Here is a 72,089-nt window from a genome sequence, read left to right on the forward strand (position 1 = left end):
GTATTTAATCTACTGGATAATTAAATCTTTAGATTAATGTTTGAAGGTAAACGTTGTGTTTGTGTATTACGGAGTAAGCAAGTGTGCACAGAGAAAACTAATGCAAGTGCTTGGTCAAGACACCACGCTCCTTAAATCCACTGGATCACCAGGTCCAGGAACTCAAGAGAACACGGAGTATTTTTGTCGTTGGACACACTCGACTCCCCTTCAAAAAAATATTAAATCCCTCAATCCGAATACTATAAATTAGTATAGGGAAGCGAGGTCGATCCCACGAAGATGGATTCGTAAAGTAGTGCTTAGAGACTCTGGAAACAAGTGGCTGCTGCCACGCAAAAGGGTTGAGAATTTTAACTACTTCTAGACCTAGACACGAAATGTAAATGCTAGACCTAGGACACAGAACATGTAATAGAATCAGACTTCAATACTGAGAGACACATTTTGCTTCCTGGATGGAGTAGACGACTAACTAATTAAGACTAGATAGGGAGAATAAAACAGCGGGGACCATGAGTCCAATTATAGCTAGTATGGCTAAAGCTGCAAATAACAAACTCAGGCTCCAACTAACAACGACATACAATTTCCTTACCGATTCAAGCACGCAAATGGAGAAAACAGAGCATATATCTAGATTCGAACAGAATATAAAGATTTGGATGTCGGAAACTTGCTATGAAACGGAAATACATCAGATCTACGTAAACTAGGCGAAATGAAATGAAAACACGTAAACTAGGCATGAAATTAAATCAATCTTGCTCAGATTCACGTCGGATGCTTAATCCACTCCGGATCTAAGCGATCCGAACCCAACAACAGACACAACCGACTCCATAACTCTGGTTTTCACAGATCTGCTCCGATCAACTCCGAATTCAAACAACCACAAACAACTCCACAACTCCTGTGAACTCAACCCTCCGATTTATCCACAAACAGACTCCGATCACCCAGATCCAACTGCAAACCTACATAAATTCAGACAACAACTACGAAACTCATCCAACTCGAACAATCCAACTCCAAAATTCCAAAAATCAACGTAACAGAAAATCAAACTTGTTTTTTTCGCCCCAAAACTCATCCAACTCGAACAATCGAACAGCAAAGCTCGGCGAAATCAGGAAAGTATGAAAGCAGAAATTAAATTGTTTCTTCGCCCCACAGAAGGACGGTGTTACAACCCACAATAACTTCAAAGAAAACTAAACATGAACCCCGGTACGAACCCTGAATCTCCCCACGAAAAGAACCCAAGTGTGTGAAAAGTGAACTAAGCTACAGGCTGTTAGCGAGGCCTCCAACCCAGCAGGTCCCTCCAGCGTGCATGCTTCTCCCTTTTATAGATGCGGACATAGCCTTCTAGATTCTTCGTAGAAATCTCTATTCTACCCTTCAACTCCGAGGTTTCCTCCGTCAAGCAATTTTCCGCATAATGTCCACTCATGCGCCTATTTCCTAGGTCCACGCAACTGTCCTCCTCCTTTCCTGGACCTGGCGAAAAATCTTCACACACCTGGCTTAAAACGTGCATTAGACCCAGAAATTTCACGAATTAAAGCCCTAGACCTATGCATGAAATTAGCCTTATCAAACTGCTCACACTTAAACCATGCTTGTCCTCAAGTATGAAAGACAAGAAAAAGAAATAAGGAGAATTTCAATGCACGGTTCCCAAGAACGACTCTACAAACAAGACACTAACACAGAAACAGACTCCTAAACCTAGACACATACAGACTCAGAAAAGAAAATAACACAAAAAGAACACAAAACACAACAAATAAGCATGCACTAGTTTCAACTTTTAGGCGACTGTCCCCACAAGTTTAAGTTCTCTCTGATCGTCTACAGTCTTCAAATCCTCCCTCTTCCTTTGTCGACCTAAACGGTCCGTCAGTTTGTCAAGATAGCCTATTGATTTCCCAACCATTAGGTTCGTTCGATCACTCATTCCTCACCAGGGATATTAGGATCAAAACGCTCCAAAGTTAAAGTTACACCACTGATGCGTTGGGTTATGAGAGTTTCTCCTTTCTATCATCTCCTCCCCCCCTTTTTTTTTCCTGGGTCAGGTAATTTTTTCTTCATGCCCTTAGGTAATTAATCTTCTTTTTCCTCTTTTTATTTTCCCACTGGACTTCGTCCAGCTTATACCTCCGTTTTTTTTCTTTTTTCCTTTCAATATATATTTTTTTTAATTTACTCCTCCCCTGGACTTCGTCCAGCTTATACCTCCTTTTCCTGCACTTCTTCCAGCTTATACCTCCATAACCCATTTTTTCCCTTTATACTCTACTCCCTAAGCAACAAATGGTTGCCCATTTTTTTACATGTTAGCTCAAAGTCTTTAGGCTTATAACTCACTTTATAGTAGGGCTGCACAGCTAGGTTATCTAAGGCATTTTCTATCGTCCTTACTTCATTCATACCGCTTTTAGTTTGTTAAGGAAAAGGGCATCAAAGTTGACGTGTATCCTTTCTTCAATTGCTCTTACTAAGGGAATTTTTGCCTTATTTTATCCACTAGCTCATGCAACACGCAACACGCAAGCAAAACTGAAAACTCTAAGACTCTTATTCACAGAAAAAGAAAAACAAAGCAAATACTTGCCCCTATTCCCTCCCACTCCCACTTCACTCAAGCTTGTCCCCAAGCTATCCTAGTGAAGGGGGAAAATAGGGAAGTATAAAAGACACAAAACAGACCACAAACAAACAAACAGCATGCTAGAAACAAAACAAACTTCTCACACTTAGACCGTACACCGGGCTAAGTGGGAGAAGGCTCAACAAACAAAACCAAACATGGAAAAATAAACGCAACCCCTTCTCACACTTAGACCAAAGATTGGGCTAAGTGTGGGAAGTTGCAACACATATGTACAAAAAAAAGCATGCTGGCACGGATAAACATAACGGAAAGCAATAAAAAAAGAATGAAAAGTAAAAGTTACTTGGGTTAGGGGGGTTCAATTCGGGGTCTGGCCCCCTCGGGAGCCAGACTTGGGCGGCACGGCTTGTTGGGTCACTTTAGCTTTCTTTCTCGCCTGCGATTCCGGCTTCTCTGTCGTCTCTGCTGTCTGTATGGGTACGGTCTTCTTCAGGGTCACAGATTTAAGGATTGATTTCACAGTCACGGGCTTGCTGGCAGACGGGGCGGTTAGAGGTTTTGTCGGTTGGGAAAGCTTTTGAAGAGATAAACTTCCCTGCCCCGGCGATTCCGAAGTGCTCCCAGGTCCAGGAAGCAACTCTAGTGCATCTGGGAACTTCCTTCTAAACCATTTTGCCATCGTCATCATCAGTGCGACGACCTCCGTCATCTTCTCAATATACTTGGCTGATGTAGCCACTAGATCGGAAACACGCCCTTTAAGGGCCACGATCTCTTCCCTAACTTGCCCAACTTCTATTCGCATGTTGTGTACATCCGTTCTTACTCCCGTGACTTCCTTCCGTACTCTCTCACTTTCAGCACTGTCCTTTCCTTTGCCCCGTAGGGCCACGATCTCTTCTCTCACCATTTTAATTTCGGATCTCATCCATCCGACTTCTTTCCTCATTTCTTCAACTTCCACGACTGATCTTCTGGCTTCATCCACATCAGCAATTTCCTTCACTCCCGCCACCTCTTGCTCCTGTTTGATCTGGGCTTCCGACTTACCAACTTCATAGAAACAGACGTCCTTCCCGTGCGTGATTAGCAACCCCTTGTTGAAGAAGTAATCCATGTTGAAAACCTCTGGGGGTAGACACATCTTCACTTCTCGGCAGGACTTGTGGATCTTCATAATCACATTCCGCTATAGATACGCCCCAAGAAGATGGCATGTGTTCCCGTATGAAGACGGAAATGGACCCATGAAGTCCATTCCCCATACGTCGAAGATTTCGCAAACGATCACAGGGACTTGCGGAATTTCATCTGTCCTGGAGATTCCACCAGTCTGCTGACACCTCTCACAATTCCTTGTGCAACGTAGGCCAGTAAAAACCACTATCTAACACCTTCCTTGCAGTCTTCCTAGGTCCAAAGTGACCTCCACAAGCTAGGGCGTGGCAATGGTTCAGCACATCCCTTTGTTCCCATTCTGGTATACATCTTCTAATCACCTGGTCAGCTCCCATTTTCCACAAATACGGGTCATCCCAGAAATAATACTTGGCTTCGCTTTTAAGCTTCATTCTCTGGGCCCGAGAGATTTCCTGCGAACTGGGCACCTCTCCAGTGACCAAGTATTTTGCCAGGTCTGCGAACCATGGCTCATCGTTTAGATGACATTTACCCCTTTTCAGAATCTCCTGGACCTGTTAATGCCATAATCTCTTCCCAATTGATAGGTCTAGGAAATTCCCCTAAATAATACAAATGTTCCTCGGGGAATGCATCCGGTATTACTTCCTCGGTCTCCCCTTGAAAAATACGACTCAGATGGTCAGCCACCTTGTTCTCAGTTCCCTTTTTATCCTTAACCTCCCAATCAAATTCTTGTAAAAGTAGCACCCAACGGATTAATCTCGGTTTGGACTCCTTCTTCGCCAGCAGGTACTTAATAGCTGCGTGGTCTGTGAAAACGATCTCCTTCGACCCCAACAAGTATGGTCGAAACTTCTCAAATGAGTATACAACAGCCAACATCTCTTTTTCAGTGGTGTCGTAGTTCTTCTGGGCTTGATTTAGCGTTTTCGAAGCATAGAAAATCACGTAGCTTTTTCCATCAACTCTTTGACCCAGCACCGCCCCAACTGCATAATCATTAGCGTCGCACATAATTTCAAAGGGTAGATTCCAGTCAGGTGCTCTGATAATGGGAGCGGATAGGAGCGGATACTAATCTCTCCTTCAACAGCTGAAAAGCTTTTTTACACTCCTCATCGAAAATAAACTCCACATCGTTATGCAATAAGTGAGTGAGCGGTTGAGCAATTCTTGCGAAATCCTTTATAAACCTCCTATAAAATCCTGCGTGCCCTAGGAGTCCTCTCACTTCTTTTTGATTCGTCGGGTAAGGCAGTTTTGAGATAACAATGATTTTTGCTTGATCTACCTGTATGCCTCTTTCCGATACCACATGCCCTAGGACAATTCCCTCAGGGACCATAAAGTGGCATTTCTCGAAATTCAAAACCAAATGCTTCTTCTGGCATCTTCTCAGCACTAAGTCCAAGCTCGCCAAACATGAGTCAAATGAATTCCCGTACACAGTGAAATCATCCATAAAAATCTCGATGCAATCCTCCAGAAGATCCGAGAAGATACTAATCATACACCGCTGAAAAGTGCCTGGCGCATTGCACTGACCAAACGGCATCCTTCTGTAAGCGTATGTTCCAAAGGGACACGTGAAAGTTGTCTTCTCCTGGTCTTCGGGATCCACATAGATTTGAAAATACCCACTATATCCATCCAGGAAACAGAAATATTGATTTCCCGCCAATCTTTCCAACATCTGGTCAATGAAAGGTAACGGGAAGTGATCCTTCCTAGTAGCTTCGTTCAGCTTCCGGTAGTCAATACACATCCTCCACCCAGTAACAAGTCGAGTGGGGACCAACTCATTTCTATCGTTCTTGACCACCTGTATTCCCTACTTCTTCGATACCATATGTACTGGACTAACTCATTCACTGTCTGGTATGGAATATATGATTCCTAGGGATAGCAACTTCAATACTTCCTTCAGCACTTCTTCCCTCATGTTTGGGTCCCTACAGGCTTTTGCTCCTTCTTCTAGGCGAATGTGATGCATGCACATATCTGGACTGATTCCAACCAAGTCAGAGAGTGTCCACCCAATAGCCTTCTTGTTCCTCCAAATTACCTTCAGCAATTCCTCTTCTTGTCCCTCGGTCAAGCTGCTGTTAATAATCACCGGGAAATTTTCATTCCCCTCCAGATACGCATACTTGAGCCCAGGTGGAAGCGTCTTCAATTCTTTCTTGGGAACATCTTTTTCCTGGGGCAAGGGATTTTTCTCTGTCGACTCAATTGCTATTCACTTCTTAGACTCAGTAGAACTGTCCATGCTCACCACATAAGATGTCTTCCTTGATCGAGCTAGCTCCGAGTTCGTACAGAATTCCAGAATCGCTTCAGCTAGCTCATCGTCTGATAACTCACTCGTGTTCATTTCTTGACACCAACTAGCTACTTCTCTATCAATGGCATGACTCATCTCGGAATTCTCGATTTGTTCCTGCATTAACTCTATCTCAAGATATTCCTGGACCAAGGGGTTAATAACATCTACAGCATGCAAATTTTCAACGTCAAGAAGTTTTTTCATTGCCTCACCTATGCTGAATGTATATTTCTCCCCATTATAATCAAGGCAGATGGTACCATCAAAAACATCAATGATAGTCTTAGAGGTACGCAGGAAGGGTCTCCCTAGTAGTACGCCGCCAGACTCTGCAGACTCATTATCACTCATTCTAATCACATGGAAATCAGCTGGGTACAAGAAGTCATGTACCTTTACTATTACATTCTCAAGCACTCCTTCAGGACAAATGCATGACCTGTCTGCCAATTGGATCACAACTTTGGTGTCCACCATGCCTACACCTACTAACTTCTTGTATATAGACAGTGGTAACACATTTATGGATGCACCTAAATCACACATAGCATGCTCGATTTTTACATCACCAATAGATATGGGTAAGGTAAACATACCTGGATCATTGCATTTTGAAGGCATCCTCCGCTTTTGAATCACTGCAGAGACGCTCTCGCCTATCAAAAATTTCCCACTGGGTCTAGCCTTCCCAGCTATAAATTCCTTGATGAACTTGCTAAACACCGGCGATTTCAAAGCCTGTAAGAATGGTATATTAATCTCCAATTTCCCAAAAATATCCATGAAATCCACCGGCTCTTCCTTCTTCTTCTTGGCTTCCCCCCGGCTTGGGAAAGGCTTCAGTCGCTTCCCTGCTCCGATAGAGCTTTCAACTGAGAATTCTCTGATTTCTTCCCCTACTGCCTTACTTCTCAATGCTAGCTCTGGATCGAGGAAGAATGGTTCAGTTGACCTAGGCAGAGGTTTCTCCAAATCTCCTGTCTTAAGGTCATCCTTGACCAAGGAATTTTCTCCCTCCAAGTTCCTAGACCTAGGAATTGTATCATCTTCCTTTTTGCCTTCCTTGGGGTCTGTCGCTTCCTTCATTCTTACCAATGGCCCATCATATCCCCTCCCGGATCTCAAAGTAATCTGACTTATATTTGCTCTATCCGGTGGCCTTACCGAGGTGGGAATCTTTCCTTCATTCCCCCTCATATCACTCAAAGAAGTGGCTATCTGGGATAATTGCTTGGCCAGCATATCCATTGCTGCCTTCTGCTCCTGTTGAGCGTCTCGAAGCTTGTGCACGACGTCATTGTTTGATTGCAGGTTGTTTTGCATATGTTGTTGAGAACTGACGAGATCGTGCACCATATCATCGATACTCTTTGGTGGCTTTGGTGGTTGGCTGGGCCCTGGCCCTATACTCAGAGTCGGTCCACTCATTTGACCCTGACGAGCGTTTCCTTGACCTCCTGAAGAGTTGTTGTATTGATTTCCCTGACCCTGGTAATTGTTTTGAAAATTCCTTTGGTGCGGTGGTACATAAGAGTTCCCTTGATTGTTCTGATTTCTGTTTCCCCAGTTCGAGTGGTCTCCTTGGTTCTGATTGATCCAGCTGCCCTGCCCCTCGTGATTCCTTCCTGACCAGTTACCTTGTCTCTCGGGCTGAGGTGCAAACTGCTGACTTTGTTGTGGTGCTGGATGATTCTGCTCATTTTCAGTCCATCTGAAATTTGGATGGTTTCTGCAGGGCGCATCTCTCTGTCTCCCTGGATTCCAGCTCCCATCGGGATTCCAACTTCCCATTGCATTGACCTGGGCCTGATAATCTCCTTCCTGGGTCCCGTAATATTGCTGAATTTGATTATCTCCTTGACCAGAAGATTTATCCTTCCCTTGTGAAGCTTATGGAATTGTCTTTTCAATCGCGTTCAAAAGAGCCTTCTCGAGCCTATCAATCCTCGCTTCTACTTTATCATCTTCTTGTTCTCTTATGGCATGCACCGATCCTCTTCTCACTGCATTCCTAGGGTTATCGTACGCCTTCTTAGCGTCGATCAACTTCCCCAGGATTTCTCTTGCTTCACTTCCCATTTTTCTTGTGAAATTCCCCCCACTCGAGGAATTCATTAAGTTCTTTGACTCAGGAGTTGCCCCTTCGTAAAATAGAGAGTAGGTTTCCGCCTCTATCATTCGGTGGTTCGGGCACGCATCCAACAACCCCTTGAATCTCGACCAATACTGACTCAGAGATTCATCGCAATCCTGCTTACACTCTAGTATTTCTTTTTTCAGTGCATTCGTCTTGTTAGATGGGAAGAAATAATCTAAGAATTCCAACTTGAAGTCCCTCCATGTGCGGATAGAATCCGGGGGCAACCTCAATAACCACGTATTAGCTTCCCCTTTCAAGGTAAACAGAATTGCCCGTAGGCGATAATCCTCCTCTGTTGTTTCATTCGGCCTCTTCTGAATTCCACACAACTTACTGAATTCATTTAAGAACTCATACGGACACTCATTTCTACGCCCAGAGAACGTTGGCAAGATGCCGAGTACGTTTGTCTTGATCTCAACAGTCCTCTGGCGCTGGTTCATTACTATGGCTTGGGCTGGTTCTCCATCTCTGGATCTAGATCTACTACGTGCGCCATGACTACTTCCTCTGTTTCCCCTGTTTCTGACTCTGTTTCTGATTCGGGTGGTGACTCTGGATCTTGGCGTCCTGACGACGTCCAAGATTCGTCGCTAGTAAATTCACTCGGAAATGGATCTCCCGTGGTAAACCCTGATCTGGTGGTCACAGTAGAGACTGTGTCCTTAACCCGCCAATTTAACTGGCCGTGCTTCCACCCAGATGAGTTGCTCCAGTAGGTAGATCTTGAGCCTCTGCTCATAAACTACAAATAAAAGAGAAAGAAAATAAATCAAAACTATTTACACCACAGACTCTGAACACTTAACACAAAGCACGCCATCCATCCCTGGCAACGGCGCCATTTGAAGGTAAAGTGTTGTGTTTGTGTATTACGGAGTAAGCAAGTGTGCACAGAGAAAACTAATGCAAGTGCTTGGTCAAGACACCACGCTCCTTAAATCCACTGGATCACCAGGTCCAGGAACTCAAAAGAACACGGAGTATTTTTGTCGTTGAACACACTCGACTCCCCTTCAAAAAAATATTAAATCCCTCAACCCGAATACTATAAATTAGTATAGGGAAGCGGGGTCAATCCCACGAAGATGGATTCGTGAAGTAGTGCTTAGAGACACTGGAAACAAGCGGTTGCTGCCACACAAAAGGGTTGAGAATTTTAACTACTTCTAGACCTAGACACGAAATGTATATGCTAGACATAGGACACAGAACATGTAATAGAATCAGACTTCAATACTGAGAGACACATTTTGCTTCCTGGATGGAGTAGACGACTAACTAATTAAGACTAGACAGGGAGAATAAAACAGCGCGGACCATGACTCCAATTATAGCAAGTACGGCTAAAGCTGCAAATAACAAACTCATGCTCCAATTAACAACGACATGCAATTTCCTTACCGATTCAAGCACGCAAATGGAGAAAACAGAGCATATATCTAGATTCGAACAGAATATAAAGATTTGGATGCCGAAAACTTGCTATGAACCGGAAATACATCAGATCTACGTAAAATAGGCGAAATGAAATGAAAACACGTAAATTAGGCATGAAATTAAATCAATCTTGCTCAGATTCACGTCGGATGCTTAATCCACTCCGGATCTAAGCAATCCGAACCCAACAACAGACACAACCCACTCCATAACTCCAGTTTTCACAAATCTGCTCCGATCAACTCCGAATTCAAACAACCACAAACAACTCCACAACTCCAGCGAACTCAACCTTTCGATTTATCCACAAACAGACTCCGATCACCCAGATCCAACTGCAAACCTGCATAAATTCAGACAACAACTGCGAAACGCATCCAACTCGAACAATCCAACTCCAAAATTCTGAAAATCAACGTAACAGAAAATCAAACTTGCATTAAAATTAGAGAATATTCGGAAAAATAAACAAATAGAGCTCCAAGCTTCGAACAGCGAAGCTCGGTGAAATCAGGAAAGTATGAAAGCAGAAATTAAATTGTTTCTTCGCCCCACAGAAGGACGGTGTTACAACCCACAATAGCTTCAAAGAAAACTAAACATGAACCCCGGTGCGAACCCTGAATCTCCCCACGAAAAGAACCCAAGTGTATGAAAAGTGAACTAAGCTACAGGCTGTTAGCGAGGCCTCCAACCCAGCAGGTCCCTCCAGCATGCATGCTTCTCCCTTTTATAGATGCGGACATAACCTTCTAGAGTCTTCGTAGAAATCTCTATTCTACCCTTCAACTCCGAGGTTTCCTCCGTCAAGCAATTTTCCGCATAATGTCCACTCATGCGCCTATTTCCTAGGTCCACGCAACTGTCCTCCTCCTTTCCTGGACCTGGCGAAAAATCTTCACACACCTGGCTTAAAACGTGCGTTAGACCCAGAAATATCACGAATTAAAGCCCTAGACCTATGCATGAAATTAGCCTTATCAATGTTGTTATCTTCCTGTAGGAAATTGTTGATCTAGAATTTTATTCTTATTCATGTCTATTATAATGTATATCTAAAATAAACAAATTATTTAATCCTTAATAAGACATGAAAAATAAATTCAAATTATTTCCTTGTTCAAGATTAAGAAGAGATATTTTATTATTTAATGTATTCATACATATCTATCTTTATTAGGATCTTAGATATATAAATTTTAGGAAACTATTAAATTATTCTCATCCATATCATCTAAGAATAAAATAATCATTATTTATTTCCATATATATAGATAATAATAAAAATATTCCTTAAATCTAGATAAATATTAGGAAACTATTAAATTATTCTAATATAAAGAAGAATGTGTCGAAACAGAGTGAGAAGGAAGAGGAGAAGCCGACGTCACCGGCCAGGAAGAAAGTGAAGGTGACCACCCCTATGTTCCACCCCAGTTTGGCTCCCGCGGGGCCAAAGCCCAAATTAAGACCCACAATGACCAAGTAACTTTTACCTTTCAGTTTTTCTTTCGTTTTTTTATGTTTATATGTTTGCTATTTTGAGTTTATGCTTTTGTGTTTGTTTTTCCAGAATGCCTAGTAGTGTATATATGTGTCTGCGTTTATATGTGTCTTCTCCCACTTAGCCCAATCTTTGGTCTAAGTGTGAGAAGTTTGTGTTTCTTTTCGGCATATTTTGACTTTTGTTTTGTAGTAATTTCTCCCACTTAGTTCGTTACTCGGTCTAAGTGTGAGAAGTTTGTTTTGCTTGTGCTTGTTTGTTGTTTTGTGTGTTGTGCCTTTTGTGTTTGTTTCGGTCTGTTTTTCCTTCCCTGTTTCACCCCTCACTGGGATAGCTTGGGGACAAGCTTGAGTGAAGTGGGAGGGGGAGGGGGAGGGAGTTATCGAAGTTTTTGTTGAGTTTTTGTTAATGTGAATAGGAGTTTTTAGATCTAGGTCTTTGTGTGTCGCATGAGCTAGTGAATACAATACGGCAAGATTCCCTTAGTAAGAGCAATTGAAGATAGGATGCATGTCAAATTCGAGGCCTTTTTTTCCTTAATAAACTGACATCGGTTTGAATGAAGTAAGAACGATAGAGGATACCTTAGATGACCTAGTTGTGAAGCCCCACTATAAGACTGAGATATAAGCCCAAACACTTTGAGCTAACATGTACAAAGGGGGGGCGCCACTGAATGCTTAGGGAAAAAAGTCTGGAGAAGAAAAAAGAGGGTTTCTGGAGGTATAAGCTGGACGAAGTCCAGAGAAAAAAAAGGAAAAGATCGGAGGTATAAGCTGGACGAAGTCCAGGGGGAATAAAACAATATATATATAAAAGTGGGAATAGAAGAAAAAGATATCTAAGGGCAGGAAGCAATAGTAACCTGACCCAGGAATTAAAAGGAAAAGGGGATTATAGGAAGGAGAAACTCTCTTAACCCGAAGCATCAGTGGTGTAACATTGACTTAAGAGTGAATCGATCCTAACGTCCTTGGTGAGGAATGAGATATCGAGTGAATCCAACAATTGGGAAGTCAATAGGCTATCTTGACGACCAGACACACCGATTAGGTAGAAGAAGGGAAGGGGAGGATTCGGAGACTGTAGACGAATCGGATAGACCTTAAGCTTGTGGGGACGGCTGCCTAAAAGTTGTAAACTGATTCATGCCTTTGTGTTTTAATTCTTTAAGTGTTTGTTTTCTTTTTGTTAGTCTGTTAGTGGGTCCAGGTCTAGGAGTTTGTGTCTTGTTTGTGTCTGTAGAGTCGGTCATAGGATAACCATTCATTGAAATTCGCCTCGTTTCTTTTTCTTGTCTTTCATGCTTGAGGACAAGCATAGTTTAAGTGTGAGCAGTTTGATAAGGCTAATTTAATGCATTGGTTAGGGGATTAATTTCATGCATTTACGGGTTCTAACACATCTTTTTAAGTCAGGTGTGTAGTAGATATCGCCAGGCCGAGGAAAAAAGGAAGACAAGTGCCTGGCGAAGGAAATGTGGCGATAAAAGTGAGCAATTTGAAGGAAAATAACCAAACGGAGGAGGTTTTTTAGTTTTTTTTTTAGTTTTTTTTTTCGGAGGAGGTTTTGAAGTTGAAAGGGCAGAATAGAGATTTCCTGCGAAGGCTTCTAGAAGATCACCTCCACATCTATATTAGGAAGAGAGCATGCAATTCGAGAAGAGGACTTTTTGGCACTCTCGGCCATTTCGGCTCTCAGCTCACACACACTTCTACACATTTACTTTCGGTTGGTTGTTACGTAACACCGTCCTCACGAAGGGCGAAGATACAATTTATTTGCTTTTATTTCGTTATTGCTGTGAATTTCATTGAGATTCGCTGTTCGAAGCTCGGCTCTGGTTACTGTCGAGATATTGTTGATCTATGCAATTTCTATTTTCCGTTATGATGATGTCCATTTCGAGTATGGATGAGGTTTGTTTATGAGTTTATAGTTATTTACTTGAATGTATGCTTTTCGCACTTGATCTGTTGAATTGGAGTACAATCGGGGTTGGATTGTCGTTGATCTGAGCAGTTTTGTTGAATCGGAGTTTATGAAGTTGATTTTGGTAGTGGTTAGGTTCGGATTGCTTGGATCCAGAGTGGATTAAGCGTCCGACATGTGGATCTGAAGCAGATTTGTTTGATTGTGCTTGAGTTTAATGTTTCATTTCTGTGTTCTGTTTACTACGTCTAGTAGAAGTAGATCTGTTGGTTTCCGATTAATCGTTAGTTTCCGACGTCCAAATCTGTATGTTCTGTTTGAATCTAGTTATTTACTCTATTTTCTCCATGTTCGTGTTTAAATTAGGTAACGAGATGCAATTTGTTGTTAGTTAAATTCAGAGTTTGTTATCTGCAGCCTTTGATCCGTACTTTGTTGTTTTAGGGAGATGGTCCCCACTGCTTGCGTTCTTTTTGTTTAGCTAAATTAGGTAGTAGTTCACTAGGTCAAGGAAATTTGTTTGAGGATTTGAAGTTACAAATATGTTTCATGCCTGCATGATATTTTCAATTTCCTAGGTCTAGTGTTAGATTTTATTCCTAAGTCTAGAGTTAACTTTCCTCAACCCAAAATTGCGTGGCAGCAGCCAATCACCTTTCCAGAATCACCTAAATGCCTTCATACTCATCCATCTTCGTGGGATCGATCCCTACTTCCCTGTACTAATTCATAGTATAGCGGGTTGAGGGTTTAGAAGGCGGAATTTGTGTGTTCGATGACCGAGACTTCTGAGAACCTCGGAGTTCCTAGACCTCGTGATCTAGCGGATTCTCTAGGTTTGCGAAGCTTGACCTGGCACAAAAGTACACACAGCAAACCACCACTTTCAGAGTTAGCGGAGTTTTTGTTGATTTTTTGTTAATGTGAATAGGAGTTTTTAGGTCTAGGTCTTTGTGTGTCGCATGTGCTAGTGAATACAATACGGCAAGATTCTCTTAGTAAGAGCAATTGAAGATAGGATGCATGTCAACTTTGAGGCCTTTTTTTTCCTTAATAAACTAACATCGGTTTGAATGAAGTAAGAACGATAGAGGATGACTTAGATGACCTAGTTGTGAAGCCCACTATAAGAGTGAGTTATAAGCCTAAACACTTTGAGCTAACATGTACAAAGGGGTCCGCCACTGAATGCTTAGGGAAAAGAGTCTGAAGGAGAATAAAGAGGGTTTCTGGAGGTATAAGCTGGACGAAGTCCAGGGAAATGAGGTATAAGCTGGACGAAGTCCAGAGAAAAAAAAAAGAAAAGATCAGAGGTATAAGCTGGACGAAGTCCAGGGGGAATAAAACAATATATATATAAAAGTGGGAATAGAAGAAAAAGAAATCTACGGGCAGGAAGCAATAGTAACCTGGCCCAAGAATTAAAAGGAAAAGAGGATTATATGAATGAGAAACTCGCATAACCCGAAGTATCAGTGGTGTGACATTGACTTAAGAGTGAATCGATCCTAACGTCCCTGGTGAGGAATGAGAGATCGAGTGAATCCAACAATTGGGAAGTCAATAGGCTATCTTAGCGAACTGCCAGACCGATTAGGTAGAAGAAGGGAAGGGGAGGATTTGGAGACTGTAGACGAATCTTGATTGCGTAGCTTTATTAGCTCGTGTGTCCCTTGAGTTAGCCTTCACTAGAGTAATCATAACAAAATATAATACTCATAGGCATACTCAGACTTACGATTAAAGCTATTAGGAAGATACTCCAAAGGTAAACACATTCTCAAAGGATGACGAGTAATCACTGATTAGTCATAAAACTAAGTCAGTATAACCCTAAGGACATTACATGAATGACTGGTAAACTTGAATATAACAATTATTCTTTCTCAAGCACTATGGTATATTCTTTACCTCAATCAAAGTCATTTGACATAGTTAATATGATATATACTTGCTATGCAAAAGCACAACTAATATCAAACTTAGTACACACCATAACTTACATGAGGCATATATCTCTAAAACTAGTCTCATAATTCTTGTTCTCACTAAGCGTCAAATGACACTTGACTAAAGGCAAGACAATTCCATCATGAAAGGTAAAAACCTTTGCATGGAAATTGTAATGCTAAAATGTTCGAAGCAATGTGTAGATATAGGATTCCTAAAAGAATCTCAACATTCTTTCTAGAAATCTTAAAGACTTAGATGCTTAGAATGTAGTTAGTTTCTCTTAAATTCTTTATCTTAAACTGGGTAGACAACTAGTTTCCTACGCCAGATGTCAATCTTAGTTGTTTGCAACTTTTTTAGATTTCATCATCGTAGAGTACCAATAATACTATATTTAATGCACTTTCAACTTCCTTGTGCTTACAACACTACTAAGGGAACAAGTCAAATTCAAAACATTTGACAATTTTGATAAAACATATATACTCTTATTTAGATGCATGCCTAAGACCACGAAGGTCTTCATAAGCTTTCAATCATGTGTTTCTTGCCCTTTATTACATACACATTAGGATGTTCCATGTAGATGATTTCCTCAAGACTTCTATTAATAGAAAACTGTCTTGACAATCATAATACATACATTCTAATTTATGTAACTTCTAATAGACAGTAGGATCGATTCAATCATGGCACAACGACATATAAGAAGATTGTTCTCTTTGGGTGTAACCAATTGTCATTGTCTAGACTTTTGAGATCCACATTTACACTTGCAAATTTACTAGCTCCAACTGACTGACACAGTCTATAGGTACTATTGCAAGTCTTGTAAAACATATTGTCTATCTATGATTATAGTTTGCAATCTATCACCTTTCCAAGGATGAATATCCAAATGAACCAATGCTACATTGTAGTTAAAGGGATTATGTTCAAGTTAATCTAAGACTGAGCCTTGCGACACTCTTAGACCCATGAACTGTTAGGGTTTTGTATACTAGAAATCACCTTTCGAGTGATTGGATACTGTAAAACTCTAATTGTTATTTTCCAATAAATGCAACAGATTATTTTTTGTCATAATGTTGTTATGTTTTACATTTAATGGTTGTTTATTGCATATTTAAATGTATAAGCAAACGTAACAAAGTCTAAGTCTTTGCTTTAGTAGACCGGTTGTGGGCGTCGTCCAATTAAGGTAACTCGGTCAGTTCTAAACAAAGAAAAATAAGAATTTCACAACCTAGATAGCCCTAGACTACCTATCGCGAAAGGTTGCAATGTCAGTCCGATTATTTCTAAGCCTTATTAAAATAAGATGACGTTGGTGTGGTATAGCACTGAATGGATCTAACAGCAAGACGAGTCTTTATGCTATCTACTGAAAGACGAGGTCTTGATAATTAATTTCTTAATCAATGTACGTTAGCATTGAGCATACGCTATTGAGTATCTACTACTTTGACTTACCAAAGGTGCGGGTTTTTCGTCACCCAACGATCCAGGTATGTTAGGTAGTGTTGATCATTATCTAGCGGTGCTAGGATTGCTATTACGTTGAATCATGCGCGAGGAGAGTCTCGTTTGATAATATCCACAAGAGGAGCTCGAAACAAGGTTTTATTATTCGGAACCTAGCTAGTTAGAGTTTAATTACTCTATGAATAATAAATAAGAGTTTCTTGCTAAGTCCACTCTTGGAAATTAAAATATGTTAATTAATTAAGTCCATAGTAGACAATAATTAATTAATGGATGTTTCTATCTTAAGCGCGGGAAATAAATTAAATGCAATTACAGGAAACCCGGAATACTTGTAATTTCAGATTTGGAAGGCAGTGCAATATTACTTCTGTAGTGGCTGCTTGTAATATTCCAATATAAGCTTATATTAAATTGTGGGTTCAATTTAATTAGTAAAAAGCTAATTGGGTTAGGCCTGATCCAAATTCTTCCTTAGATCCCTGACTGGGCCCAATATGTGACTTATATAAATAGGAGAATAAAGGAGACAGAAAACACAATTTTTCTATCAAAATTTTCATCCCCCTCTAGAGAGAGAGAGTTCAAAATTTGTGCTTCCTCCGTGAGCAGTTTTTGTCTTCGTTATTCAAGTCCTAGTACGTTGGTGAGATTTGCCCACACAAATATCAGCGTATAGTCCGGGACACCAGTCAGAAGGTTCGAGGTCGAGTACTGAAGATCTTCGCGTGGAGAAGACGCGAGCTATCTTCGATTCTTGATCGAATCAACGAGGTAATTTGGCTAACTCCGTAGTATGCATGTTTTAGGGATTTTATATTCTAAAGCATGATTTTAATTCAAGTTATGAGCATGATACATGTGATAATTACGCGAATAGAATTTGTCTAAATAATCTGCTAAATAGATCAAATATATGTGATCGGTAATTTATGCACGCTTCCGCTGCCAACCCCTTCATGAACTTGTTATGTTCCTAGGAGCACTCCCACTACGACATGGTTCTTACAATCTCAGGTGCTGAAGTTGATTTTATTAGTGCAAAAGTTTCTAATGGTATGACTCCCTAGTAATGTGGAAAATTCGATATCTCTCTCTGCCCTAAGAGTTATCACGTTGTTAGGCTTTTAGTTCCTCTCTTGATCTTAATACAAGAATTCTATCTTTGAAGATTACAGAACTTATAATCTTTCATCATTTGGGACAACCTTAAAACATGTCTGATCAGTACTCAACTCCAATTACTTGGATACCTTTCCAACATGTGTTGGAACAACATTACACATTTAGATGTGCTAGACTAGAGTCGCTCTAGTCCACAACTCATGTTTTGTAGAAGTACTGATGTTCGTTGGTAGTTTCTTTAAGGTGTAACTCGTTGTATCTAAGGTTATCCCATCAACGGTAATATTTTGATGCGTACAAATCATCAATTAATCAAACTTGTCTTAGAAAGACTTCGATTCTGTCATGACCGCACTTTGCCAAGGATAGCAAAAGCGGATAAATCGCGACTAATAAAAGGATTTAAAGAAATAGGGAAGGAATGAGGATAGAACTTGCACATTGAAAAGTCAAACAATATGATAAGATAAGATCCAAGTATTCGATTACAAGGATTTGAATAACAATAGCATTTCGTCAAAAAGAATCAGAGTTTCGATGATGAGAGTTCACTATACTCTCATAACAAACTGCAGTGGAAAGAGTCCAAAGAACAACCTCGCGTATGAAGACACGAAGCATCGAGAGATCCACACTTATTTACTTAAGTAGCATCGACTCTGATCAGCACGCCTCCACCCTATTGCTTAATCTGCACATTTATAAATAGATTCAGGGCTGAGTACAGGAGTACTCAGTGTACACGTGCCAAAAACAAAACATACATTATATATAGTTGTCAAGCCATCAACAATAACACACGAGGTTTTTTCTTAAAAGGCCCGAGCTTACTAAATTCTTTTGTGAGCTAAAAGTTCTTCTATGCATACTAAGTTCATTCATCATTCATCATTCATCATTCATCATTCATCGTTCAATCGTTCATCATTCATCGTTCATCATTCATCATTCATCATTCATCGTTCCGTCATTCATCATTCATCATTCATCATTCATCATTCCATAATTCATCATTCATCATTCATCATTCATCATTCGTCATTCGTCATTCATCATTGCATCGTGCCGGGAAGGTGGCCACCTTCCGCAGACACCATAGCCGGCCAACCCTCTTGGATGGCTCACGGCCCTCGCGCGCTCTATTTCAAATCATAACATTTTGGCATAGCCAAAACCAACAAACATACAGTCCAACAGATAGGCCTCGAAAACAAACATTTTATGGCATGACAACAACTTGAAAAAAAATAATCACAACTCAACTTTGAGAAAAGATGGTATTTCATAATTTCGCAAGTATTTGATTTATATCCACACTAATGTGTTAGATATTAAAAGAAAGCACACCTGATACATTTACTCCTCAATTAAAATTCTCCCGTCGGCCTTACTTTGCCTCCCAGCCAAAAATAGCCTTTTTAACAAAAATAGGGTAACACGCTAATTAGTACTTGAACTATTTCACTTGAGAAAAGAAATGCATGCATCCTATTGGGTAGCACGTATATCTTTAGTCTTGTCTCGTAGGATCTCTAGTCCTTTCTCGGGCTTCACTAAGTTGTAGGATTTATTTATCTACTTTAACTAAATCCAAAGAAGTTCTATTATCTTTAAAATAAATACTTGGCTATCTATCTAATAAACTATGGATTCTTGGAAAATCCACTTCTAAATCTTTTCATTGAATTTTCTTAAGGCCGCCCATGGCATCGCGGGGTAACGCCGATCGGCCCTCGCTTCTCCAACTTCAATATTTTTCATCTTCGGAAACTTAGTAAATTATTCGGGAATTAATTAATTGAGCTCCAACTCAAACCTTTAAATTAATTCCAATCCAACAAATAACAGTTCTCGGCCCAAATTCTTAAATCCAATTCTTAATTAAAGAGACTTCCATCGGACCCCCTCTTCTTTTAATTCAACATGGCCCAACTATATTTTATTTACTCACTTCTGGTCCAAATAAACAATTAAGTAGGAGCCCAAACCAATTAATTAAAATTAGCCCAAGTATGCTCCCCTTTCCTCCTCCACCGGGATTCTCCATCCTCCAATTCTCCTTCTCACATTTCTAAATTAAAATTTGAGGAAACCCAATTCGGAGAAGGAACGGCGGCGCTCTCCCTGGCTCTCTCCGACGAGTTCTCCGTCGTCAAACGCTCGTCGCCGGAAGGCCTAAAGCTAAGTCCCTTTTCCCCTTAAACTTGTTTCCTTGCTTTGCGATATTGATTTAGAACTATTTGGCAACGGGGAATTTGATTATGTTGTTCTAAAGTTGTGATCTTGAGAAAGAGTTTGGCTACTGGAAAGAGTCCTTAATTTTGGCAAGTCTGCCATTATTCTTAGTTCCAAACCAAGTTGTGAAATTTCTTGAGATAGCCATTGGAAGTCTAAGTTCTCGTGCTATCTATTTGTTCTAAAGATCATGCCTTTGGCTGTTGATGTTATTCCTATGATTCTACGTTCTTGTTCATGTGGTTGTTCTATATGATGCGATGGAGAGGGGGTTGTGGTGTTGAGGTAATTACCTTGCTCGGTGATTCCTTTCGGTTGCGTGGCTGCTCCTATCTCACTGCCTCTCCTTCCTCCCTTGCTGCTCCTTTGTTCCTTGAACCTTTGGGAGTCGAAAAGTAGGAGGAAGATGGTGGTGATGGGTGGTATTTATAGCCGAGTCCTTGGCTAGTGAGGGCTGATCCTTGGAAGCAGGATTCTCCAAATCCAGTTAGGGGTTGCCTCCCCATTCATATTTTCTTAATAGGCTTCCATACCTAAATTGGTGAAATTTTTGGGAGAGTGGCCCATGGCTGATCTCACTCTCTATTTTGTCATGTTTCCCATTTTTGATCTCTTGATGAGCTCATTTCTCTTATGCCACTTTGCTTCTTCCTAAGCTTGGAGAAGATACTTTCTTCAAGATTTATTTCATGCTTTTCCATTTTCCATGAATAAACTTTTTCCTTGGGTTTTGTTGATGGAGGAATCTAACCATTTTTGGAATTTCCTTAGGACAACTCATTCTATCTCTAGGAGACTACAAATTGACTCCTTGGCATGGAGTGGGGATTAAGAATCGAGATATGTGTAGAAGGAGTCTCAAGGAAGATTTGAGGATCTTGTAGTTGTCTCTTTGCTCACTTTGGTTTGATGATGTAGAGTGACCTTTGTAAAGAAGTTGTACTATTTCCATTTAATCCTCACATAGGACAAGTATCCTACTACTAGTGGAAGGTACACTTGCACCTTTGTGCATTTGGCTTCCACATTTCCTTTTTGATGAAATGTAGCTTCTAAATTTCATACACAAAAGTAGCATGTACTCCCATCTTCACATATTCTCATGTATATGTATTGTAGTACTTTCTGAAGGTGACAAACATTGTACATATATTTTTAGTATTTTCCTTGAAATTCTTTGCTACTTTCATCCCAAAAGTGAAGCCTTTTATCTTTAATTTCCTAATTGTAACGGTTGTATTTTCCACGGTGATATCTTGATTCACAAATTCCTAGTACTTTGTCCAATGTGATAAAATGAGATGCTACTTAAGTCATCCTTTGAAATTGAATTCAACTAGTTGCTTGCTAAAAAAATCCATTGAGCTCCATGTCGAAAATTATTATCTCCAACTCAAAAAATTTTCCTTCATTTCCAAAGAAAAAGAAATTATGCTTCAAATCCTAGCGCGAAATTTCTGGGCCGTCACAGATTCCTACTTACATAAATATCTCATTCTTTAGAAGAATGCTTGGATTCGTCAATGGAGATTAGACTCCCACTACTGATTATAACACTTTGCTTGTCTTCTTATGGTGTAAATCATTAAGACTTTCTAGTCTTTCTATGTCACACTTCTATAAGTATTCTGAATCAAATGATTCGAACTCATAGTGCATCAAACAGACATTCTCGACTTTCAAGCTATTTAACAAACAAATTGTTAAAATCTTGATAGTCTAGATCAGTTTGAACAATAGCTAAGTATTTTCTTAGCCTTAAGACCAAGAGCCATAAATTCTTTATCATTCATTGTTTAAGAAGTTGATGTGTTGTTTAATATTCAATCTTGTTGCATTTATATTGTTTCAATACTCTGATGCCTTAAACATCAACCATAAAACAATAATTTAGCAGAAATAGCTCCCACCGCAATAAAAGCCTAACTGGATCAAGATCTCTTACTTATAAGTTGCATTTTCATGTAAGTCATTGTCCTTCTTTAAAAGAGGTCAATCCAACTTACAAAGCATCTTCACTCGCTTTAAACAAACTTTGATGACAATTCAGGCTCTTCCATTTCCATATCTAGTATTTTGTTCAAATGAACTAGGACTTAGGAAAAATGCAGCCTTTATGAATTCGTCATCTATCATGTTACTTTCCTCTAACAGTAATATAACGACTAATATTCTGAAGGTTTTCTACTTTTCAGTTAAACCTTCTTGTAGTCATTTCTTATTACTTTAAGCGATGACTTGAGTCAGAAAACTATTTGAGTGATCAAAAGATTCCTCAAAACATTATGTCCCTCTAGGATATTTCAATCGAATCATCTTGACAGATTCTATTGATATCCATCTTTCATCGTTACTAACCAAGACTTGTCTCACTACTTAAAAGAAAATAGTTTGACATTATTCCTCAAAGAGCTAGTCAAGTACATGCATAATGCATTCTCGAACAATCTTCGTGGAATTATGTCGAGGAAATGGAGGACATGAATCATTGAGTATAAACTCCAAGTTTTTAGCGATGAGAATCTTATCCATTTTCGTTCCCGGTCTACATAATTTTTGCATTCGAGTTTACTTTCTTTAAGGATCGTAGACAAAAATTGAATGACATCATGAAGATTTGGCAAATAAACTTATTATCACATACTATGCTCAATACATGATCACAAATAACCACCAAACAATTATGTATCTTGCAACTATAAAATTAAAATTTTATACCCTCAAGCAGAGGTTAATACGCATTAAAATTTTAACATTTTTACTGGTCACAACACCGACGAATAGTCCAGAGACTGCAGCACGGCCTGGCCGCCAAATGTTGCCTAAGCACGACCATCAGATTCAACACACTCCCATAACAATGCTCATGTGTTGATAACAAAATCAAGCTATCTCATAAATTCTGTTTGAACTTCTAAAACTTTAAATTTCTTAGGATTATTGTACCCACAACATGGGTGACGATAATATTAGAAACTACTTTCTAGTTCATAATATTTATATTTGAGAAGTATGCCCTTATGAATTTGCTATTTCTTAGGATTATTGTCCCCACAGCATGGGTGGCGATAATATTAGAAACTGGCTTCATAAAATTTGCAAACCAATCGGTGGAGACCATATACAACGCATTTGTTGTAATATCGCTTAGATATTTTACATGGTTTTTGCATAATTATCACATAAGCAGGTAACGCAGATAATCCACTTATAAAGATAAACACCAAATAAACAGATAAATCCATTCAATGCATGGAATTTAAACACACTGGATAATTAACGACAATTAATTAATCTAGTCAAGGGAGAATCAATTATAAAATTATTTTTTATCTTGGGTAATAATCATCCAAATTCATTTAGGATTTATCAAGATAGAGTTAACTATCTAAACCCATTTAGGATTATTCTAGATTTTATTTCGATAAAATCAAATCCTACAATTCAAGATAATGTTGATCTAGGATTATCATTATTTAAATCATACTAGGATATTACTAGATAGAAACAATTTCATCATAATCCATAAGATAAAAATAAAATCCTATCAACCAAGATTTATACAAATCTTAATTCTATTTAGAATAGACATCTAGAATATATCATACATTACTTAAGATTTCTTAGATAAATTAATTTATCTAAATCCAATTAAATAAGGATTGTCTTATATATCATCTTTATTCTAATCTATCTAGGATATAAATCCAAAAGATAAGGATAACTTGGATCAATGTTTATTTCGATCCATCTAGGATTTGTCTTAATAGAATTAAATCTATTCAAATCCATAGGATAAAAATAAATTAATATTAATATTAATCCTAATCCATCTAGGATTTAACTTGGAGTAAATCCATATCAATCCATAGAATTAGATAATATTATATTATTACTATTCAAATCCATCTAGAACTCATATATGAATAAATCCATATAACTTCATAGGATAAGAATAAAGTATAATATATTGATTCTATTCATGCGAAACTGCTCGAATAATATTGAATCGGGTTAAAAGTGAATTGTAGAGTTTTTTGTATACAAGCAAGATTCTATTCGCGCGAACTTGTTCAAAACATGCTTTTCAGTATACCAAACCTAATAGTTATGTGTTGCCTTATTGGTGCTTATGAAGTGTAGCCTTTTTGAAAGTTATGTGTTCAGCTTTGAACGATAGAAATGAGTTTTTTTTCAAATATGTTTACAAGGAAAATGAAGTTCTCAAAATTATGTAAAGCCATGTTTTGTTTCGAAGGTTTCCTATCTGACTGTCTAGCAAGGGCGATGTCCCTACTAGTCCAGGAGTTTTGTGAAATATGTTCACCAGGAGTTTGTGAATTCGTTTCACCAGGAGTTTGTGAATTTGTTTCACCAGGAGTTTCGTGAATTCTGTTCACCAGGAGTTTGTAAATTAGTTTCACCAGGAGTTTCTGAATTCAGTTCACCAGGAGTTTCGTGAATTATGTTTACCAGGAGTTTTGTGAGTTCTTTTCACTGTGAGTTAGTCCAGATACGACATATGTTCCAGGAAAAATAGATCAACAAATCGCTTTTGAAAAAGGAAAAGGAAAATGTTTTAGTGTTCTCGAACCTTTTCTTAAAAATAGATACAATAGTTTTCTTCTTTCTTCCCCGATTCTTTCATCCTCCCTTAGTCACGATCAACCGGCTTTCTATCCTTAGAAAGTGCGGTCGTGACACGTACATTTGTGGGTCAAGTCATTATTGACCCCATTGCGTCTTGTTTAGTTATGATCACTGAGATCCGGCGAAGCATAAAGTACAAAAAGAGTATTGCAATGGCCCTGAGGAACTCCTAATTTGTGTTTCTCTCTGCAACATTACCCAATGCAATAGAGTTTGTTGATTGGGTTGCACATGTGCATCAACAACCATGTCATATTGCTTAGACAGATTATCGACCAACACCCCTTCACCATTACATCTTCCTTTGTGGAGATGATTCTCTCTAATTAGGGGTGGATAAAAAGAGTAAGTTTCATACGGACAGCTTTCAGAAAGCTCTTAATGCTTTGATCCCGGCCAGTGAAGACAGACGGAAAGAGAAAGGAAAGGCACCGCCAAGTTTAGTTGTAGATGCAAATGATGGAGGGACACGCTCAATTATTTGGTGTGTGTTTGATCCAGGAGGGGATACCTCGCCAAGGTTTTCACTTTCAACTCTGTTTGTTGCATCGTGGTTTCCACCTTGAGGACAAGGTGGATTTCAACCTTGGGGAGGTGGAGGGACTAGGAAAGAGATCGAAAACACGAATAGAATGCGGATCAAGTTATATGGAGTGATAACTGAACCGATTGGATCAGTTAGCAAATGTCGTTGCCACTTAATCAATGCACTCTAGCTCTCGCCCTTTCCGCCTTGCCAAAGTAATTTATAACTCCCAATTTTGCACAACTTTAACAGTAAAGCGGCAAGTTCGGGGTCGATCCCACAGGAAATTTGGTGTGCCGAGTTGTGAGTAGTGAACAGGGGGGGTTGGCTGCTGCCACGCTTTAATTTGGGAGTTTTAACTACTGTTTTAATCTAGACAGAATTTAAACTAGCTAGCTTGATCAACGGAATTCTAACTACTGGGTCAAGTGACTTGTAGGAAACAACAGAAAAGTAAATGCGCGGATTTAAAGTGAAAATAACTTGATTAAACTAAAAACTGATTACAGCGTGAAATTAAACTAAGCTAACACTTGGAATCTAAGAAAGCGGTAAACTGAGAAGAATCTCAGCGGGAAACTTAAGTCACGCTAACAGAAATGAGTATTCTGCAGCGCTCCTTTTGGTCTCTCTTCTAACTAAGCTATCTAACTAAGCTAGAGAATTAAACTAAACTAAGCTAGAGAGCTGGACTACGCTAGATAACTATGCTAAACTAAACTAGGCGGAAAGTAAAGTGTCTCTTCTTTTCTTGTGGTGGCACACACCCTCTATTTATAAGCTCGATTCGGCCTCCAGCTGGATAACGATCTTGTCAGGGAATATTCACTCATTCTGACAATGAGCGACTCATTGATTGCTACGTGCTATTCTTCTAGAATGTCGATGCTTTTTGGTAACAAATTCGTGACTCAGCTTCGTCCTTGCGTCTCATATTCCAGCACGTGTCCCCTTCTAGAACATCGTCCTTGATAACATAATGGTGCGTTGTATCCAGCTCATTTCCTCACGTGCTCTTCTTCCAGAAGCCTGTGGTCCCCTCCTAACTGCTTGATCGCTCCCCTTGATCAACTCCCCCGATTATGAGCCTTTTATCGCCTTTGTACTTGCTTGATCAGGTTGGCCTTGAAGCCTTGGTCTAGTGGTAATTCTGCACATTTAACACTTGTTTTGCGCGATAAACCGATCAAGTAGCATGTATTTCACCCATAAACCGATGCATGAAATAGGCCCTATCAAACTGCTCACACTTAAAACATACTTGTCCCCAAGTATAAAGAAAAAGAAAAGAAAAAGATAGGGCAAATTTCAGGCATGGTTTATTTATTTTTTTAAGTAAAAGAAAAGATGAAAAGAAAAACAAGACCTTAAGATAAAGACACGTATTCACATGTATGCATTAGACCGAATAATTTTCCAACAATCATACCCGAGGTCGAGGTCAATCCATTTGTCAGTAGCTTGTGTTCATTCTCTTTCGCCTTTGCTTGATCAAAGTGTCAGCTTGTCAAGATTGCTCAATTCAAAAACCACTGTTGGATTCACTCAGTCACTCATTCCTCACCTGAGAAGTTACAACTGTTCACTCGATGTTGCCATAAATTTAATACCTTGAATCGGACTGCACAAGATAGTTCCTTAAGGTCTTTGTTTTAAGGTTGTAACGAGGCTCAAGGTTAGTAACATATTAGGGTGGGGTCCTAGGGGTTCTAAGTTCAAAAATAAAAAATAAAAAAATAAAAAATTTTAAAGAAAAATCACATGAGTCAAAAAGCCAAAGATTTGCCTAGACTCGCTGGATTAGAATTGGGATATTTTTTTCTTTGGTGCTCCTTCTTGGTCAGATTTCGACCTTCAGAGAAACTTGGTGCTCCTTCTTGGTCAGATTTTGTTGCCTAGACTCTTTCCTCATGTGATATGAAACCTTGAATTTGGTTTTAAGGCTTCAAAGAAAGGGAAAGAGTGCATAAGCTCGAATTGGCTAACTAGGGGGTGCCTTGACTAATGAGGCGGGTTTGTGGAACGAAGGAAGAACACGACTCAAATGGATAAGTCCTAATGCCTTTAGTCATTACTACTTGTGCAATTTTCATCTCAATATTAAAAATCAACCTCTCATAATTTTTCTTTTGTAAAAATAGTAGAAAGTGTTCTACTTTTGGCTTATAATTCACATATAGAGAGGCTTCACAGTTGGTTTAGAAATTGAGCGTTTCTATCATACTTGCGTCATTCAAATTGATCAAGCTTTTGCAATCAAGTTTTACATGCGAGCATACTGAATCCTTTTTCTAACTCTCCCAAGAAGTAATCAAGTCTTCCATTTATCCAATTTCATGCATATTGCCTATTTTATTACTATCTGGAATTTGTTTTCGAAAATTTTTTAGCATGTACGATTCTACTGTAACTAACGCGTCCCCCTTCCCCACTGCATATGAACTCGTCCTCGAGGGGCTGGATGCAGTGGAAAGAAGGGTTAGGCACAGGCAACGGCATAACAACAATCAAGGGAAACTTCTCACACTTAGACCGGACACTAGGCTAAGTGTGAGATAGTGTCAGCAATCAAAACATGCTAATAACCAAACAAAAACAAAACAGATATAGGCAGGTGAACAAAACAGATAGCAAAAGTAGGCATGCATACTTCTCACACTTGGGTCTAAGTGTGGTGTGGAGCAGAATATCAGTTATACATACCCAAAAATAAGTAAAATTAAAATTGTTTTGGAACTTGGAATGAGTAGAGATCGAGGCGAGGTGTACTTAAGGTTTCCTGTGAGGTTGATTTGGGGATGCTGAAGGTGGCCTGGAAGATGTCGGGCGCCGAGGTGGAGGAGAGCTTGTAGAGGGAGGTGGTGGTTGCATAGCGAGTGTCAGTTGGCGAATAGCCTGCAGAACCTTGGCTTGAACAACCAGTTGTGCTTGTGAATTCTCCACTAGCTGCGTCATCATTTGCTCCATGCGGAGCCTCCATTCATTGGTAGCGTGTGCAGCTCTTCTCACCTGGTCTGTCGGGACTGCTATAGTCGATAGCTCCAACCTCTGCCTTGGCTGCCTGTCGGGACTTGCCGGTCGATCCGTCGGCTTCCTCCGTTTCTCACGTCTGGCCTCCTCCAGCTCTTCTCACCTGGTCTCTTGTTGCTCTGCCCGCTTCTCCTTCCGAGCCTTCAAGATGAAGCGAAGTCTCCCGTCGCTCAATCGTTCAAGCACCTGAATTCTTACAAAGAAATCAATATTAAACAGATCAGGTTTTGGGCAGCGACTGGGAAGCTCCACACCATCCTGGAATTCCAGGGTCCAATTTCGTCTTAAGTATGCTCCGAGAAGGTGGCAGACGTTGAGGTGGCGGGTAGGGCGACTGGCAATCTGACTTATTGAGTGGGCAATCCAATAGCCCAGGTGCACCCTCCTGTGCTCCTTCATGCACCACATGAAATAAAGTTCGGCTAGAGTAAAGATTGACAATGTATTGGCTTGGCCCAGGAGGTTGCAGGCTAGGTAGGCTTGGGCAAGGCGGAGGGCCGGATCAGCAATATAGTCCGCTCTGGACTCAGAAGCTTTAAATTCGGGGGCATGTCCGTTGCACAGGGCTTGCCAGACTGCCTGCTGATCAAAATCTGGCTTCCTCTGAGGAAGGCCAATGTCGCGCCCGAACCATTCTCCACTAGCTACCTGGGCCTCGGTATGGAGTCCCATCCTTACAGAGAACTCGTTGAGGCTCATCTTTTGCTTACGCCTGAATACCCGGAAAGAGACGCTCTTGGCCTCCAAGTTTGTACTTTCGGTAAACCGAAAGGAGGTGAAGAATTCCTTGGCCAGGTCTTCGGGCACGAAGGTATCCTCGATCTCCAGCAGCCATTCAAAACCAATCCCAGTAATATACTGGGTAAATTTCTCCTCAACCCTGATCGTCTCCAGGGCTGGCTGGTGGAGTCTCTTACCTGCCTTCATCAGCTTTGTGGCTGTTACCCTGTGGTGGAACCCTCATTCCACTTGGGGTTTTCAAACACTAGCATCTGCCGGAGGAGGTCCGTGGTCAACACCACAGTTTGTTTGGCATGTTCAGCAGCGGGGGGTGTTGCAGGTCTTTCTTGTTGCCTGCAGGAAGTACGGGCCCACCGGAGCTCTCACTCCTCTGTGTTGCTGCCCTCAACTCCTTGTTGTGGAGGGGCTGGTTAGTCTGTATTAGCAATAACGATGCCCCGGGATGCGGGGCGCATCTTCTTCGGAGGAGGAGGCACAGTCTCCTTCCCCTTCCTTTTCTTCTCAGCTCTCTGGCTGCTGTCCTCAATAGCCATACTTTCATCCACGGCCTCTCCGGCCTCCTGGTTTATCGCCCCAACGGCTCCTACGTTCCCCGGCTCATTCAACAACTGCCGCGCTACACGGAGTCTTTCCTCCTGCCCTTCCTCTGCCCTCTTTATGTTGGTCGTCCGGGCCTCCACTTCCCTCACCAACCTATCGACTTCCAACATGCGCGTCCGGCGGTGCAACGGTTCCTCCTCCCTCTCCGAGACCAACTCATCCTCTGCATGAGGAATGCAGTTCCAGTCCGCCTCCTTTTGTTGCAATATTTCGCTGGGTGGAGGCAGAAAGTCCTCCATAGAATAGTCGTCGATGTTCACAACTTTGATTGGTTGTGTCGGCCTTAAGAGAGTAGGGGAGTTGGAGCCTCCTCCACTCGGTGGCGTAGGGGCGTTGAGAGCGGTCGTGCCCTCTGCATGTGTGGGAGGCACAGATTCTTCTCCGGTGGCTACCGGTTGCGCTTCTTCGTCCACCTCGGAGTCATCCTCACTATACTGCACTAAAGGTGCGACGGGTGTAGGGTCTGTGGTACGAAGTGGGGCTTGTGTTTGGGTGGTGGATGAAGGGTTTCGGGTAGGATTTTGGGATGTGGAAGCTACGGTCTTGTCCTTTGACAAGGTTACTCTCATTTGGGCTTTTACAGTGGCGTAAACCGTCGTGACATTCATATCGGAGGGAAAACTCCGGAGGATTCTTGTCAAGCGTCGTTGCGCTTCTTCGTCCACCTCGGGTAGTGGAGCGGCGGTTGGTGTAGGTGGGCTAGGGTTTCCTATATGGGCCTATGAGGAGGTTTCTTGGTCAGCACTTTCAGCACGGGCACTGGAAGAGGAGGATGAAGTCGAGAGTTGCTCGAGCAACATTGTTTCTGGTAATGGTGGGTAGGTTTTGGATTTTCTTGAAAGAGGGTTTTGAATTTGAGGAGAATTCTCGACGAGAGCAAAAGGAATGATATGTAGGCGGCTTGGGTAAAAGTGATTTACGGATCTGAAACTGCTTTTTATAATGATATCACGGCTATTGGGATCCTCTACTGTTGAGATCCCTGCGGCTGTTCAGATCTTTTCGACTCCTTACGTACGGGCGCGCCTTTTCAGAGTGCCAACTGGCAAAGCTTCTCTGATACGCTTTCTCCTTCTCCCTAGGACGTCCTTTCATTGGAGCCTGACACCTCTTCAGTAACTGCACGGGTCCTTTCACCACCTGCCCTGATCAACTCAATCACTTACCACCAATTAAATTCAATTTGTTCTGATCAAGTGGACAATTAATTTCAGATGAGAATTCCATTAATACCACTTGATTAGCTTCCGTCTTTACTTCCGATTATTTTTTTAACTAAGAAAAAGAAATTAACACACGAAAAACTATTTACACTAGCTACGAAGGACTTGATCGAGTTCTCATAGGACGTCACTTGATCAGTTTAAATAGATTAAGAATTTATTGCTTGATCAAGCTGACTACCCATGAGTACTCGATCATTCCTTTAACTGTTTACTGTCGAGGGTCAGGCATGAATAGTGGAATGTCTTCCACCACAAATGTCTTCATTCCCTCTCTGTACGGCTTCACCCTATGACCATTCACCATAAATGAAGGCGAGTTTGGATCGCTTCCTTGGAGTTTGATTGCTCCATTCGTTCGGATGGCGACAATGGTATACAGGCCTATCCATCTTGACCTAAGCTTTCCTGGCATCAATTTCAGTCTGGACTGGAACAGCAGTACCTTCTGGCCCACCTTGAGTTCCTCCTTGCGAAGGTTCTTATCATGCCACATTTTCATTTTTTCTTTGTACCACATGGTAGAGTCATAGGAGTCCAGACGAAGTTCTTCCAGCTCCTGTAACTGCATCCTCCTTTCTACGGCTCCAGACTCGGTATTCATATTCATTTCCTTGATTGCCCAGTAAGCTTGGTGCTCAACTCCCACTGGCAGATGGCACATCTTCCCAAATACCAGCCGGTATGGGGACATTCCAATAGGCGTTTTGAACGCTGTCCTGTAGGCCCAAAGTGCGTCCTCCAGTCGTCGGCTCCAGTCTTTCCTCGTGGGATTGACTTTCTTTTCTAGAATCGCCTTGATTTCTCTATTAGAGATTACAGCTTGGCCATTGGATTGTGGGTGGTAAGGTGTGGATAAGCGATGGTGGACTCCATATTTTCGCATCAAAGCTTCGATAGTTCTGTAGACGAAATGAGTCCCTTGGTCAGAGATAATGGCCCGTGGTACTCCATATCGGGTAAATATGTTAGTTTCAAGAACTTCGCCACTTCTCTGGACTCACACGTCCTAGTTGCCTTTGCCTCGATCCATTTGGACACATAGTCCACTGCCACCAGTATGTAGAGATTACCTTCAGATACGGGAAAGGGTCCCATGAAGTCCATTCCCCATACATCGAATATTTAACAGACAATGATGGGGATCTGAGGCATTTCGTCTCTAGTGGATATTCCTCCAGTAAGTTGACATCGAGGGCACTTCTTGCAGAATTCATAAGCATCTTTAAGGATGGACGGCCAATAAAACCCACTATCAAGTATTTTCCTTGCTGTTTTCTTTGGCCCAAAATGACCCCCACAAGCTAGTGTGTGGCAGTGGATCATCACGTCTTCCTGCTCCCATTCTGGTATACAGCGTCGGATTACTTGATCAGCCCCCATTTTCCACAGGTAAGGATCATCCCAATAGTAGTATCGGGAATCGCTTTTAAGTTTTAACTTCTGTGCCCTTGAAATTTCGTCACTTCTAGGTAACTCCCCCGTTACCAAGTAATTAGCCATGTCTGCGAACCATGGCTCCTTCTTCGTGTTCTGTCCCTTGCTTCCTTGATCGGGTATTGAATTGATCAGGCAGAGATGTTCTTCAGGGAAAGCATCTGGAATGGCTTCACCATTGTCTTCTTGCAGAATTCGACTCAGGTGATCTGCCACCTTGTTCTCACATCCTTTCTTATCCACTGCTTCCCAATCAAACTCCTGTAGAAGGAGTACCCACCTGATCAACCGCGGCTTTGACTCTTTCTTTGTCAAGAGGTATTTGATGGCCGCATGATCTGTATAGACAATCACCTTGGACCCAAGCAGATAAGGCATGAACTTCTCAAACGCGAAGACTAGTGATAGCATTTCCTTTTCGGTCACATCATAGTTCTTTTGTGCCTGATTCAGAGTTTAGGAGGCGTAAAAGATGACGTAACTTTTCCCTACGATTTTCTGACCTAATACCGCTCCTACAACATAATCACTAGCATCGCACATCACCTCGAAGGGGTGATTCCAGTTGGGAGCACGTATTATTGGAGAGCTTATCAATCGGTCCTTCAGAAACTGGAAAGCGGCCTTGCAGGCATCTGAGAATTCAAATCCCACATCGTTCTGGAGAAGTCTTGTTAGAGGCTGGTCTATCCTTGCGAAATCTTTGATGAACCTCCTATAGAACCCAGCGTGCCCTAAAAAGGCTCTGATCTCCTTCTAGTTTGTAGGGTAAGGGAGTTTTGCAATAACTGCTACCTTTGCTGGGTCGACCTCTATTCCCCTGCTGGATACTACATGGCCCAGGACTATTCCTTTAGTTACCATAAAATAACATTTTTCGAAATTCAGAACTAAATCCTTCTGGCGGCACCTTTCCAATACCCTATTCAGGCTATGCAGCCCTTGATCAAAATCATCCCCATAGACAGTGAAATCGTCCATGAAGATCTCAATACAATCTTCCAATAGGTCCGAGAAAATGCTCATCATACATCTTTGGAAAATGCCCGGAGCATTGTAGAGGCCAAAGGGCATCCTCCTGTAAGCGTAAGTGCCAAAGGGGCAGGTGAACGTCGTCTTTTCTTGATCATCTGGGTTTACAGCGATCTGGAAATAGCCATTATAACCATCCAGGAAACTGAAGTACTGTTTCCCTGCCAACTTCTCCAGCATTTGATCAATGAACGGCAAAGGAAAGTGATCTTTCTTTGTGGCTTGGTTCAGCTTCCCATAGTCTATGCACATTCTCCACCTAGTAACTGGCCTTGTCGGGATTAATTCGTTTTTCTCATTTTTCACCACTTGAATCCCTCCTTTCTTAGGCACCATGTGCACTGGGCTGACCCAGTTACTATCGGGAATGGAATAGATAATTCCGATTGAAACTAACTTGACAATTTCTTTCAGCACTTTTTCCCTCATGTTGGGGTTGAGTTTCCGTTGTTGATCGCGGTGTGGCTTGGCTCCTTCCTCCAACCGGATGTGATGCATACACAAATCCAGGCTAATGCCCACCAAGTCTGTCAGCTTCCAGTCGATAGCCCTCTGATTCCTTCGTAATACTTACAGTAACTTGTCTTCCTGCCCTTGGGTCAATTGACTGTTTATAATGACGGGCATAGTTTTGCCTTCTCCCAGGAAGGCGTACTTTAAATGTGCTGGAAGAGGTTTCAACTCTTTTGCGGGCTTTGGCTCCTCGGTGGGCAGAGGGTTCTCTGCAGCTTCATCACTCAGTGGCTTTCCTTGATCAAGCTGCTTTGCAATGCTAGATACTTGAGTTGTCTTACTCGACCCAGTTGGCTTTGGACGTTCACAAAATTCTGTTATTGCTTCTGCGACGGCTTGGTCGTTCATTTCTCCGACCTTATTTGTTTCAAACCACTCTTCTACTTCCTTTTCGACCTCAGTTACATCCACAGAATACATGTTTTCTCCGTCGGCTGGCCTCTCTTCATGGCTTCATTGATATTGAACGTATACTGCTCTCCTTTGAAGTCCAGACTGATCGTCCCATTGCGGACGTCTATGATAGTGCTGGTCGTAGACAAGAACGGTCGTCCCAGTAGGACTCCACTCGACTCTTTTGTTGTGGGCTCTGTCATCTTGATTACGAAAAAATCAGCTGGGTATAGAAAGTTATTCACGTTTACAATAACGTCTTCCAAAATTCCTTTGGGGTGAATACATGATCTGTCGGCCAACTGTATCATTATATCCGTGTCGACTAGCTTGGCCTCTCCCAGCTTCCGGTAGATGGAGTATGGCAGAACATTGATAGATGCCCCCAAGTCGCACATGGCGTGCTCTACCTGAATGTCTCCGATTGAAATTGGAAGCGTGAACATTCCAGGATCAGTTTTCTTGGAGGGGAGATCGTTTTTCTGGATTACGGCAGAGACGTTCTCATCTGTAATTAGTCTCCCGTCCTCATTGACCTTCCCTGCTAGGTAGTCTTTAATGAACTTACTGATCGGGGGCATTTTTAACGCCGTTAAGAGTGGTACCTTCACATCCATGTCCTTGAACATGCTTGCCACGTCGATTGTGGCATCCCTTTTCCTCGTCACCATTCTGCGGTACAGATAGGGCTTAACCCTTTCAGTTTCTTTCTTCTGAGTTTCTTCTGAGGCTTCTCCTCCAACCCCTTCATTGCCTTTTTCTTCCACTTGACCACCTCTGCTGGATTCTCCCTCTTCCTCACGGCTTGGTTCAGAAACAGTTGATGGAGATATCGCAGGATGGCTGGGGCCTTGGTAGACCCTTCCTGACCGCAGGGATACTTCACTAATATTCTCATGACCAGGTGGTTGCATAGTAGCTTCATTCCCCTTCAACTCGCCCAGCGATACTGCAACTTGAGAGAGTTGTTTCGTCAGCATCTCCAACGCCGCCCGCTGCTCTTTTTGAGCCTCCTGGATTTCCCGCACTGCATCATTTGGATGGTGTGGTATCAACATTTCTACGTGGCTTTCGTTGGGGTCTCTGTTGTATCTTTGATTCGGTGGTCCTCCACTATAGTTGGGCTGTAGGTGGTCAGATTGTCCTTAGTATTCTTACTGATACCGCGGCTGGTTGTACTGTTGATTTCCCCGTAGGTGTGGTGGAATGTACGTGACCATCTGGTTGTTCGGTTGCCTTCCCTGGTTGGTAAAATGAGGGCCTGGCTGTTTGTATCCCCAATTTCCCTCCGGTTGTCTGCTTGACCAGTTGGGCTGTCCTCCACTGGCCCAGTTTCCTTGAGGTACGTTATGTATCTTGTTTCTTCCAAAGTTTGGTTTGTCCTGGATCCGTGTGGGCCAGTTGGATTGCCCTTCAGAGGGTTGTACTTGCTGGGTTAATAACTGAAGTGGTTGGTTTTGATAGTCCATCGAAGATTGGGGTGGTCCCTCCATGGAGCATCTCTCTGCTTCTCCTAGATCCAGTTGCCATTTGTGTTCCAGTGGCCTACTGCGTTCACTTGCTCTACCTCAGGGGGAAATTCACAGTAATAGTAATGATGTTCTTCTGGAGGTGGCGGTTGCGGTACGTACTGTGTCTCCTTTGGTGCAGGTGGTGGCGGTGGTCTCGTTTTTTCTACTGCTTCCAGTAGTTTCTTCTCCATCTGCTCGAATCGAGCCTCCAGCTTTTCATCGTTGCGCGCCTCTGCTGCGTGCACTGCTCCTCTCCTGTACTGCCCTCGAGAGGTTTCATACGACCGCTTAGCCTCAATCAGCCTCTCCAAAATATTCTTAGCTTGGCTAAAAAGGGTTTTTGAGAAATCCCCTTGTGCTGCGAGGTTGAGGTCATTTTTGCTATCCACCGTGAGTCCGCCATAGAAAATCGAGTAGATTTCCTTCTCTCCCAATTTGTGGTTAGGGCATGCTTGAAGCAGCCCTTGGAACCTATCCCAGTACTGGACGAGGGGCTCGTCGTATTCTTGTCTGGCTTCTGTAATTTCCCTTTTTAGGGCACTTGTTTTTGATGTTGGAAAGAAACGATCGAGGAATATCATGCGAAACTCAGCCCACGTTCTGATGGATCCTTCCGGCAGCCTTGACAGCCAGACACCCGCGTCCCCCTTCAAGACAAAAGGAATAGCTTTGAATCTGTAATCTTCGGATGTGGACCCAGCTGGCACGGGCTGAATATCACAGTACCGGCAGAATTCGTCCAAAAAAACATACGGACATTCCTTCAAAAGGCCATAGAAGTGGGACAAGACGGTCAGTACTCCTAATTTGATGGCAATGGTCCGCATCCCAGGAGTAGCGGTGATGGCATGCGTGGGCTCTCTCTCATCATGAGCATGTAGAGAACCGATCTCCGAGTTGTCGATAACAACGGCCATCTCTGCTTCCGTTCGTTCTGGTGGTGGTGGTTGTGTTTTCTGCTCGGTGGCTGCTGCTGCTTCTAATGCAGCTCTGCGACAAGTGATGACAACGTCGGCTTCCTAGACTCTCCACTGAGTGTTAGTTCTTCTGTATATCAAGGGATGATTCCAGTAATCGCCTTGGTGGTACCTTCTCATCAACAGCAAAAACAAAAAATGAGAAACAAAATTATATACACCTACGCACTACGCACAAACATAAAGTAACACCATGCTTCCCGGGCAACGGTGCCATTTTGGAGGGACTAGGAAAGAGATCGAAAACACGAATAGAATGCGGATCAAGTTATATGGAGTGATAACCGAACCGATTGGATCAGTTAGCAAATGTCGTTGCCACTTAATCAATGCACTCTAACTCTCGCCCTTTTCGGCTTGCCAAAGTAATTTATAACTCCCAATTTTGCACAACTTTAACAGTAAAGCGGCAATTTCGGGGTCGATCCCACAGGAAATTTGGTGTGTCGAGTGTGTGAGTAGTGAACGGGGGGGTTGGCTGCTGCCACGCTTTAATTTGGGAGTTTTAACTACTGTTTTAATCTAGACAGAATTTGAACTAGCTAGCTTGATCAACGGAATTCTAACTACTGGGTCAAGTGATTTGCAGGAAACAACAGAAAAGTAAATGCGCGGATTTAAAGTGAAAATAACTTGATTAAACTAAAAACTGATTACAGCGTGAAATTAAACTAAGCTAACACTTGGAATCTAAGAAAGCGGTAAACTGAGAAGAATCTCAGCGGGAAACTTAAGTCACGCTAACAGAAATGAGTATTCTGCAGCGCTCCCTTTGGTCGCCCTTCTAACTAAGCTATCAAACTAAGCTAGAGAATTAAACTAAACTAAGCTAGAGAGCTGGACTACGCTAGATAACTATGCTAAACTAAACTAGGCGGAAAGTAAAGTGTCTCTTCTTTTCTTATGGTGGCACACCCTCTATTTATAAGCTCGATTCGGCCTCCAGCTGGATAACGATCTTGTCAGGGAATATTCACTCATTCTGAGAATGAGCGACTCATTGATTGCTACGTGCTGTTCTTCTAGAATGCCGACGCTTTTTGGTAACAAATTCGTGACTCAGCTTCGTCCTTGCGTCTCATATTCCAGCACGTGTCCCCTTCTAGAACGTCGTCCTTGATAACATAATGGTGCGTTGTATCCAGCTCATTTCCTCACGTGCTCTTCATCCAGAAGCCCGTGGTCCCCTCCTAACTGCTTGATCGCTCCCCTTGATCAACTCCCCCGATTCTGAGCCTTTTATCGCCTTTGTACTTGCTTGATCAGGTCGGCCTTGAAGCCTTGGTCAAGTGGTAATTCTGCACATTTAACACTTGTTTTGCGCGATAAACCGATCAAGTAGCATGTATTTCACCCATAAACCGATGCATGAAATAGGCCCTATCAGGAGTTGATATGGTCATATTATATATCACCATATCTTATTATTTACTCAATTATTGATTCATCATATCATTTCCATATCTTTGTTTTCTTATTCCTTAAGTTAGGGTATTTAACATTATAAATAGGAGACATTGTTGTTCATTTGAATCATTGAAGAAATAGAATAATCGTTATTTTATTTTCACGGTGTTATTTTAATTTTGTATTGTTCTTGGTTTAATCGACGGGCAAAGCTCCCGCGACTACCTTTTATCCCTCCGCCGATCGTGATCGCGACGCCGGAATTTTATTAAGGAAAATTATCTCTTAACATAAGCTCACATTCGTTTAATATAGAATCGATTCTTACTTATTTTTTCTGGCACTGTTCTATTTGTATATATGTTTTATATCATGAAACCCACAACCATCACAAAATTATGAACATAGTGTTATGGTGAATTTTCTAAGTTTGGAGTAAAATTGATTTCAAGATAATTCATTACAAGACTTTGATATTTTTTTCCAATATATTTTTGTTTTAAATATCGAAGATCAAAATTTTGTGATTTTATCAAATACTCCATTCATCCCCACTTGACTAAGTACGTATTTCAATTTAACTGTCTCATGTCTCAAGTCCCTAGTCACTTGAGTCATTTTTTATGATTAAAATTATATAATCTCATTTATTTTATTCTCTTTTTAATTTATTTTATCTTATATCTCATACTTTATTTTTTCTTTTATGGATTATTTTTTATTTCATTTTATTTAATCCACTAAGCACAATTTTTTAATTCATTTGTTGTAAAATAACGTGGGACGGTGGAGTACTCCTTAATAATCACTCATTCCAGATTACTTGCCACTAGTTTCATTTTTAATTTGTTTGTCAATACTTATCACTCCTACTTTTTATTAAGTGCTCTCTAAGTTTCATAGTAGTTAAGTCATTTTTTCATTTGGGATGTTTCATTATAGTAGAGTCATTTTTCTATTTAGCTAAAAGTAACAGTTTTTTCCTCTCCTACTTTTTTCCATCTCTTACTTTATTCTTTCTACTTTTCTCTCTTTCCTATTTTATTATTTCTTCACTTAATATATTTAATATCTCTTTTTAATCTACGTGCCGAAAACTGACTCTACTACCATGGAACGGACAGATTATAAAACTAATATTCCAACAGTCTCATAAAAATATGTGCAATTTTCATTTTCGTGAGTCACATAACAATATGAGTATTTCCATTGTTGAAAATTTGTCCCCAACTCATTACTGAACTCATATGCATCAATTTATTTACAACTTATACCACTATGACCCACCATTACAACTCATTAAACACTAATAATAATATCGGTCTCATTATTTACTTACACTAATTTAATTACCCTTCTCATTCGTCTCTTATTTTACCAATTGAGCATTAATTTCCATTCCATTTTAAATGTTCATATTTTTATAGGAATAAGGAAATATATAAAATTAGGACTTAAATCTATTTAATAAGTAGATCATAATTCACTTATTTTTTGGGTTTTTTATTATAATATACTCTCTCGTCCCTCTGTAGTAGAAGCGTTTCTTTTTGGCACGTGATTTAAGAAAAGTTGTATTAAGTGAGTTAAGTAAATGAATAATAAAATAGAAAAAAAAAAAAAAGGTAGAGAGATGATGAGAGAATAAAGTAAGAGAAAGTTGTTGCCTTTCACAAAAAAAGAAACGACACAACTACATTGAATATGAGCAAGGGAGTATTTTGTTAAAATCTGAGCTGAGTTAACTTGTTAAAATTAATGAGACGGATGATGGACTTTCTGGAATAGATGCTAAATGGGCCCATAAAGCGGTCCAGATCTCACTCCCTATTTTCCCAGAAGCAGCAGAATCAGCTTCAATCACAAGCACAAACGAAAACAAGAAAATTTCAAAAATTTCCCAACATTCGCTATGAGTACCATGAAATTTTGCCGTGAATGGTTCGCATTTTTGACGTCTTTGTTTCTTGCGGTTGCATTTTTTTTCTTATTCTTTCTGAATTTCAAGTGATTTTTGTTTTAGCTCTCTTTTTTTTCAGTTTCGGTGTTTTAGTCATTTCATCCAGTGTGATTAATCCATGGTCGCATGTGATTAATCCAGTGTGTTTTGTTGCTGTTTATGCAGTAACAACATACTGTACCCGAAAGAAGACAAAGAGCAGAAGATTCTACTTTATGCTTGCCGAAATTGTGATCACCAGGTGTGATTTCTTCCGCCTTTTTCCGATTTTTGTTGCTAATGCGGTTTATTCTGTGCTTCCGGAACTTTCAATTGCATAGGATGGATGATTAGGGTTTTAATGTAGCGTGATTAGGGTTTAATGAGTTTTGGTCGATTTTGATAATCTATGGAATATTTTGAAGAAGGACCTGAGTTTGTATTGGAGAAGGCTTTGCTTCGTCGAACGGCTCTGTTTTGTCCTTAACTATGTGGAATGAAATATGTATGTGTGCAGATGAGTGTGTAATTCTTCAGTAAAGCAATAAAGGTGTAGACCTTGAGAGTTGAGACAAACCTTTGCAAAATGTTATTTATTTTAATCGATGACTCGTTCCTTTGAGTATGAGAAGGGAAACATGTATGCCTTCTTCATTGGATTGTTACGCTTCTCGTTGCAATCAGAGGGTGGAAAATTCTGCAGAGCATTAAATTTGGAGGATAGAGGGTGGGTTTTGCAGTGTCCCCTACAAACCTCTTGTTTCTGTTCTGTTCTCAAAGACAGTCTCAAATGTGGTATTTGCTACTCTTGTTTGAAATCTCTCACTAATTCGATGAATTGTTTATTTGATTTTAAGGATGTTGTTGCTATTTATCTTGTAATGTTGGGGTGTTTCTTATATCAAATTTTTGATGAAGTTATTGTACATTGATGCTTTCGTGATGATGAACTCCTGATTTGTGTAGGAGGTTGCTGATAACAATTGTGTGTATAGAAATGAGATACATCATTCTGTAGGAGAGCGCACCCAAGTCCTGCAAGATGTGGCTGCAGATCCAACACTTCCACGAACAAAATCAGTTCGTTGTGCTAACTGTGGTCATGGAGAAGCTGTTTTCTTCCAGGTATCTTTCGTAGTTTGAGATGTTCAAGTAAATATTTGCTTCATTTCGATAGTGCTGAACAGTCGTTGCTCCTAGTGTGTCAGATGGAGATGTTATTTCCTTTTAATTATGTTTTTGTCAATTGGACGCAATTGAATTTTTACCTTGAGGAAAAGAGAAGAAAGAATAGCAATTTTGTTTCTTTCGTACATTTGAGAGTTTACTCCTTGTTTATCATTCTGCTGAAATTCTTTGGTCATAGATCAAGCATGTCTCATGCTTTCTTGACTGTGTGAAACATGCTGCTTGATATTTATTGTTATGTATCAGGATATTTTGCTAATTGGTCCTTCCTGGTTGAAAATCCAGAAAGCTCAATTCAAACTTGCATAAAAATATTACAGTAGTATTTTCATTAAAGCTCATAGCATTCATTCTCAACAATTAAGCCTGGTTGTGAAGTTTAAATATGTTGAGTTTAGGTTGAATCGAAATCGAGGTATGTGAATTGGTTTGATAGTCATTCCTCTAACCAATATTCCACTTTTGTGGTGCAGGCGACTGCTAGAGGAGAAGAAGGAATGACGTTGTTCTTTGTCTGCTGCAACCCCAACTGTGGCAATCGCTGGAGAGATTAAATTGCATGCTGTGCTGCTGAATGCACATTGTAGACTGGAAACAACTGATTTTTAACTCAATATCTTCATTTGTATGGACTCGTTAACTAACAAACCGATGAACGTCAGGCTTGGTTTTTGTTATATTCCCAGATTTTCTTGAAGATTTCTGGAGAATATTACTACTACTAAGTTTGAAGATTCCCATGTTTGTCTTTTTTTTAGTTTCAAATTTTAACATTTTATTATCAGCATATAAATTGAATTCGGATAAAAATTTAATGAATTCTAATCGTATATTTTTAAGTTAAATGAATTTCGTAGTAAGTAATTGCAAAATGAAATAACAAAGAGTTTATAAAAATAAAAGAATTCTATGAGGCTGAACATATCTTTGTAGCAATCAAGAGATTGTCCGATATGGACGCAAGGTTCAAAAGTAGGCCAGTTTACATAACTGGTGAGAGTTATGCTGGGAAATATGTGCCTGCAATTGAATACTATTGCAATTTGAAGATTGAAAACAGAGTGAATTTGGCTGATGTTGCTACTGGAAATGGTTTGAACCATCCTTAGAGCTGAAAGTGGCAACTCATGCTGTGAATGCATACAATTTGGGGTTGATAAATGACAAGCAGAATGCTCTTTTGGAGGAGATTCAGTTGGACGCTGTTGGTAATGTGAGAAAAGGGCGTTGGGGGGACGAGACGGACACAAGACAAATGTGGCTGTATTGTCCACTCTATATGATGATTCCTTATTAGGGTGATCCGGTGGCTGAATTCTTGAACAATGTGGAGGCGAAGAGGGCTAATGAGTCCCTCGTGTTTGAGTATGTATTGAAAGAAGATGGGATAAAGAGTGTCACGAGGCATATGGTTAAAAACACCAGATGTATATAGTAAACACAAACATTTAGCATTCATTTGTGCAAATTAAGGTACAAGCTTCACCTTTTATGATCCTAAAACACTCATGTTCCAGAATTCAACTTCAAGCTCTAGCACCCTTACAAAGAGAGCCTCAGCTTTCGCTACCACTTGGTCAGACGCCTTCTCAAGCTGACGGTTGGCTATGCCTTGGAGGGCGCGGCAGTACTGACCAAAGCTGTCGTTGCCCCACCTCTCACAGGTTTCTTTGAGCTCATCACGAGTTTTGCAGCCATCTTCCAAGCAGTGTGCAAAGCTCTCTTGGTAAACAGCCTCAATCGCCCAAAATGCTGTTACGGCCTGCGTGTAATCCACCTGTGCACTCATCAAGCACTCCAGGAAACTGCACGCACATACCTAAATTATTATAAATAGTTAAATTGGAGAAAGAGTAAAGTAAGAGAAAAAATCTAGTAGATAAACTCTTCTTTACATTATTCTTTCTCTTACTTTACTCTCTATTCACTTCAACTATTTATTATGATGCAGCACCACCTGCAGTAGACGAGGTTAGCCGGTTGAGGCACGATACCGTCGAGGGAAACACCCCACTTTGAAGCTTCCCTTTTGAACCATGAAACCTCATCATTCAAAGTAGCTATGCCACTCAAGATTATGTCTACATTAGCCTCATCATCACCTTCTTTCCAAGCTTTCACTAATAAACTAGCAATAAACGGGACGAATGCTCTCACAAATATGTAATCCTGACCCTGTATTCAATCAAGCTCATCTTCTATTAGAATTCAAGATTTCAGCAAAACAAATCAATTTCAATAATTAATTGAAATAGATAAAAATGAATTCGTAATTAAATAAATATGGCAATTAAGTCACCGAATGCAACACAATTTCAGCATATCCAAATGAATTCTACCAGCCAACGCTTGAAGGAAGATAAGGGAAGGGAGGCGTCGCGGATTGAGAGGATGAAAGGGTGTTGAGTTGCTCGCAGGTAGATCGGACGATGCTTCCGAAGCCACGTCTCCGTTATCTCCATTTTCTTCTTTGATGCTTAGCTTTAGTTCAAGAGAGGATAGAGAGTTTATAAATTTAGCACTTTTGGAAGGAAGGGTGATCGATGAAATGCTCAACTAGCATTAGCAATTGGGCTACCTCATTTTGCCCCGAACCTATTTTTGCCTTTTTTTTTTATTTGTTACTACTATATTACTGTCTACTCCCTCCATCCCACTTAACATACACAATTTTCTTTTTAGTTTGTCAGATGACATATTTCAATTTTTGAAAAAAAAAATTCTCCAATTAATATACTCAATCACTTTTTTCTCTTCTCAATTAAATATCTAACTCTCTTTCTTTCTCCATTTAATACTTACCTCATCTTTTATCTCTTCAATTAAACACATTAACTAACAACTCCTAAAATCTCGTACTGACTAAGAAATGTGTCATCTTAGCCGGAACGACGGAGGGAATACTCTCTTTTCATTTATACATATCTCTATTAGATTGTATTAAGATGACAACCACTTTTAAAATGACAATGTACCACCAATTAGAATCCTTAGATTTAGGACCAGATTCAATCTTAGCATGCCACATGGCAGACTTGCTTGTCTGTGTATGGTAGATTGGTTGATTATCTTTGATTTCGTATCATATATTGTTTGAAACCATATACCTAGTTGTTTGCTTATGTATCACAGATCGCTTGCCTATGTATCACATGTTGCTTGTCTAGGTTGTCATTTTAACTATGATGTCACGATGGTGCTCTGATTTCGTATCTCATATTGCTTTGAACCATATCCTGAATTGTTTGCAAATGCATCACATATTACTTACATATGTATTGCAAATTGTATATTACTTGTTTCAATGTTGTCACTTTAATAGTGGTGTTACCCTAACTCACTCATATCTTATTTCACCCATCTTTTGTTTTAATCCCATAATATTCTTTTTTTACATCTATGAAAATACTTTTGTCACTTATTGTCTTTCAATGGGAAGAGATTCCAATAATCTATCAACGTAGGATCCCAATGTGAAATCGATGACTTCCACGTTCATAATTAAGATGTTGAAGTTAATGTAAATGTGAGTAATTTTATTCTAAAATTTCTTACATGTTGTTTAATTTACTAATGATAATTGATACTCCCTCCGTTCAATAAGAATATGCACTCTTTATTTTTTAGTCCATTCCACAAGAATATGCATTTTCTAATTTTCAAAACTATTTTGCCTCAATTAAAATGAGACTCATTTTCCGCTAACAATACTTTCACCATTCCTGGTTGCTGAGAAAGTAAAGTTCGCAAGGAAAATGATTCGTAGGAAAATAAATCTTTGAAATATGATCCATAACAACTTTACTTTCTTGTGTTTGGAAAAATATCAAGATTTTAAATTTAATATTTGATTTAGTAATGATAATAATATTAATATTATATTAAGATTCTCTTCATAAATTATTAATTAAAAAATTATAATAATGTATATTTTATTTATTATTATAATGATAATTTCAATAAGTGGATTAAGATTTTCTTAATTTACTAATTTATATTATTAAAATCATAAATAAATTTATTTAATATTATAATTCTTTTATAATAATTTATTGATATTATAATTGAAAAAAAATTATTTCAAAATTACATTAAGGCTTTGTTGTTTAATCATTAGTTTATAAAATAGTAATAATATTTTGTTATTAATAATATTATTATTTATTATATGATACATAATTTATATAATTCCTATATTATAATTATTTAATATGATAATGATTATAATAACAATTATAAATATTATTATAATAATATAATTGTTATCAGTAAACTAAAACGCCCTAAGCTTGCTTTTGACACGAAAGATCTCTTATAATACGATTTAATCTTAAAATATCACACAAAATACACTCCCTCAAACAATAAAAATTAAATAAAGAAATACTCCCCCGTCCAAGATTTAAAGAGTCATTTTGACTCGGCACAGATTTTAAGAAATTGTTTGACTTTGTGAAGAAAAGTAAAAGGAGAATGTGAGTGAAATGTGAGACTCATTTAAAGTATTAGTTTAATAGTGGATTGTGAGCGTAGAAAGTTGGTGGAATGTGAAGTTTGTATACTAAAAATAGAATAAAGTAAATGATTCTATAAATCGTGGACAAACCAAATTGGTAAAAGAGCTCTTTAAATGATGGATAGAGGGAGTAGAAGATCTAAAAGGAAATAAAATAATAATTTCTCATTGGCCATCTCATTCGTCTTACTCTATCTATAGGCATGCACAAGGGTCGAAAACCGCCGGTTCAGGGTCATGAACCGGCGGTTCAAGGGTCGGGGAATGTATGAACCTGAACCGGCCCGCCTAGCTCCCGGCGGTTCCGGTTCTGGTTCAAAAAACCGGCGGGTTACGGGGCGGTTCAAAACCGCCGGTTTTCGGCTTGAACCGCCGGTTCCGGGCCGGTTCGACGGTTCGACGATTTTTTATTTTTTTTTGCATTTTTCAACTTTTCAATTTTAATCAACTTACATTACACTTTTCAAGTTTGTTTTTTGTATGAAATGTGAGTAAATAAAATTGAAAAAAATACGGATAAAGTTGCAATTTTATTGAAATTGCATGTTTACAAATTACACGTTACAAGTTACAACAATTACAAATTGAAAACATATGGCGGTCTTGAAGTCTTAAACAAAATTTAAATACAAATGAGACTACTAGTGAAGAACTAATTACAAATGACAAGAAACGATGTTGAAGTTCTTAAACGTATAAGTGTATTATATATATACTCTTAACCGGCGAAGAAGATCTTTCTACATAACTAAATTAAGGACACCTTTAGCAATTCAACTTTAAATGTTGAGTTTCGTCTAACAATCAACAAATATAGTAGAATTGTCAAAAGTTTCCCTCATTTAGCCGTATAGAGAAATATACTTCATCGACTAGAGTATATACAAATACAATTATGTAATTATTTTTGCATATACAAAAACATATGGCGGTTCAACCCTAAACCGACGGGTTGTCCACGGTTTCCATCAGAAAACCGCCGGTTTCTGACCGAAAACCGGCGGTTTCTGACCGGTTTTGCAAGCCTACACACTGACCCTACGGCCTAGCCTCTGAAAAGTTGCCGGAACCGTCAGAAACCGGCTCCCGAACCGGCGGTTTATCCCTCAAACCGGCGGTTTACCCCGCGAACCGCCGGTTCCAAAGGCTATACTAAACCCCTACGCGAACCCTACGAACCCCTAACCTACGAAACACTATTTAACCCTTTGAACCGGCGGTTCGAACCGCCGAACTGCCGGTTTTGAACCGCCGGTTCAGGTTCAATATATTGCCGAACCTGAACCGGCCCTTCCGACCCTTCAACCCTTCTGCCGGTTCAATCCGCCGGTTCCGGTTCATGAACCGGCGGGCCCGAACCGGCGGTTAACCGCCGGGCCGGGTCGGTTTGTGCATGCCTACTCTATCTAGATAATTCCATCTCAAAAATTCGGGCGAAACGCACCAAATTTGCTTCCACTCCCGCCACCTCAGCCACCGTTTTTCCTCTATTCTCGGCCGACTGATCGGCACATTACCTCCCCACTGCCCGCCGTGGAAATTTTCTCGCCGCAGCCCCAACTCAACAACACCAAGACGCCGTAAATCCCATCTGTTCAACAGGTCAACTTCCCTCTCACCGATGTTGCATCTTCTTCTTCTACTACTACTACTTATCCCCTTCTCAGTCCACTAATTTTTGGGTTTTTGTAATGCGATCTGCAAGTTTGCTCATTTTTTCCTGAATTGGAATTCATGGATCTAAAATTTGGAAAAATAAGAGCGTTGATATATTGAATCGAGGGAGTCGAATTGAAGTAGATGCTCAGATGAAGAAGAATATGAACAATCGACACCCAGGATTTCGTGTAGCCGTCGCGGTGTTTTGAATGAGAGAGAAGGAGGGTAACTAGGTAAAAGAACAATGTTTTCAAGGTTTCAGTGATTTGCCTCCTTCACTATACAAGGTTTTGGAAGAGATAGCAACTCTTGTGTTAGTAAACGGTGGAATCATGAAACCCGCATTGTTTATGCCGGATCTTCAGCAAGTGTTTTAAGGCTACCAGTCACCAGTTTATGGGCTCAAACAGTAGATTTTCATGGGCTAACAGGGCTACCATTCAAAGGTAGCCTGATAATACATATAAGAAGCTTTTCCTAATTTGGGACATAATCTTTTCCAATATAGTATGGTGTTTGGTAGAATTGGTCAAACTTAAATATTTTAATTGATGTAAAATAATAGAATATCCCTGGAAATTACCAGTTACCCATTCTGATTCTGCGGGCATAAAAAAATGGCGGCTACTTTCTTCCCTTTGGCGCCATATCTGCTATCCTCCTCCATCCATATAAACATATTCTTGGTTCACTCATGATACGACAATTCCACGAAATACTTCTTCTCTATCGAATTTAGCTGCGATGTCATCGAATGGGAAGAGAAAACTCTTCTACGATGGCAGTCCGTCTGGTATCAGTTTTTCTTTTTTTTAAAATGTCACCGTCTCGTTCAAACGAGTTCACTCCATTTTTTTAATTCTTCAATTGCAGGTGTTGCAAATACAGAAGGTGAAGGTTGATCGAACGTGACGTTCGTGGACCAAATGTGAGGAGGAGGCCCTCGTGATCGCGCTTTACGATCTTCTTGACGGCGGTTGGAAATCCGATAACAGTTTTCGACCCGGCTACGCCACAAAGGTGTATCAGGTGCTGAAACGCGAGATTTCGGACATACAAATTAAGGTTTTCAACTCGAAAATCACAACATGGAAGCGCGACTACGACAGTCTGTCCCTCATCCTTGATCGCAGCGGCGTCGGCTTCAACGCAAACAACGACTTCAAGATTGACTGCAACGACGAGCAATGGGCCCAAATTGTGAAGGTGCATCTTAGCTTCTGTGCTCAACTTACATATTTGTATGTTGTAAAACCGTAGTGCCGTTCCTTCTCCATTTCTTAATCTTGGAAACCCTTTTGTTCGAAGTTTAGGCCGATAGCAATGCGAAGACTATGCGCAACAAGTCGTGGCCGTATTGGGAGGATTGGAAGACTATCTTCGGGAAGGATCGGGGTAACGGCGTTCGCGCTGAGGATGTGAGGCATGCCGATGGGGGTGTTGCCGACGAATCGCAACCAAACATGTCTCCCTCGAGGACTTGTTCACAGACGAACAGATCGACGACGGACTCAACTTTGAAGCTGCAACGGAGGTCCAAGTGGCAGATAGTGACACGAAGAGTGTGAAAAGTCCAGTCTCTACGAAGAAAAACAGACGCAAGAGGAAGGCGGAAGAGGTATTGGAGTCGATGTTGGATGTGATGACGAAGATACACGAGGATACTAGCGATTGTCTTCAGACATTATCGACACGCATCGGCTACGACTTTGATTTGAGCGCAAAGCGAGTTGAGATCAGCAAGATGCTAGAAGAGATCCCTCTTCTCTCAAAGAAGCACAAGTTCATGGCGTTAGACATTCTTGTGAAGGCGTTTGGACCTGTTCACCGGCTTCGACTTGGCGGACAAGCATGACTACATCCTCCTTATCTTGGAGGAAAAGCGTGGGTTATGAAGACGTGGTAAGTGTGTGTATGTGCCGAGGATTCCCTGTATTTTGCATGCTTCATGTGGTTATGTGGGCTGCAACTTTTGGTAAACCTACCAATTTTCAAATTTGGTAGATCAAGTAGTAGTTATGATGGAATCCTGATAAGTATATGTGGTCCTACGTATCTATGTTGTATTGACTTGTGTTGCCCGCAGGGGCGTAGCGCAGTTGGCAACGGAGGGGCAGATCTTGCTGCAATGAGCCTGGGTTCGAATCTCACTGCTGTCGTGTAGTTGCTTCCATCTCTCAGGCACAAGTGTGAGGCCTTGGGAGATGGACTTCTGGCAGCCAGTGGATTAGAGCCTCCCCCTTAACGGGCTACTGCGTACCCTGATTGAAACCCCTCACATGATGTCGGGCCGGAGTGTGGGGGCCTCCAAGGCGACGAAATCGCCTTTTTTGCTGCAATGTGTTGACTTGTGTAATGGTATTGTATTGGGGAACGTATGTATTTAATGTGAGAACTAAATGCATTTTGTAGACCCCTTTTTTTTTGCCTCTGTTCCTGTGTTTGAAAATGACTTTGCATCCTCATTAATTCCCATATATAGCAATACACGGAAGTTACAAACCGACCATTTTTGGGAATCAAATCCACACGCGTGTTTCATTTTATTCGCCTGCACAGAGAGCTCTGCTCTATGAAGAAGTAAGTGGTTGGCAAACTGGAAAGTATTCTTGCCCCCGACTACCACCGCCGGGCGACTGGATAATGTCGTCGGCCACTTTACATTGATGATTCACTTGTCTTTATGGTGACTGGATAACCGTCAAATCGGGAAAGATTTGGGAGAATCTCGCTATAAGGCGGACACGCCCAATAGCTCCGCCCCAGTTTTTGTCCATAACCATAATTTTGTTGTCCACAGCCCTAAAATTCTATTTCCGCCACTATAGTGGACACCTCTAATAGCCCCCAAATTTTATAATCAATTTTCATTTTAAAATATTTTTAGTTTCAATCAAATGTAATTTAAATAATCGCAGTGTAAATAACTAGAAAACGAGGTAATTAGGGTCGAATATTCGTTGTATTGCAAACCGGTAAAATTATACAACGAATAATTAAAATAAAATACAACTACAAAACTCCGCCACCGTCTACTTGGTGTCGGAGTCGGCTTCCTCGTCTCCCTTTTCTTCTTCTTCTCATCCTCCTCTCTCGCTGTTGCCAGCCGCGGTATCCCCAGGCGCATTATCAACCAACCCCAGTCGAATCTCAATCCGAGTGATGAGCCTCTTGTAGACGTTCCTGACGTACGGGTCAGTTTCCCCTGCGTATGACCTGCATACGTCTTGCAGTTGTTGCATCAACTGCACGTCTATGGTATTGGCCAATACCTCGTGGGGTTGCACCGTGGGCTGTGGGATTGGGGCGGGCTGGTGGATGCACGATCCGGACCCGCCGGCCGATAGGCGGGAGGCACTTCTACCCCCTCTGGCGCTGCGGATAGAGGCCTGTTGTCCCATAGGCCGTCGTCGCCTAGTGTGAGTATCGGATGGCTCTTCGACTTGTTCGTCGGACTGCTCGAACTCTTGCCAGCCGCTTCCACTGCTGTAGTCGTCGGCAAGGTTGTGCCTTGTGCGCTTTGGCCCAGGAGTTGTTCCCACCTAGGGCGCCACAATCGACCTGAATTTCGGACAATCCGCGAGGACAAGATACTCTTCCCACAAGGTGAACTTCGGCCAGCCCTCCGTGTGGTATTGGCCCTCAGACAGGTTCTTAACATCTGCTGCGCTGCGGCCACTCTCAGCGTGGCGAAGGTTATTCTCGTATATGGATGCGAACCGCTTGGTCGCATGGAGAATCCTACCCCACTTTTTTCGGAGCTGTTCTGGGTCGCGCCTCTCGGTGCCGTCGGGTTTGAACTCCTCGTATGCAAACATGACGCGCCTCCAAAAGCTCCCATCGGCCTGATCTGTGCCTACCACGGGGTTCGAAGTGATAGCATCCCAAGCCTTCGCCACGGCAATGCTCTCGTCTTTGGTGTATGGCTTGCCCCGGTTGGACCCAGAACCAGAGCCACCGCTACCGCCAGTGCCACTGCCCTCACCACTCGGAATGCCGGCCCCGCTGCCAGTGCGCCCACCGACGTGGCCGGTGCCACGATTGCCGCCTCCCCCCCTACCGCCTCCGCCCCGACTGCCGCTACCTCCTCGGATTGGAACGAGCGTTTCCACCCGTGCTGCCGGCGTATCTGGGATGCCAGAACTGAGCAGACCCATCATAGTATCAAATGCGTCTTGACCTGCTTCGGTGAACGGAGATTGGCTGGCTTGGAAAGAGGAACCCGGACGCGGCTGGTGAAGCGCGTCTAGGTTGGGTCTGTAATTTCCAAATGCGGAACGACTCAGATTCTGCTGTAAAGGTGGCGGAGTTCGAGAAGACCTCCACGACTGAGATGGAGGAAGGGGTAGACTCGATGCCCAAGGTGGGGGAGATTGATTCCAACTCCAATGCTGGGACGGAGGCGCATATCCGCTAAAGCCCGACGGCTGAGAAGCATATCTGCCAAAACCCGATGGCTGCGAAGGATAGGCCGAGGGGTTTGATGGATTGCTGCCATATCCCGATTCCTGAGAGTCGGATGATTCGTCGTCTCCTCAGTGCATTTTTTAGAGAGTTGTTGTGTAGATAATGAGTGGATGGATTTTGTGAAAAATGGTGAAAAATAGGTGGTGGTGAGTGGTATTTATAGAGGAAAAAAAAATTAAAATCGCGCCGCATGTGCCTCGGCGGATGTCCGCACTATAGTCGCCGCGCCTATATGCGCGGCTATGCCCCCCCCGCCGCGTCCTCGCCCCGCACCCGGTGATCGCTCGTCCGCCCACCCTCGCCACGTCCGCTGCGTCCACCCCCGGGGCGGATAACCTCGCCACTATAGTTCGCCCGCCGACCGCCCACCCTCGCGGCTATAGCCGCGTCCACTCCATATTGGACACTCTAATAAATAATGTAAATCATGTCATTGACATTGGCAAAATGAAAAGGAGCATCCAACTTGCTATGTCAGTTGGCCTTCATTCATTGGATAGATCATACTCAATAAATGAGTATCAATAAAGGTAAATTGTATTAATGTCAATTCTCTCTTATTAAAAAAATTCTAAAACTTAAAATTTACGTAACTTTCTTAATTTAAATTATTTTTTCGTAAAAAATATATCAAATTAAAGGTAATTTTATAAGGATTCTAACGAGATCTCAATTGCATATGTTCCGACGACATTCGGATGATGAATTGATTATTTTTATTTTAGTTTTCGTATATGTTGATAAGCATATTTTTATCAACAAATACATCAAAAAGTCTCAATATAGTGCATACAGAATCTCAATATAATGCATGTAAAATCTCAATATAATGCATGTGAAATCTCAATAAAATTGTGTTGATATTTTCGTGTACTTGTGTTGAAATACCCATGTCATTGTGTTGATATTTGTAATACACTATGTTGATATAAAAAAACACAAAAATTATGATATGATAACAGAATGACGATCTTACTTTTTTGTTGATATTTTGTCTACTAATTATTGAGATTTGTAAGATTTAATCTCATCCACTTATTTTATAATTTAAGGGTGGAGATTTGGTCTTGATTTTGGATTATGATGCTATAAGATATATAAGAGGACCCTACATATACATACATATATATATAGGGGTGCATTATAATGATAACCCCAATTTATCCCTATAACTAAATCTCCACCACACATTTTTAAAATATGTGGTCTAGATTTAATCTAACAAAACTATCATTTCATCAAATAAAACTATCATATTAAGGGCAAATTTGTCATTTCGTTGTAAAATTGGTCGCACGATCTGAGAGGCGTCTGCCTCGCGGCGGAAATTCCGCCGACGCCGAAGACGATGCCGGATTTGTTGACCGGGAGCGGACCCGATCTCCACACGACTATTCAGAGGAGCCTCGGCGTCGGAGGCGACGGCGGAGGATCTGTTCGTCGCGGCGATTTGTAGTTTCATTATTTTGATTTTTGAGTAATCAATTCAGTTTTGGATAAACTCATAAACAACAACTAATTCAACGCAATTGTTTCCGATGAAATTGTTGTGTGATTTTTTTTGTTTGGTTCATTCAATTCGGAAACTGAAATTTTCAATAGTTTGATTTTTGAGTAATTAATTTAGTTTGGATAAAAAGCAACTAATTCAACGCGATTGCTTCCGTTGAAATTGTTGATGAATAATTTGCCGCGGTTTAGTGCATCATCCTTCCCCTACGACAAAAGTATCATTTCAGTAAAAGTATCATTCTATCCGGCAAAACTATCATAATTGTTGATAAAATGATAGTTTTGCCGGATATAATGATATTTTGAGTTGATAAAATGATACTTTTGGCTTATAAACGTTAGGTTTACTGCATAAAATGATAGTTTTGACGTATAAAATGATACTCTGAGTTGATAAAATGATACTTTTGGCTTATATATGTTAGGTTTACTGTATACAATGATAGTTTTGCCAGATAGAATGATACTCTGAGTTGATAAAATGATACTTTTGGCTTATAATGATAGTTTTGCCGGATAGAATGATACTCTGAGTTGATAAAATGATACTTTTGGCTTATAACTGTTAGGTTTACTGTATAAAATGATAGTTTTACCGTATAGAATGATACTCTGAGTTGATAAAATGAAAAATGTTACTCGCAGCAGATAAAATGATATTTCTAACCTATAAAATGACAAAATGATACTTGCAGCCGATAAAATGATATTTCTGACTGATAAAATGATAATCTAACAGGATAAAATGACAGTAACCTTATAAAATGATATATAAGCTGAAGAAATGACATATAAGCTGATAAAGTGATACTTTAACATGACAAAATGACATAAAACTGATAAAATGATAGTTTTGCCCGATAGAATGATACTTTGAGTTGATAAAATGATACTTTTGGCTTATAACTGTTAGGTTTACTGTATAAAATGATAGTTTTGCCGGATAGAATGATACTCTGAGTTGATAAAATGATAAATGTTACTCGCAGCAGATAAAATGATATTTCAAACCTATAAAATGACAAAATGATACTTGAAGCCGATAAAATGATATTTCTGACTGATAGAATGATAATCTAAGGTGATTATATTCGACACCACTATTACAAAACAATAGTATCAAGTCATACAATTTACTATTACAACTACTAGCTCTCTTTAGGGGGTTCAAAATCTCTAATCATCTTTTCAACATCGATTTCCCCTTTTTTGCTATCATTCTGAAACTTCTGCTGTATATTTGAAAATGTCTCAAAAGCCTTCTTTTTTGTATCTCCAACAAGCAATGCGTCAGTATATTTGGCACGGAGTTTTATGAAAGCCTCTATCCCCTTCTTCGTTAAACCCGAATTCCAGTTACGAACATGACCACCCATGTAAGTCTCCATATGACGCATCACATAAATTCCACAGTCAACTTTATTTGTATCGTTCTGCCATGACAAAGTCATGTGTCTAGTTTTTGACATTTTGACAATTCTCTCCATTGATGGATTAACTCCATCTCCAAGATAATCCCGGAAGAAAATTTTCTATTCAAATAACACAAAACATACATGAGGTTGATTAAAAATGATATTTATTACTAGTAAAAATGATATTATGTTCGTACTAAATGATATTCAATGCATTTTAACTAATAAATATTGAATGCGTTTAACTAAACATACCAGCATACTTGGTGCATCTCCATATTTGTTCTTAATCAACTCTTCACTAATCAAAGCATTGTCAATCACATCCATCATTTGAATCTTGAGACTAAAGCACATGATATAGAAATGTTCGTGCGCCCAGATCGGAAAGAATATCTAATTTTCAAAACATTATATACAAATGTCATTTTCAAAAATATAGGAATGTTGTTCTGTAATGTATATTTCATTATGACTTACCATGTCATAATCTTCCCATTTGAAATTTTCAATCTTTGACACAAATTCATTCAGCGATGAGCAGAATTTTCTTTGAGCCTCGGCTTGAGTCCATCCAGATTCCCTTGCAGTGATATTGTATACCTATCATGTTTACATTTTTGTAAATAAATTTAACTTTTAATGTAACACTATTATTTATTTATTCGTTTACTGTACCGTAGGTGTGGTGTTGATGAAAAGACGACTCGATGATGCCTTTGATTTGAATTTTTCATGGTGGTTGAGGTACACAACCCATGCATCTATGATGTTGATACTGACGTATGTACGTGGAACAAGGCTGTGGAAATCAATCTTGAACATGCTCATCATGTTGTTCTCATAAACCATCTCATAACTGATTTCAAAATCATATTTAATGTTAGTTAAAAGAATTTAATAAGAATATAATTATGTAATTCAAAACATACTATTTGCTTTCTTCATGTTTCATCAACCAGTACATTATTTCCTTCTCTTCTTTACTCAGTTTTCCTTTTATACTTACTGCTCTAACATTGTAGGGAGAGCACAGAGCTTCAACAATTTTCTTTGTGGTTCTGGCAACTTTCTCTTTTTCAACAGGAGGTTCTTTGGAAACCTTCTTCTTACCTTTGGCCTTTTCCAAAACTTCTTCCCTCTCTTTTAAAACTTCATCATTTCCTAATTCACCACATATATCCTCCATGACAGTGGATATCATGGTATATGCTCTGTCATGCTTCTTTCAAAAATAAAAATTGTTATTGACATAAGGGATATTATTTTACCCAATGGAAATCATATCATTTTACCCACTGAAAATATCATTTTATACACTGAAACTATCATTTTATCATTTTATGCAAAAGTATCATTTTATCATTCGAAACTATAATTTTATCCCCTTACACTATCATTTAATGATGCAAAAGTATCATTTTTCAAATAAAACAGAACAACCAAAAAACATCATCAAACCTATATCATTTTAACCATATAAACAATCATTTTATGTACTGAACCTATCATTTTACCCACTGAAAATTATCATTTTATTCCCCGAAACTATCATTTTATCACTGAACCTATCATTTTATCCACTGAAACTATCACTGAACAAAAAAATTTCATTTTATCACTGAACCTATCATTTTATCCAATGAAACTATCATTTTATTCCCCGAAACTATCATTTTATCATTTTATGCAAAAGTATCTTTTTATCATTTGAAACTATCATTTTATGAAGCAAAAGTATCATTTTACCCACTGAAACTATCATTTTATTCACCGAAACTATCATTTTATGCAAAAGTATCAGTTTATCATTTGAAACTATCATTTTATCCCCTTACACTATCATTTTATGATGCAAAAGTATCATTTTATAAAACAGAACAACCAAAATACATCATAAAACCTATATCATTTTATTATTCTATGCAAGTATCATTTGGAGATAACTGGTGTTGCAAATATTAGTTTTTTTTCATCATAAAACCTATATCATTTTATCATTTCATAGACAATTCTGTCCACGTAACAAGCCTGCATTAACAAAAACTAAATATTAGTTTTTCTGTAAATGGATTCATAGACAATGGAAAACAAATTTATTCTTACCACTACAAAGATAACTGGTCCGGTAAATATCTTTGCTGTGTTACTTTTCCATCTCTTTTGTGTTTCAAGCAATTTAGTTATGACATAGCTACACCAATTGTATTGTCTGATATTCTCAACATCAGCTATGTAATCTAAAATTTGTGGACTCAAATTTTCATCAGCAGGAGTGTTAATCAAGGCATACTCCACCAGAACCATAAAACACCATTTGAACCACTCATCACCTTCTTCGTATTTCATCATCTGCTCTACAACATACGCTGGCACCATTCTTTTCTCTCCACCTTTACAGAATTTAGCAATTTGACTTTTGATGTCGATATTTTTATGAAATTTGATCCTAGTCATAGGTGAAGATCCAATCGGGAACCCAAGAGTTATATGAACATCATCCTCATCTAAAAACAGTGATTCCCCACTATTCAATCTAATTGATGAACTTTTATGGTTAAAGTTGTAGATCAGATAATATGCCAATGATCTTGGGAAACTTCTTTTCTTGAAGTGTAGGAGTGCGCCAAACCCAATCTCTCTAACATCTCTTCTTTGATTCTTGTTTAGACATTCGAGCATGTTAACGAAGAAGTCAGTATTCCTTCTTCCTGCCAAATTTGCTATCTGTATGGCTGTATCGTCTTGAAGAACTATTTTCTTCCTCTTCTTTGCAGCTGCCTTCTTACTTGCATCACCATTCTTTCTTTTCTTGTTATTTTTTATACTTTTTATCTCATCTGCTAATAGTCTATCATCATCAGCAGCATCAGCATCACCTAATACACAAAAGATTTCAGTGTGTTAAACAGTTTATGTCATTATATTAAGTCAAAGTATCATTTTATCCCCAGAAACTATCATTTTACCCCTGAAACTATCATTTTATCCCCTGAAACTTTCATTTTATCAAGTGCAACTAGTAAGTTTATCATTTTACCTACTGAAACTATCATTTTATTCCAAGAAACTATCATTTTATCATTTTATGCAAAAGTATCATTTTATCACTGAACTTATCATTTTACACACCGAAACTATCATTTTATCCCCTGAAACTATCATTTTATCCACTGAAACAATCATTTTATCAAGTGCAACTATCATTTTATCAAGTGCAACTATCATTTTACCTTCTGAAGCTATCATTTTCAATGTAGAGATTTATCATTAATACACAGAAGATTTATCATTTTACCTTCTGAAACCATCACTACTTGTCTATCATCATGATCAGCACCAGCATCAGGAATGTTTGTTCCTAATATACAAAAGATTTCAGCATGTTAAACGATTTATGTCAAAATCAACACCATTCAAGCCTTTAGTGGAGAATAGGTTCCACCTCATTATAGTGAAAAAAGTTTTCAAAATCGGAAATTGCATATTCTTTTAAGACGTACTTAAAAAGAAAGATTGCATATTCTTATGGGACGGATGGAGTAATTATAATTGTAATTATAGTTATTTATTACAATGAAATTGAGTAGAGTATGATTCATTATTTTAAATAATTTTTATAAAAATATTTCAATAATAATAATAATAGTAATAGTTGTATAATATTATACTCCACTCTATTAAATGCCAAAGGGCGTGTTCACTATGGAACAATTCCATATCTAACATTTGGAAGAATTAATTCTTAACATTTGGAAGAATTAAGTCATAATTAGCCACGTATATAATTAAAGACTCGTTTGAGTCTCTATTCTTTAGCCCCAAAATGAAGAAAGAAAACATGAAATTGGTACGAGTGAGAGAGACTTATAATTAAAAAGGAATAAATTGCATTGTTTTATTAAAATTGTGAAACTATTACATAACTGGTACTACGATTTTCTAACTTCCTAGCGTAGAAAAAAAAATGTAATAACAATAAGAAATGTGCAACAAACTAGTAATTGAAGATGCTATCTCATCTTTGACATGAAACTAATTTTCAGAGGAGTCTCTTTGCTTAGGCGCCATTGCAGCTGCTTTCTTCTTAGCTGCTTTACCCTTACCTTCATTTTCAGCAGACTTCTTCTTTTTAGCTGCTTTATCCTTACCTCCATTTTCACCACTGTCAGACCTAGACACAGCTGGTCCCAACACAGCCACGTTTTCTGCCGTCTTCTTGACCCGATCCTCTATCTCCTTCATACGACCGGAATCTCCTGGTTTAACATATTCAACAGTCCGCTTTGGCTCCTTATCCGACCTAGACAGAGCTGGTCTCGACTGAGCCTCCGACCTAGACACAGCTGGTCCCAACACAGCCACATTTTCTCCCGTCTTGTTGACCCTATCCTCTATCTCCTTCATACGACCGGAATCTCCTGGTTTAACATATTCAACAGTCCGCTTCGGCTCCTCCTCCGACCTAGACACAGCTGGTCCCAACACAGCCACATTTTCTGCCATCTTCTTGACCCGATCCTCTATCTCCTTCATACGGCCGGAATCTCCTGGTTTAATGTATTCAACAGTCCGCTTTGGCTCCTCATCCGACCTAGACAGAGCTGGTCCCGACTGAGCCTCCGGCCTAGGCACATCTGGTACCAACACAGCCTCACTTCGTGCCTCCCTATAGTCCCGCTCCTCTATATCGTTCTTACGATTGGAATCTCCTGGTTTAAGGGATTCAACAGTCCTCTTTGTAGTAGATATCTTTGGCTCCTCATCTGACCTAGACAGAGCTGGTCCCAACACAGCCGCATTTTCTGACGTCCTCTTGACTCGCTCCTCTATCTCCTTCATACGAGCGGTATCTCCTGGTTTAACGTATTCAACAGTCCTCTTTGTAATAGATATCTTTGGCTCTTCATCCGACCTATTCAGAGCTGGTCCCAACACAGCCACATTTGCTGACGTGCCCTTGACCCGCTCCTCTATCTCCTTCAAAGCATCGGTATCGCCTTCTCCAATGTATTCGACAGAATATTCTTTGAACCCTGGCGCAGCAGGAGTACTAGAAGATGATTTTGACGTGTCTGCATCAGCGGTGGAGCCTAGAGGTCTGGCTGTGCTGACGGAGAATGTGACACAGAGGAGGAGTAGGAATAGCGTTAGAGAATTCATGTTGGCTGAGGAAGGAATTGGTGTTGAATTCCACTTAGGTTTGTTGGGGTTTTTATATAAGGAGAGAGGTTGTTTTGAATTGTGAGTGAAAACAGGATAGCCATTCTTTATTTAGGCTAGTCTTTGCTTTGGTTGACTCATATGCACTAGAGGATTTCATCCAGCAAAAACAATCATCGATGCTCGTTTCTTTAATTATGGACTACAAGTTTCATTATTTTCCTTGCAATTCAAATATAGGAAATACATCCCATTTATTGAATGAAATACACACATACTAATACTAGGATTGAATAAAAATATTCACTCACTATTACTACACAACCTTCCTAACAAGTATACACATATATTGGACATGAAGCTTTGTTCACTACAAAGCTGCCCATGAAAATTAATAGAAATCTGATTCACAAGCATAAAATGATTGAAACATTAGACACAGAAATGGAAAACTACCAAGGCCCTTCTTGGTATGACGGTAGGAAAGGAACGAAATGACAATTTCTTTTACATTTTCATTCTATCCCCCCTTCACTCTACTATACTAAGCAATTGAATAGAATAGAAGCTGGACTTACACTTCATTCCAACATTAGATGGAGGGCCAGGTTAGTAGAGTAGAAGAAATAACCTCATTATGATGCCTTGCAGTTGTGGAGACGATATTCAAAGATTCAACATCCAGGTTCTGAGAACTTACTCAATGGAATCCAAGCTAAAACTACAGGACTAAACTAGATGAAAATGTATACTAGTATGCAACACTAGAATGAAAATATGATCAAGAATGGGCTTTATAAAGAGAAAACTTTAAACAAAGAGTTTATTACTCTGCCTTTCTTTTTTTTAAGAGAAAATATATACTCTCTCTCTTGTTTTCTTTTGGGCTTCAGACTTTATACAATTTAGAGAAAAAAAAAAGTACTTCCTCCGTCCCTCTGTTGTAGGGGCATTTATTTACGGCATGAGATTTAATAAAAATTGTGTTAAGTAAATGTATAATAAAGTAGAAAAGAAAAAGGTAGATAGATGAAGAGAGAAATGACTCAACTACAGTGGAGCAACCCAAAAAGAAATACGACTCAACTGCAGAGAGAGTAGAAAAGATTTATTTTCATTTTAAATGAAATATTTCACTATATAATAAATCCAATATATTTATACATAAATGTATTTCCTCATATACAAATCTAAAATCCTTGTAGAATTAAATTAAGTGAAAAAACTACCTATAAAAAACTCTCTATTTATTTCAGAATTTAAACAAGACACATAAATAAAATTTGATTTTGATAATAAAAATCTCTTCCTATTAATGTAAAATTCAGAATAAATAATGTACACGGTACAGGCCTCATGCCCAGTGAATTTAAGAAGTTGCTCCAATAAATCAAGCTTGTCATGTTATGCATTCATCCGACGTGGAAAGAGAGTTCGTGCTTTCAGTTATTTACATTGTCTTGTGTTAATATTGTTTGCTAGCTTAGTAAGATTTAGATGTTATGTTGTAGTTCATTCTAAATTCTAAAAATCGATGTATACCATATTTTGTATTATCAATACAGGGATTTCTGTTTGCTATACATCTATGGTTACTTGTTACATTGCATCCTTTAGATACTTCTAGCTTCATTACATCTTCTAACATGAGATTGGAGCTCTCTTAACAACATCAAAGGCTAATCAAGTGGGAGGTTTTGCTAATAGTGTAGCAATTAACAATTTTCATCTCTGCAAAAAAACTGATAGACTCCATCTCCCTTCTCACTCTCTCAAAATTCATTATCAAGAGCAAATCCCCCAAATCATTCTCAATTGAAAGAGCCCTAGCTTTAATACTTTTCTCTCTCTATAGTTCTACAAGTTCAATCCTTTATTCCACAACTAGCTCTATCAGAAGGAACAACAATTTACCTGATTTGGTTTGGCTTGGGTTTCTGTGAATTTCAGCTCCTTTTTTGAAATTGAAGGAACAAGAACGATGAGAATTGTGGGGTTCATTGCTACCAAAACATGAAGGAATCAAATTTACCTTTTACAGTTGAAGAATCTGTCTTTAGTAAACTCAAAACTCCCTTCTCTAACTCATACCTCTTCTTTCGGAAAAATCGGGTTTCTAGGCTAGTTTACGTTAAAAATAACGAAAATGTACCCATTTTCTTATCTATTCCATATGTGGGAAAAACGCCACCCATATTGGCATTTTTATAAGTGAAGACGCCACCCATATTGGCGTTTTTTAAGTGAAGACACCACCTACATTGGCGTTTTACAAGTTCGAACCGTATGACGCTGTATTGTATTGGAATACAGTATTTGTTAAAAACGCCTTCACCACTGGCGTGTTTCAAGTTAAAAACGTTGTCCACATTGGCGTTTTTAAAGAAGAGACGCCAACACCAGTGGCGTGTTTTATTGAAAAACGCCAACCCCAGTGGTGTTTTTATCCTCCATAGTTGAAGTATATTTTCCTTCATTAATTTGTGTAACATCATCAATCAGAGGAGGCAGCGCATTTAATTTCTCGTAAATTGCCGAGATTCCCTTCACATTAGCCGTTTGCACATCCTCCAATTCAACATGCTGCTGTATAATTTCCATAAAAGAAGGAGGGTTGGTAGCTTTATTCTCGGTGCTTGGAGTGAATGAAGAGGATGTAGCCTTTGCATTAAATGCATTCCCATTCCACATGGCAGTAGGCATTGCATTTTTGATAGAGTTGGTGGGAGAATCCTCATGAGTGCAGCCTTGATTTTCGGAACTCCTCACAATTGAAGAGGTAATGCATGCATTTGCATTTAATGCATGCATACACCCCATGGAAGCATGCAAGTTGGACTCTACGGCGATGCAATTTTCAAAAAAAGGTGTATCCATCTTCTCTGAAAAGGCGACGTCTTCTCCATGAAGCAATTTTAAAAACGTCAACCGAGTTGGCGTTTTATACTTGCACTCTTTCCTTCAAATTTTTGCCGACGAAAACAGATATTCTGCATAGAGACGCCATTCCCGTTGGCGTTTAACGAAGAAACGCCATTCAAGTTGGCGTCTTTCCTAAGTTAAAAACGCCAACGTAATTGGCGTTTTTCAAATTGAAAACGCCAACAATATTGGCGTGTTTTAATTTAGCTGTATTTGGAGAAAATACAGCTAAAATACGACGAAATTATAAAACGCCCACTGTGTTGGCGTCTTCACTTATAGACACGTCAATGTGGTTGGCGTTTTTCCCATATATGGAAGAGATTACAAAATGGGTACATTTACGTTATTTTTAACGTAAAGTACCCTATAAACCCGATTTTCCCTCTTCCTTCTCAGATTTTGATGGTGAAAGAAGCTGTTACTCATTAAATCGTGCTCCTTCCTCCTCTATTTTTTTCGTCTCACTTTTGCCATTTTTATTTGTATCTCTCTTTATTGTCGTAAATGGTATCTCGTATTCCACTAATCCATACTCATATTTTATTAATCTATGTTCCTCGATAGAAGGCGTTTCTTTTTAACACATAATTTAAGAAAAGTTGTATTAACTGAATTAAGAGAGAGAAAATGAATTCAATAGAGATATGAAGAAAGAATAAAATAAGTGATAATAAATGTGTTGACTTTTACTAAAAGGATAAATGACTTTATAATTATAGAACATAATAAAATAATAAAATGAGTCCACCACTATGAAACAGAAGGAGTATATATAACTAATACTCCACCCGTCCCATAAAAATATGTGCACTTTTCATTTTCGTCCGTCCCATAAAAATATGTGCATTCCATTTTTGGAAAGTTATATTAATTTAATAATGTAGGTCCTACTATCCACTAATCCTACTTTAACTACCATTCTCCTCATCGCTCTTACTTTATCATATCATTTTCTTCTTCTCTCTTACTTTACCAATTTGTCTTAATTCCCGTGCCATCTCATCCGCCCATATTTTTATGGGACGCACGTCTCACTGACTTTTTTAATACACTTTTCTGTATATTCTTCAAAATTCATATCCATACTGGACTAAAAATGGGGACTAACTTTTTTAATACACTTTTCTTTATGTTTTTCAAAATTCATATCCATACTGAACTAAAAATGGGGACTAACATTTTTAATACACTTTTCTTTATGTTTGCAAAAACTCATATCCATACTGGACTAAAAATGGGGAATGGATGGAGTATTTCTTAGGTAACGTGGAGTATGAAAAATCCCAGAATTTGTGGAACACATTTGTGGGGATACAAATCTAGCGTTGTCCAATATTGGGAGGATTAGGCTTATTAAAAAAATGGCTCAAAAAGAGAATTGGGCTATAAAATGCTTTAGTTTTCTAATGTACTCCCTCTTGTCCTTATTAAATATCTCCTTATTAAATATCTTATATTTGATTGCTCAAGGTTTTAAGAAATTATTTTAATTTTATTAATAAAAATAGATAGAACAAGTTAGTGAAATATTTGTCCTACTTTTATACTATATTAATTTTATAATAAAATATTATTGAGAATGAGTTAATGAAATGTAAGATCCATGGTTAAAAATGAAAAAGAGAAATGATAAATTTATTAGGGAAATATGAGACATTTAATGTACTAGATGGAGTATTTGATGTATTTAAAATTTCTTTTATCCTTTCGAAGAACCTATATTTTTTTATATTCCGGATACTCCTTCAAGCAAGAGGTGAAAAATAAATAAGGCTCTTTAATAAAAACAATTCCATAAATTTTTAAAATCAAAACAAAATTATATTTGTCATAACGGGCAACCTTAAGTACAAATGAAAAAGAAAAAAAAGTAGTGTCACACATTATTCCCATTAATATTTTTCTTCTTCTTTCTTACTAGACAACGAAAAGTTTATACTTTCATGAACGTGCGGAGTACATCAAATTTGTTCATGCAAAGATATGCAATTAGAGTAGGGTTGGATACTCGTAAATTAAATTACTAAAGTTATTTCCTTCTGGACAAAATTATCCTCATAATGACATTGATGACATCCTAAGATGAATCATTAATATTACTAGTTCATATGTGTAGTTGAGTTATCTAAGAGGGTGTTTGGTACTTGCATTTTTTCACGTTACTTACCGAACAATAACATAAAAAGTGAAGCTGATTATATTCAGTTTTTATTCACCAATCTGCAGCTTAAGACAGTATTCAAGACAGCTCAAAACATGCCCCATTGAGGGGCGATCGATGCTGTCATGTGACAAGCAGCTGAGCGCCGTTTCAATATAGTGTTCCAGACATTTTGGATTGATGTCATCTCTAATTCTAGGATCAATCATCTCATGTATCCCGCCATTTCTGTAACTCATGAGCGCCCAATCGGCTAGGCAGATTTGCTCGTTCGGGAGGGACGGATTGATGGGCGGGCGTGCACACGCCACTTCCAATAGTACAACTCCCAACGAGTAGACGTCGGATTTGTCCGTCAGCTGCTGTAGCCTGTAGTACTCCGGGTCCAAGTAGCCGAAGCTCCCTTTCACAACCGTGCTGACGTGTGCCTGCCCCAGGCCGTGTCCTGTCTTGGACAGCCCGAAGTCGGATACCTTAGCCACCCATTTGTGGTCTAGGAGAATGTTTGTTGTCTTGACGTCTCTGTGGATGATAGGGTGTTTTGCACCTGTGTGGAGGTAGTGAATCCCTCTTGCTGCCCCTATGCAGATGCCCAATCTCTGTTTCCACGACAGTGTTGTTGTTGTTATCGTGCTATCGTTGTTGTTGTTGTTGTCGTCGTACAGATGCTCTCGTAAGGTCCCATTTGCCATGTAATCGTAGACTAGTATCATCTCATTGTTTTCCTCACAAGCTCCTATCAAAGAAACCAAATGCCTATGCCTGAGCTTAGATAGGAGTTCAATCTCATTCAAGAATTCATTCAAGCCCTGCTGAGACGAGGGGTGTGCTCTCTTCACAGCGACCTCGGTCGCATTCCCATCGATGCAACCTCTGTACACCTTCCCGAAGCCTCCCACGCCCACCACACACGCCTCGCTGAATCCGTTGGTGGCACCTCTCATCTCGCCTAACGAGAAATGCCTGCACAGCCCTTTCCCAATGCTCGAGATCATCCCGCTTCTGCTGCTCCTGCTCCAGCTCCCGTAGATTGGAATCCACGACGCGCCTTCTTCACTCCCCCGTGTTTTCCCATGTTTGAAAAAGCCAACGATGAAAACAACCCCAAACGCAGCTGCAACGCATGCTGATAAAACAATCACCACTCCACTCTTTCTCGACCTTGATGCATGCGTTACAGTTGCTATTTTGTTAGGAGATGGGATCGGATTCGGGCCTGCTAAGCTCCCGGTGGTGTCGTTGAGCTTAAAAACTTCGATCCCGTTAAGGATTGAATCGTAGTATTGAGGCTTAGACTCAGGGTTAGGATGGAGAGCCAACCATACCTGATTATCCCCATTTCTTCCCACACCAACTCTATAATCCTTGTACACGGGCTTTCCCATTCCTCCCGCCCACGCCACGACGTCTGCATCCGTCTCCACCGTACGATTATTAATGAAAACGAAGAACACCCTCTGGTTAACCTTCCCGAAAATGAAGTCGCAGAAATGCAGCCTCACGAGATAGGTGAAATTCGCATCCACGTCAAGAATCCAAGTGAGGTTGTAATTGACATTGAGCGTGGAGTTAGGCCCCATAGTCCTGGCCGTTTTGTAAACGTCTAAAGGCGCGATGAGCTTGAACTCGGGAGAAGGATATGCAACCGAGACGCGGGTGTCTGCGCTAGCAGCGAGGCCGAAACCCGCACCGTATATGTGCGGAGAGTCATCGTACCAAGTGCGGGAGTCTGGAGAGTCGGAGACGAAAAACTGGCCGCCGACGTTGAGGCGGAACATCGTCTGCATCGCGTAGGCGTGGGGCTGAGGCGGGAAGATCTCGGGCGTGGGGATGATCTCGATGCCGTTGATGAATGCGAAGTTGAGTAACGGGGTGAAGGTGAGGTGGAGGAGAGGTGAGTTTAGTTGGTTGATGGTGAATTCGGTGATGAGGTAGGCTTGGGTGAGGGATTGGGCGGTGAGGGAGGCGCTGAAGTTGCGGAGGAGGGTGAAGCCGGCGGTGGAGACGGAGAAGAAGGCGGAGGCGGAGTCGAAATGGTCGTAGGAGGAAGGGTAGAAGTGGAGGCGGAGCCAGTGGCGGGAGGTGGGGGAGATGGGGAATGTGTAGGTGGTTTCGGATTGGAAGATTCTAGAGTGCATGTAAGGGACTGTGGAGGGGAGGGATGGATCTTGGGAATTCGCAGTGGAGGGGAGAGAGTCGTTTGTGGAGAGGAACTTTGAATCTGGGATCCATTTTCTGCCGGAGGAATCAATGGCTTCGTTAACTGATGCACCGCAGTTTAAGAGAAGGGAATCATCATCACCTGAATCAACTCTCATTATGGTTATTATGATGGCCCACAAAACTATAGGGATTATGCAATTCATTTTTGTGCTTAATGGCATTGCATGAGAGATCAGATATGTTTACTTTGTGAATTTAGGGAAGAAGAAAAGAAAATGGGATTGCGAGCGTTGGTTAGAGTAGAATGTGGATGGAGTAAATGTGACACCAAATGGAACGGCAAATTAGTGTATTGGTTTTGGCATTCATTGCGCCATAACTCATTCAAACTCTCAACTGACATTTTTGCGTTTTCTTCAATTATAAAACTAATTATATAAATGTAGTATTCGTCCCTAATAATTTGTTACCATTTAAACTGTATGGCTTTTAAGAAATATAACTCAAAATTTGGGTTGAAAAAGTTAGTGGTATATAGATTCTACTTTTATATATTAGTTTTATAATAAAATGTGAGTGTAAATGAGTTAGTGGAATGTGAGGTCCCTACTAGAAAAGGTAAAAATGAAAGATAATTTTTTAGGACGGACGAAAATGGAAATAAGTGACAGATTTTCAGGGACAGAGAGAGAGTAACTTTTACCAAAATTTCCTTCACAAAGTTCAACAATTTCTTAAAACTCACATCGATTCAACAATTTCTTAAACCTCGTGTCGATCATATATGGGACATTTAATGAGGATCGAAGAAAGTATTATTATACCACTAAATTTTGCTATCTCATTTTTAAAATAAGAATTTTCTAAGCTGGAATAAAACTGAACTTAGGCCATGTTTGGTTGCCAGAATTCTGTTTGAAAAAATAATCTGATTCCTTAAATTTTAAATTCATGTGTTTGTTTCCGTTTTTAATCAAACTGGGAAAGTAATCAAAATCCTGAAACAAGGAAAGTTAGTACAACTTTCCAGGATTCTGAATCCTAACTTTTCTTAGGTATTCTTTTTCTCAGTTTTAGGATACTTACATATTTAATACAATATAGTACATTTTGTTATTATTATTATTATTATTATTATTATTATTATTATTATTATTATTATTATTATTATAATCATCATCATTATTATTATTATTATTATTATCATCATCATCATCATTATTATTTATTATAATGTTTTAAAAATAATTTAAAAGTATAAACCATACTTAATTTCAGGATAATAAATAATTATAATTCAAATTATCATAATTATAACTATATTATTAATATTTATTTTTATTTTTATAATCATAATCATAATAATAATTTATTAAATAATTAAATATAATTATAATTATATAATAATATAATAATTATTAATTTATAAATTAGTAATTAACAATAAAATTGTAGTGAAATTTTAAATTATAAAATTTATTCAATTAAAAATTAAGTAAATATAATGATAATAATAATAATAATCTTATTTATTATTATATTATTATATATTATGATGTATAATCCATCTTTAAACTATCCATCGTAATAATAAATAAAATAATATAATTATTATCATTTATAATTAATAATTTATTAAATAATATGTATTATTATTTTTTATAAACAAAAAATGATAAGTATATTTTTAGTTTAGTATTTAAATCAAATATATACTTTTAAATCTTGATATTTTCCAAACACGGGAAAGTAAAGTTATTAGAAATCATATTCCCATGATTCATTTTCTCAGAAATCATTTTCCTTATCAATTTTACTTTCCCGCCAACCAAACATGGCCTTAGTGTTATCTAATTGACAGTTATATTAGGAATTGGTAATATTTTGGTTATAATTCTTCATTTGAATATTTAAAGTATAAAATATAAAAATTGATAATGCTTCTGCCATGATTTAAAGCATCATTTTTTATTTATGTTTCAAAAAATGTGAATTATTTTAATAGTGAAATATGACTTAGTAGTTTTACGTTGTTATCACATATTGAATTTAAATCTAAAGTTAAACAATTCAGTGAATGTCCACAAATATGAAAACGTGGAACTATTTCGTGAAATATAAAATGTAAAAATATTATGGATATAAAACTGTAAATATATGTTTGGTGCATGAAAGGATAATATGTAATCATAAAGCAAACATATATGGGCCAAAATTAAATATTAATTGAGGGTTTGTATTGATTTTCATAGTTGCAGATCGGTGACGATTGCTTATTTTTGGGTAAGTTCTCATATCGGCCGGTCCCTAGTGTAAGGCCCATGCCTGAATGTCCGGACTCAACAAGAAATTAAGCTTTATAATGCCATGTGCGTTATAATGCTAATTTTTCTTAAATTTCTAACTTGCTAACTCATCAACATAGTTTATGAAAAATGTCAACACGATCACATTAAAATGTCAACACATATTTGTGTTAACATTTTAATAAATTGTGTTGACATTTAAATATTAATGTCAACACAATGTACTGTATTAAAATATCAACTTAAATTTATGTTGACATTTCATTATTATCGTGTTGACATTTTTAATAAACTATGTTGATGAGTTAGCAATTTAGCAATTTAAGAAAAATTATAAAGCTTAATTTCTATGTAATTGACATCTCGTTAGAATCCTTATAAAATTACTTTAGTTTGATATATTTATTATGAAAAAATAATTTGAATCGAGAGAGTTACGTAAATTTAAATTTTTTAGATGATTTTATGGAGAGAGAAAGTGGTTAGTTTTAATTACCATATATAATAATTGACATAAGTACCCTTTAAGTGTATTTAATAATTATTTAAATTTAAATTATAATCCACTTGATACTATTTTAATTATTAAATCTCCTAATCTAATAGCTAATAATTTATTAATTTGAGATTGCAATTTAATTAGTAATTGATCACATCCCTATAAATTTATTTGTAAGTTATTAACTTGGCCAAGTGGTCAGACTTAGTTAGAAGTTAAAAGACTGATAATTTTAGACAAGATTTGAAACTATGATCAAATACATGTAAAATTGAATTTTTGTTGCGGAGAAGGGTCTAGCATAGGTCAAGCAAAAATTGAATTTTTGAATTTAAGAAGTTGGAAGAGATGTAATATTTATATTCCATTTCTTGTTATTATTATTATTATTATTATTATTATTATTATATTTTAGATTTCTTGTTTTGTGTGATTATTTTTCTTTTTATTTTTTTGAAAAATTAATTATTCTTTTCGTGATACGTAAAGCGCTTCTTTTGGAAATGTAATTTAAGAAATTGATATTTAAAGAGATGAAAATGAAAAGAGAATAAAATTTGAGCGAGAAAAAAAGTAGAGGAGTGGAGAGGGAAGAGAGAGAGAGAAAGAGAGAGAGAGAGAGAGCAATTCTATTACGCCTTCGGTCCCCCATTAGTTGGCACCAATTTCCTTTTTTGTCTGCCCCCAATTACTTGACACCCTACTTTTTACTACTTTTGGTAATGAACCTCACATTCAACTAACTCATTTCAGTCACATTTTATTATAAATTAATATATAAAAGTAGGACTCAGAGCATCCACATCCATGCTCTTCCGCAAGAGCATGCTCAAGGGTTCCACCATTCTATTATTCAATTTAAATACTTCAATTACTAAAATTATTTCCACAATACTAAAATGCATTAAAAATACCCGAAATATGATTACAAATTACTAAAAAATTAAAAATTACATAATTAAAATCCTAAAATTTTAAAATTACATAATTAAATTCATAAAATTAAAAAACGCACTACTCGTGGCCGAATTTCGCCTAAATGTGTTGGATTAGGTCTTCTTGAAGCTCAATGCGGGTTTTGGTTTAGCGCATTGTGTGTTTTATTTCGATCCTCTCGCGCACCGTCTTATGCACACCTAGGCGTGGGGGAGACCTTGAGGTTGAGCTTTCGGCTTTATCCTTGTCGAAAAAGTTAGCCATACTCGGTCCTTTGTCAGCTATAATCATGTTGTACAAGATAATACACGTGTACATGATGTCGGCAATATTCTTTGTGTACCACAGTCGAGACAGGGTCTTCACAATGTTGAATCGGACTTGAAGGACCCCAAAAAAGCTCTTTCGACGTCTTTCCGAGCAGTTGACCATCTTCACGAAAGTCGACCACCTTGGGTAGATACCATCGGCCAGATAGTACCCATGTGGTATAGATTTCCGTTGACGATGAAGTCGATCACCGATGCTACATCATTCAAAAGATCATTGAAGAGGGGTGAAGAATATAACACGTTTAAGTCGTTGTTGGATTCGGCCACATCGAAATGTGCATGCCAAATCCATAGGCGGTAGTTGGCGACCGCTTCAAGGATAAGTGTTGGGCCGCCTCCTTTGTGGCCGCTTAAGTGTTGCCCCTTCCAAGTATTCGGGAAATTCTTCCACCTCCAATGCATGAAGTCAATGCTGCCAAGCATACCAGGAAATCCGTGGACTATTTCATGAAGATCAAGTAACCGTTGACAATCTTCAATGTTGGGTGCTCGAAGGAATTCCCCACCGAAAGCAGAACGAACGTCAACGCAAAACATTTTGAGGCATAGGATTCCATTTGACTCACCCACATGCAAATACTTGTCGAACATATCAGCCGTTAGCCCGGTAGCAAGTTGTTGGAGGGCATAAGTACACTTCTGCAACGCCGAGAGACTTTGACGACCGGTTGTTTCTGTACATGATTGGAAGTATTCAATACAGGCAGACAATGTGTTGACAATACGCATAAACAAGCGTTTTGAAATGGGGAAACGACGCTGGAAGTATTCGGCCGGAAACTGCGGCTCGTCGGAAAAATAGTCATCAACAAGCCTTTCGTGGGCTCCCTCCAGGTCACAAGGGATGCATCGACGATTTGATCTTGTTGGTCGAGGAGGAGGGGCGGGGCAGCAACGGCGACATAGGCTTCATAGGTGGCACAATATTGTTGATAGTATTCTTGTTCTTCGCGCTCCGCTTC

At 39.3% G+C, this 72,089-nt stretch overlaps 6 protein-coding genes across 6 annotated transcripts; 1 reads left to right on the plus strand and 5 right to left on the minus strand.

The window, feature by feature from the left end:
* Positions 1-30,887: 30,887 nt before the first annotated feature.
* On the minus strand, positions 30,888-31,562 carry LOC121776800. Its single transcript, XM_042173964.1, has one exon. The coding sequence runs from the start codon at positions 31,560-31,562 to the stop codon at positions 30,888-30,890; it is 675 nt and encodes a 224-aa protein (XP_042029898.1).
* A 2,497-nt stretch (positions 31,563-34,059) lies between these two features.
* On the minus strand, positions 34,060-35,109 carry LOC121776801. The gene has a single exon (XM_042173966.1). The coding sequence runs from the start codon at positions 35,107-35,109 to the stop codon at positions 34,060-34,062; it is 1,050 nt and encodes a 349-aa protein (XP_042029900.1).
* A 4,609-nt stretch (positions 35,110-39,718) lies between these two features.
* On the plus strand, positions 39,719-41,823 carry LOC121775926 (DNA-directed RNA polymerases II, IV and V subunit 9A). Its single transcript, XM_042173021.1, has 4 exons — positions 39,719-39,887; positions 40,072-40,147; positions 40,852-41,010; positions 41,547-41,823. The coding sequence occupies exons 1-4, from the start codon at positions 39,859-39,861 to the stop codon at positions 41,625-41,627; spliced, it is 345 nt and encodes a 114-aa protein (XP_042028955.1). The 5' UTR covers positions 39,719-39,858; the 3' UTR covers positions 41,628-41,823.
* A 659-nt stretch (positions 41,824-42,482) lies between these two features.
* On the minus strand, positions 42,483-43,660 carry LOC121775909 (probable bifunctional TENA-E protein). Its single transcript, XM_042172996.1, has 3 exons — positions 43,413-43,660; positions 43,031-43,248; positions 42,483-42,878 (listed from the first exon to the last, which is right to left on the minus strand). The coding sequence occupies exons 1-3, from the start codon at positions 43,533-43,535 to the stop codon at positions 42,563-42,565; spliced, it is 657 nt and encodes a 218-aa protein (XP_042028930.1). The 5' UTR covers positions 43,536-43,660; the 3' UTR covers positions 42,483-42,562.
* A 7,130-nt stretch (positions 43,661-50,790) lies between these two features.
* LOC121776802 (alanine and glycine-rich protein-like) lies at positions 50,791-51,405 on the minus strand. Its single transcript, XM_042173967.1, has 2 exons — positions 50,897-51,405; positions 50,791-50,809 (listed from the first exon to the last, which is right to left on the minus strand). The coding sequence occupies exons 1-2, from the start codon at positions 51,403-51,405 to the stop codon at positions 50,791-50,793; spliced, it is 528 nt and encodes a 175-aa protein (XP_042029901.1).
* A 13,533-nt stretch (positions 51,406-64,938) lies between these two features.
* LOC121776803 (receptor-like protein kinase FERONIA) lies at positions 64,939-67,209 on the minus strand. The gene has a single exon (XM_042173968.1). It carries the CDS (start codon positions 67,207-67,209, stop codon positions 64,939-64,941), a length of 2,271 nt encoding a protein of 756 aa, XP_042029902.1.
* Positions 67,210-72,089: the final 4,880 nt, after the last annotated feature.

Source organism: Salvia splendens, chromosome 18 (assembly GCF_004379255.2).
Source record: "Salvia splendens isolate huo1 chromosome 18, SspV2, whole genome shotgun sequence".
Taxonomy (NCBI): Eukaryota; Viridiplantae; Streptophyta; class Magnoliopsida; order Lamiales; family Lamiaceae; genus Salvia; species Salvia splendens.

Bases quoted from the DNA above. Each gene is read 5' to 3' on its own strand.
- LOC121775926 (XM_042173021.1), top strand. From the start codon at position 39,859: ATGAGTACCATGAAATTTTGCCGTGAATG. The intron at 40,148-40,851 runs GTGTGATTTCTT...TGATTTGTGTAG, and splicing joins GCCGAAATTGTGATCACCAG to GAGGTTGCTGATAACAATTG. The intron at 41,011-41,546 runs GTATCTTTCGTA...TTTGTGGTGCAG, and splicing joins GAGAAGCTGTTTTCTTCCAG to GCGACTGCTAGAGGAGAAGA.
- LOC121775909 (XM_042172996.1), bottom strand. From the start codon at position 43,535: ATGGAGATAACGGAGACGTGGCTTCGGAAGCATCGTCCGATCTACCTG. The intron at 43,249-43,412 runs GTAGAATTCATT...GATTGAATACAG, and splicing joins CTTCCTTCAAGCGTTGGCTG to GGTCAGGATTACATATTTGT. The intron at 42,879-43,030 runs GTGGTGCTGCAT...ATGTGCGTGCAG, and splicing joins GCTAACCTCGTCTACTGCAG to TTTCCTGGAGTGCTTGATGA.
- LOC121776800 (XM_042173964.1), bottom strand. From the start codon at position 31,562: ATGCGAAAATATGGAGTCCACCATCGCTTATCCACACCTTACCACCCA.
- LOC121776802 (XM_042173967.1), bottom strand. From the start codon at position 51,405: ATGGGTCTGCTCAGTTCTGGCATCCCAGATACGCCGGCAGCACGGGTG.
- LOC121776803 (XM_042173968.1), bottom strand. From the start codon at position 67,209: ATGAGAGTTGATTCAGGTGATGATGATTCCCTTCTCTTAAACTGCGGT.
- LOC121776801 (XM_042173966.1), bottom strand. From the start codon at position 35,109: ATGTTGATACCACACCATCCAAATGATGCAGTGCGGGAAATCCAGGAG.